Genomic DNA, 72,089 nt, shown 5'->3' with positions numbered 1-72,089 from the left:
AATCAAAATGCATGGATGAATTAGTCAAGATCTGTCAAATCCTTGAGCATATAACAAGAATGCATGTAATGCTCATAATCTCCTTACTATGTCTGAATCAGGTTTTGTTACTGATGAAGATGTTAAACAACGGGAGCTGAAGTTAAGAAATGCTTTGAAAAATGACATGCAGTTTAGAGTAAAAGAGGGTGCTTCACCAGAAGTTGCACAGGTGAGAATCTTTGGTAAAATATTGAAAATAGTTTCTGGATTACTTTTTTTCTTTTTAATTCTCTTTTTCACAAAACATCTGTTTGAAATATTTTAAACATCCTGTCATTTTGGTTGCAGTTCAATCCCCCTTTTACTCTTCCATTTACGCGTCGTAATGAGATTGCATTAGAAGTAAAAAGGAAGGAAGAATAGCTGCTTGATAGTGATTCTAGAATCTTGATGAATATTGTATACTGGTTTTTTACTTTCTCCAGTAAATTGAGTATATACAACTCAGTTGATTTCATGTAAATGAAACTGATAATATTGCTTGTATATGAAAAGTTTGTGAATTATTCCTTTTGCATTCCAATCGTGCATCAAACCTTTTGCACAGCTAGGGCTGTAAATGGACCAGCGAAAGCTGGGCTAGAGGCAAGTTTTAGGATTAGCCAATTTACCTTTTCACAGCAGCAGGAAACTTGGTTATTCTCTAATGATAAATTACCTTGGTATTGATATGTTATGTCATATTCATATATGAATGTTTATGATGCAGAATGAATACCAAGAAAATAGGATATATTGTTAGCCAGAGGTAGAGGAAAATGGAACTTGCTAAATGGGGTTTGAAGGTTTTCTCTGACATCTACAATGTCACTGCATCTCTCAGTAGAATGATTAAGCGCAAAATTGGTATAACTGATAACCAGATCATTCGATATTCCATTTTATGGTTATGAATAATTTGAGGCCACCTTGGGTGATTGATCCATTTAATAGCATAGCATGAACGTCTTGAACTTTGGGCTTCTCTGAACGGGTCCCACAACTTTTTTCGAGCTTATTGGCCCATGATTCCTCTAAGGAGCTAAAATAAATTACTTTAAAGCTTTAAAACACGTCCAAACTCTAGTCTTGTGAAATGATGAGAAATGGGGGACTGTTCAGTGTTTCTGTGAGGGGAAACAAAAAGGATGCACACCTCTGAATTGTCATAACAAGCAATCAAGATGTATTTTGATTGTCAAGTTAATGCGCTTCTACTGCTAAGAGGAGTTTGAACCTGATATCTCTTAGTAGAATTCCAATCCTACTGGTGAGTCCCTTGAGGTATGGATAGATAACATAAATATGGTGTCTTGCATGATATATAACATGAAACATTGAAGAGATTACCGAGAATAATTTAGGTGGATTGAGAGACAGCTCTCTATTTCTCTCTCTCTCTCTCTCTATTTTTTTTTCATAGGCATCTCCCTCTCTCTCTCTCTCTCTCTCTCTCTCTCTCAGTTTATTTTCCCTGTTTAAGATGGTATTCTTACTTGCATTTTAAGATGGTATTCTTACTTGCATTCTTACCCACGACATATCAAAAGTTAAGCATACTTGCAAACCATTTCTTTGCCGCTTTCTGAACACAAAATTACTAGAGATTTCTAGTACAGGTTATAGTCACATGTCCTTGCATGAAACATGTTGGCTATTTTATTGAAGTAAACTACAGCAGAACTGTATTTGCAGGCCTAGATTGGAAATGTTGTAAGCTTCCCAGTCAACCACTATGGCTCATAGTGGTGATGCTGCGGATGGTGGAGTTGAAAATTTTGACCCACCTATGAGATTTTTCCTCAATTCTTCTTCAGAAGATAAGATGGACAGATGCAAATTATTCAAATTTGTGTAGAGACAATATCATATTTATGCTTATTTCTTGCATAGAATGAAACATCTGAAATACTTGTCTTGCGGTTTTCTCTACTCCTGTTATAATTTATGCCCCAGGTTTGGAAAAACCAAACTTTGTGTAATGAAATCTTAGTAGACCATCATTAGCTGATTTTCACAATAAAATTTGAGCCTCCTATTTATATTTCTGTTGATGGCTCTGGAAAAGTACAAACCAGATAAGGAGTACAGTGACTAAGTTCTGATCCGATATCTCATGGATGATTATGTGATTCACATGTGATACGCATTACCATGAGGCTTCTTTCTACCGTATTAATTTATTTTTATTAGATTTAGTTGACTTGCCCTTTCAGTTAATGTATCAAGTGCCAAGTAATTATAAGCTAGCAATAGCACCAGTCCCACCATTTAAGGAGCAGTAGCAGCACTATGAGCAATATGGTAGCAATTATGGACGAGAGAAATTTTCTTTTCATTGCTTGTTTATGTTACTGTATGATTAAAGAAGGCATTCTCATATGCCAATTAAGGCCAGCCCTGATTGGTTTCCCTGTAGGAAAGTGAGTGTTCTAGGGTCAAGTCCTCTCGTCCATTATCAATTTCCATCATTTATCTTAGTTGTTTTAATTTGGCATGTACCTGGGTTATGCATCCTTTCAGTAAAGATATCTGAATGAAAACTGTTGGAATATGGCTTGCAAGAGTAAGTCACACATCAATGTTGCAAGGGTTTTGCGGTCGCCGAACGATTCTCGTCAAAGTGAAAAAGTGAGGAATCTTCATTTTAATTTTGAGAAAAATTAAAGAAAACCACTTATTATTTAAAAAGAATTTAACCATTTCAAAAACAGAGGTTCTGGATTCGGGATTCGTATACTCGTGGAGAAGGTATGAGGCACCTCATATCGTCCCTCAATGAGGGCAAGTAAATTTAAATGTGTGCTCTTTATAACTTAAGATTGATAATATTACTGGGGTTTTCAAACTATCATGTTGATTCTCGTATTTATTATAAGAACATTTAATCTTCCGCTAATTAGAGTAATCCCAAATACTGGGGTAAATGGGGAGGTTCTAAGGTGGGTTGTATGGCTTATTACGATTTTATATTTTATTTATTTTTTTGCTGAGTTCTCCTCCCTTCTCACAGAATTAGAACTCTAAATCTGAAAAGGTATCACTTTGCCCTTAGAGATTCATAATGAGTAAGGAGGACTCTAATCTTACTCATTATTTACCTTGTCATTGGCGTCCAAATGATAGAGGGCGTTACGCGTGTATAAGGAAATTTGATTAATACAGGTAAAGACTTTCATTCCTTTCAATTAGAACTCTAATTCAAAAGAGATGTGTTAATTATGACCTAGAGAATTTTCTTCATTAATGTGGACTCTCTGTTAATGAAGAAAGGTCCCATCGTCGACATAATAATTCATAAGGCACTACCGGCATTAATCCACTTCCAAATTATTTACATGTTTATAAAATAGTTGGTTAATTTTGGATGTTCTTTATGGGAGGACTCTCCCTCATATTTAGATAGATCACAAATGTAGGGTTTCCAAGAAGGACTCTCCATTGGACCCAAACAAAAATTATAAAGCATGAAGCTCACGTAAGGACTCTCCCATGAACTCATAATGTTGAATTGCAAGGTTCATAAAAACTATTAAGAATATTTTAGAGGAATGAATCTCCCTCTTTTTTTGAGAAATTTTTAGAGAACGTTAACGGATGCTAGCTCTTGTAAATATGAGTTGCAGGAGAGGACTCTTTTCCGAACTCTTGTTATTTTGAACACTGAAGGTGGATAACAGATAGGAATCTTTATAAAATGATATAAAGAATAGGACGGTTCTACTTCTATGTGAATGTACGAATGGCAAATTGTGCTTGTTATTTTCTGATCTCTTTTCCATTATCCAAACTCCTTTCCTACTCTCTTTATTTTCGATCTCTTACTAGTCACCTGAATTCTCCATGTTCATCCTGACTCGTCAAAACTCTTGTACTCACCATCTTGGATCTCTAATAAGATTCGAATTCTTTATGCTAAGACCCCCTTATTATTTTCGATCTCTCTACTCAAATCAAACTCCCCATATATCCCTTTTCACTCATTATTTTTGACCTTTTCAAAACCGATCCAAACTCTCACTATCAACATCTCTTTTCACTCATTATTTCTGACCTTTCATCCATCCTAACTGAGCTCTCCTCTTTCTCTCCAAACTCTAAACACCATTTATTATCATTCGAACTTTATTTCTACACTACTAAAAAGAAACACATGTTTTTCAAGATAATGAAATGACATAAATGCTATTATAACAGAAAACAGTAATATTTGTGAGGTATGCCAATATAACCCTAATCTACTCTAAAAGTTCGACATGATTAGACATTTTAAAAGTCTAGATTTTAGCTTATGCCACTAACGTAGCCTAATTATACCCAATAAGAAGAAGAACTATTTTAAAGCATTTACCTGCAAAGAACTGTAGAAGTGATTATTTTAAAGCATTTACCTGCAAAGAACTCTAGAAGTGATGGGAGAGTAGATGTTGATATCTTGTGTCACAATGGGACCACTGGGAGCTTGGCTGACCAAAGCACCTTTTGAAGTGACGAGAGCGACGGGGATGGGATCCTGATGACTAAAACCCCAAAAATGGACTACTGAGCTATTGAACAAATCTATTGAAGATGGGGACCAAGGCGTGTTGGAATTTGTACAGTCAAGATTCTTTAGAAAACACGTTTCTAAAGCCCCTCTTTAGTGACTCTATATTCAGGAGAAAAACATAAAAACTTAGGATTGGAGCTTAAAGACTAAAGGTCAAAGACCGAAAAAAATCTCCAATAAACAAAGACCAAGAACTCCAGACTTTAAGCCTCAAAGACCCCTTATACAGTGAAGATTTTAGGTATTTATTGGAAACGGGGGTCTTCAAATGGACGACTAAGATTTTTGATGGCAAGATTGAAGGATGTGGGTTTTGGAGAACAAAATCTGAGGGTCAAGAATTAAAGAGACCAAGAATTGAGGCCGAGATTTAGCTCACGACTCTTTTGTCCTTTTCTCTCTAATCCAATGGCTGGGGATTCTGCCTAACAGAATGGATCAAAGGGCTGGAAATGAAAGGTACTGAATATGTTTGTTACTTTTAATCGAACGGCCCAAAATCGATCCTTACAAATGAGATCAAAGGTGCAGATTGGGGCTTACCAAAATGCTTTAACTGCCTCAAATCTGATGGTTTTGATCCTTCCTTACAAATGGGTGGATGGTGGAGATTGGATCGTATCCCAAATGCTTTAATAAATTCAGATCCGACAATGGGCAAGTTGACCTCGTAAATCAAGGGTTATGATCCAAAGTAACTTCTGAAGTTGATTTTCCCAAACTTTCGATCATTATTGGTCATCTCCTCGATCTACAATCTCCTGATCTCTTTTACCGATCTCTCATATCTTAAAACTTAGCAGTTTGATCTCTGTTTTCCCCCTACACATTCAATCTCTTAATAGTCATTTATCTTAAAGCTTACCTGCTCGATCTCTGTACCTTCCCCTTTCACTTTTGTTCTCCTATTGCCTCTCTGACCTCTTTTCTACCCATTCTCTTTTCTATGCATCGAATATCGGGAAGGCAATAAATTCCTCGCTAACCGATGTGCCGCTTCAAGTTCTGCGAGCATTAAATGCTCAAGCCTATATATACCAGGGGAAAGGCTGTCATTTTCACATTTCTACTTTTTGTCTCCGGATAGTCTCCGGTTTGTTCTTCCCCTCATGCCTTACCTTTCTGCCGCTGATTTTCACTATGATGACCGTTTTGATTTTTTTTCATCAAATTCCCTTATCTTTCACCTAAAAATGGATGACACCGACGGTCAGAGAGAGTCACGAGAGCATCATTTGACAAAAGCGAGGAGATCGGACCAAATGGCCGATCTAGGACTAAAATAACCACTATTTTGATCTCTAGTCAGCCTCCTGGTCCGAGCCAAAATCTGATCACGAGCAAGGGGACTGCTAATTTCAATCTTGATATCGGTGACCGCCTCTTGAAGTTCATTTGGCTCCTAACCTTCTCAAGGGGCCCCGATTAGAGCTCGGTTCTGGTCGATGACATCGATGATGACAACGAGCTTTCCGTAGTCTTTACCATAGTTGACGAGAGCTACTTTTTCGATCTCCACGTATCTCTTAAATGGCATCTTGAAATCGAGAGGAGTCCGAACTGTGGGAGCAAGATGGGTAGAATGTAGAGTAGAATGTAGGTACATCTGTAATTAATGATCGAGTTGGGGAGGACTACCCAATGATGTAATCTGATCTTTTGAAATGAAATGGATTTTTATTTAAGCTCGATTTTATTTATTTATTTATTCTGTTTTTATTTATTTATTATGTTCTTTATTATTTGCATTGCTCTGATCGTCCTTCCAATCCCTCTGCTATCTAATACCCTATTCAGCCGATCTCTTTCGTCTAGACCCTTTCCTATCCGATCTCCAGTCATACCCTTTTCAACCAATCTCTTTTGTTCGGCCCCTCTCTTATCCGATCTTTGGCCACAACTCTTTCAATCGATCTCTTCTGTCCAGCCTCTCTCCATCGATTTTCTCTTGGTGCACATCAAAAATTGGGATAAAATTAAATTTATCGCTGATCGATGCGCCGCTTAGGGTCTCGCGAGCATTTAATGCCCGGACCTGAATAAATAGGGAAAGGGCTTTGTCATTTTTTCACTTCTGCTTTCTCCATTCCCCTCAAGCTTTTCGACGACTCTCTCTCAATTTCCTAGCTTTTTCAATGCCGATTTTCGATCAGATAATAGTTTTGATCTTTTTTCTATTACTATTACCTTCATTTCCTAAAAATGAGCGGCACCGACTGTCAGAGAGTTGCAAGTCAGCCTTTCGTTCACTTTTTGTGGTCCTCTGAAGAAGGTGATGATGCCAGACCAAGTGAGTGATCTGAAACTATTAAAACTACCATTCCGACCACTAGTTAGCCCGCCGGATCGAGCCAACAGCAGGCTCTGGCCGTGAGAAAGGATACTCTACTCATGGACGAGCTCCCCTCAGTCCTTGGGATATTCGATCTTGAACTGATAAGCCAGGAGTTCAATCTTTCAATCGACTCATTCGAGCTCATTCGGTGCCACGTGGATCTTCGAGCTTATCACTTCTTTGAGGCCAGGCTACGATTTCCTCTGGAGCAATTTCACAAGGATATCCTGAGGTACCACCGAGTTTGCGTTGTCCAAGTGCATCCGAACTCCTTGCGAACTCTGGTGGCCTTCAGAGGATTATGCCGAGCTAAAGGACTCAAGCCCACAGTGAAGGTCTTCGCCGAACTACACAGACTTGCTCGACGAAAAGATAATGAATTTTGGTCCTTCCAAGTAAATCCGAACTATGGGCTCTTCACCGATCTCCCTTCCTCGCTAAAAAATTAGAAAAATCGGTTCTTCGTCTTGCGGAGTAAAGATCCTCATGGCTTCTAGGGGATCCCACGAAGTTGAAATTATATGGCCTAAAAGCCCGAGAAAAAGATCGTCCTGAATGATGTCGAGAATGCCATGGTGAAGGAGCTTAAGAGCCAAGTGATCTCTTGTAGATATTCGTACTTGGACGTGATGATGGCCGAACTAAAGTGGTGGATAATGAACGTGATCGCCCATGAGAGCGTTCAGTTGCAACTCTCTGATCTCTGCCTCGGGACGGGTAAAACCCAGATCTTTGGTCTTTTAATCCTAGCGATCTCACTAACTTATTTTTCTGTGCAGATATGGCTGGAGGTGAGGCCACGAAAGAAACCCAGAAATGAAAGAAGGAGCTCGCCAAGAAGGTGCTGGAGATGAAAGAAGCTGCCGCCGCTGCTAAGGCCCAGAAAAGGGCTCGGGTGGAGGTGCTGAGCTGTCCAGCCCAAACTCAAGAGCAATCGACCTCGGAAGTGCAGATCCTCACTGCGGAGCCACCTACTCAACCTACCGAGCCTCCTTCCTAACCTCCTGTCTCTTCAGCTGCAGAGAGCGGATTCTCAGGGCAGTCAGTCTCGATCGGGTGACCACTCTTTCGAGGTGCCCAAGTCTTACTTCAATCACTAGAGAAGAACCGCTCGGTATAAGGGAACACCGACTTAGCAAAAGTCTTGGGCGCTATAATTTTCTTCTCTGAAGACTAAACTTGAATGAGCCCAAAGAGCATGGAGGATCTCCTCACTCAAACGGTGAGTTTGAGTTTGGAGGCGGTTGCGAACCAACACATGCTCAGATAAAAGGCCTACCTCTTAAGGAGGGAGATTTCAAAGGTGATCTAGGATGCGGCGACTGCGAAGAGCCAACTCTTTGCTGCAAATGAACGGATCATCAAACTGGAAGGACAAGTGAGGTCTCACAAAGAGAGAACAGTTTCACTGGAGAAGGAACTTGAAGATGCCCGGGCCTGTCAAGTTTCTGACCTGGCTAAGTTCTCCGAAGAGATCAAAGCAAAAGAGGATGAAGCAAGAACTCTCATAGTGATCTGAGCTATCCTCAAGAGGACTAGAGGAGGAGTGAACAATGAGAATGTAGATGAAGGTCGGGCTAGGGAAGACCCGCCCACTGAATGAATGTAATTACAAAGTTTTGAGATAAATAATGTAACTCTCTTTGCATGAGCAATTTCGTACTGTCTGAGAGCGGATAATTACTTAAGAGATTGGATAAAACATTAACCTTTATTAAAACAAGTGTTTGCACAATTACGATCGAATAACTGAACACAAGACTGATCGCAATTTAAAATTTTGAGGTATTTGAACACAATGTTATTGAGATCGGAAAGCAACAGAACGTAAGATTGAATAATCCAAATATCAGATATCGATCAGAACAGGACGAACAGAGATGAAGAGATCGGAAAACAACTGAACATACAAGTGCATGGGATCAGATAATCCTGAAACTTGAACATATGAACACACGATGAAGAGATCGGAAAACAACTGAACATAAATGTGCATGAGATCGAATATTCTTGAAATATTTATTTGGAAAGCAACTTGGACCATTGCCAAGTTCGGAAAAATGACCTGTGATCGGGCCACAATTAAAGTAACTTGTTGAGATCGGGTAATGTTTAGATTGGAAATCCATACAATTTTTATGAAATTAAAACTGCATTACAGCTTTTAAAGAGAAAATTTTATATTAATTACACAAGTTGTGAATTTAATGGTCGACCAAAATATGGTGTTCATAGTCAATAGTGTATAAAAAAATTAAAGGACATATAAGTGTTGGAAAACCAAATTAAAATGATTTAGACCATTTTGGTGATGGAGGGTTCAGTTTCAGGCCTAGTTCAACATGGAGACATGCTTGTTTATTAATCCAAACTCATTGATCCTCGATTTCAAAATGATATTAGAACGGTGAGACCTAATGGCCGTGGATTCAGGACCCAAGAAAACATGGTAGGCTGAGCTCCAATGAGCTAAGTTAATTGAGCTAGACTCAAGTGACAATTGGGCTGGTGAAGTTTGAGTCAAATCCAGTTGCACTTAAGAGGTTGTTGGAATATGGCTTATGTTAACGAGTTCCACATTAATAGTGTACAAGAAAATTAAAGGGTATATAAGTCTTGGCAAACCAAACTAAAATGCTTGGATTATTTTAGTAATGGAGAGCCCAATTTCAAGCTTAATTCAAGATGGGGATGTACCAAATGATGCTTTGATGCTATGAAAAAGACTTGGGTTATATGTTAGCTGCAGATTAATTTCTTGTGATAAGAAAGCAAGAAGGTATATGTTAAAACACTTTTAACGAGAAGATAAGCTAGATTGTATGTGTTTCCTTAGCTTTCTTGTATACACTACCTATCGTATGTTAAAACTAACTGAAGGAAAATTATTTAAGCTATGGTTTACTAGTATATTTCAGGTATGCTTTCTAGTACAGGTTTCCAATAACCTTTATGGTTATTATCAGTATCAGATGTATCATCAACTCTTTCTACTCTCTGTTGATCCTGAAGCTGAGAAAACACAGAATCAGCCGAAACTCCTTCCTTCTGCAGCATTTCTTGCAGTTCTTGCTTACTGATGATCAATTTAATTCTTACTGCTCTCTTTTCTTTTTTATCTCCATCTTCTGGAATGGAAAATCTTACTTTCTTCTTAGCTTGTGGAGATGGCAAAGGAAGAGGAACAAGATAGTACAAGTTACCACCAAGTAATTTTGTATCTGGCAGGTGATGCTGGAAAGCGTGAAGTGAATCAGAAATTGCATGACCAGAAAAATCTGAAAGTACTTGCTGAACTCTGATTGGTGCTTTATATTCAAGGATCTTCCCATCTGGTTTCATGACCTTGATAACCTTTTCTTGCAGGACTAAGCAATTCCCCATGGTTTCTATTAGTGATAGCTTAGAAAAAAAAATGCTAAGAATTTTGAGGTTGGATTTCTTGCATGAGTTGGGATCACAGATTGATGTATTTATGGGGAATGGTTATGAGGATACCCTTGGTTTATTCCAAATATTACAGAAACACCCTCATCTTTCTCTGGGCCCCATGAAGTTGATTTTTGCTGGTGTGTAAGCAGGATTTGCAACTCAACGACCTCCTCATTGAAGGAGTCATCCCCATTTGAAACTTACAACAGACTTATGCGGATTGTAAGAGACAAACCTGATTGTAAAATTGGTAAAAAGTATAAAGCATGATTAGCACTGGATTAAGCACAAGTAATTAGCATCATTAAAGTTTCATCTTTATTTGCTAGTGTCTATACTGTACAGCAGAAACTTTTTTTCTGTCATCTCTTAATCATGAGTAGTTCATTAATTAATTTTAATGAGGCAATGAACCATTTCAGGACTTATTCTTCCCATTTGCAATGCAAGTGGAATGCCACCAGACCCCAATTTTTACGGTGGAGGATTAGCTAGATCTTGTCGGACTTCTCTTCAGGCCTCAAGTTAGTGGTTGACCACTGGTGCAACACAGATTAGGCTCTCTGGTTGACTGCATCTTGTGTGCAAGTATTGGCTATCTGCTTTTCCTTCCAGCAGTAACATCAGAATCATGCATTAGATTTGGCAAATAATTCAGCTTTGTTAGCAGAAAGCACTTACTTACTAGGGAAAATTTCTAGTACAAAGTCTTGCTTTGCTTAAATAGAGCAAGCTTAGTTTTACTAGCTAATCCAAATTGCTCTAATGTCTTTATCACGTATCAGTGCCTGTCCTAATACTATGACTATCCACTGATCCATACGAGCTAGTTAGGTCCCAAGTCCTTAACGTCTGTGATCCATGGAATGCCAGCCAAGATAGACAATTAGTGCTGGTTTATAGAGCTCTTTGGCTTGCTCCAGCTGCATATTAAGGGATGATTATATAAATGCACTTATAAGTTACAACTTATAAAAAGTAAGTGGTCTCTGTCCAAAGTATGGATAGAAATTTTTTATTTTCTATGGAGGCTGTGAAATGATGGAGACCCACTAGCGATAAGGGTATGAAATGATGGAAAGTTAATGAGTTTTTTTAGAAAAAAAGGGGGTTGCTTAGTGGTGAGTGATGTTTTCCACACGCATGCTCTAACATAAGTTTCTGGGTAATTCTTTAACTGGAGTGGGTAGGAAGTGAACATCTCTTTTTTACAATATTATTCAAAGGGATCGAGTAGAAAGAAAAATTAAGGAAAAAGACAATGACTAGTGAACGGAAAATCAATTGTTAGTGCCTAGATGGTGATGTTTTTTACACACATAGTGAATATAATTAAGTTCTAGGGTTACTTTCATTCTTTAATAAGATAGTGATTAATTTAGAAATTTTAATCCATATGATAAGATGTGAATTTCTTTTTCTTATCGATAATTTAATTTTATTAAAACATACTTAAAAAGTAATAATTATGACTGAAATATATCAATATAAGTCTGTTTGACAGTAATTTTTAAAATAGTATTTAATGTATTGATTAATTTCAAAATACTATCTCGATATTGTTCAATGGTATAAGTGTTTACATTAGTATAGATGTTAAACTTTTAAGGTAATGTTTAATATTTTTACTATAGTAAAAAAGATAATACTATTATATTTACATTTAACAATTAATCTAATAGTTATTTTTATCGAATACTTATATTATATAAATAACACTAATTATTAATATCTAGCAACTAACAGTTAGTATAATAGCCGATAACTATTAGAACAACTGACAGTTACTACAACAGTTAATATAAAAAAATACAATATTAAATAATAACCCGAGTAAAGAATTTAGTATTGACAACGGTAAACTAATTTAAAGATATTTCTGACGATACAAATAGTTTTAATCACAAGTCTAAAACTTGAGTAAAAAAAAAAGCAAAGTTATATGAAAGATGGAAAAAAATAAAAAGTTATTTGATGCAATATTTGAGATTTGATAAATGCTCAAAGGAGTATTTATACATATTCATATATTCATAAGCATCACATGTCAACCCTGCAAATTTCAAATATGAAGCTCTCTGGAGAAATTTTAGACCTCTAAACTAATATATATTACACTCCTTAATTAGGAACTAACTGACATATTAATATTTGGGTAAATTTAAGTCTTTCCAATAAGTAATTACTGATTATTTGATAGTATAGAAGTCATCTTTTCTGAATATTGATCAAATTTCATGCATATTGCAGTGCTGATATTTATATTTAATTTTATATTATGATAAGATTGCTCCACAAGTTAATGGAAGAAGTGGCTAGTGACAGTGTTCTTATATATGCAAGAAAATCAATATATTTGTATAAGATGATGAAAAAGAGAAAGGAAATCTTGCTATTTATATAAGATAAAAAAAATCTTGATATTAGTGGAAGAAGATGAGAAAGTTCATCCCAATTAAGATTGCACTTGCATGTCAAGCAGTCAATGGCTGGCAGCTTTGATGCTCTAAGCACTTCAACAATGGAAGATTTTTTTAGCTAAAAGGACCAGAAAAGCAGCAGATATGAAATCCTCCCTTTTACAAAGTGCAAACTTGAAAGATTTTTCTTATTTTTATTATTATTTTTATATTTTCCTTAATTTTTTCTCTTTTCTCTTCTAATTGATTGCAATGCGATAATTATGTCAGCATGATGAATGCATCTTTTATTATATTTGATGTAATCATGATAAATATATCTAAATTTATAGTAATTAAAATATTTTTTTTATTTTCTTTTTAATATTATTATGTGTCATTTTCTTTGCATAAAAAGCATGGAAAATCCATGCCACTTTTTCCCCCATGCTTTTATGCACTTTTCTTCTAAGTTAGAACTTTTGCCTCCATTGATAGCTCTACAAGATATCTCTATCATAGATAGAAATTTTATTTTGATTTATGATCCTTAACTTTTATTTTTAATTAATAAATATAATATTTGTATCATAAATAATAAATTAAATATTTCATTTAAAATATTTTCATTAAATTAAATTTAAACTTTTTTATTTAATAATAGATTAAATAAATTTTATTTATTTATCATAAAAAATAAAAATTTACAATTGTACTAAATTAAAATAAATGTTAGAAATGCAATAGCTTCTAAAGATTGGAATATGGAATTTGTTTAGGAGATTTTGTATCAGAAGTTATAGGTTAATTTAGATTATTCATCAAATTGTCATATATAAATAGTCTTGAATCAATTTGTGAGTTATGGATTATTTTAAATTTAATTTAATTTTAAATAATTTTAAATTAAATTTGAATGTCATACTCAAATTTAAACATGTCAATTTTAGATAAAATAAAAAAAAAATTATCAATTTAACTCTTAATTTTATAAATTATTTAGATTTGAAAATGAATAAAGGCAACGTTAGAAGTGATTATTTTGTGTCTTTGAGTTGCTCAGGTATTTATCTTATTAGAGTTTTCGTGATATTAGAGTGATCTCTATTATTATAAAATCTCGAGTTCAAATTCTAATCTAACCATTTATAAAAGAAAATATCAATCCTTAAGCAAAGAAGAGAACTCAAAAAGGGTTAAGTAACTCCAATATTCAACCAAATCAACATTCCTTTCTCATTCATTGAAGATTTTCCTCCAACATTCCTCCTCCTTTTTTTTTTTTAATGTTGCTTTGTTGCCACTGCAGATTTGTCTCAGTGGGAGGAGGGGACCACAGCTCCATGACACTTGCTCCCCAATGGTTGGCCGGCACCGCCAACTGCCATTCCCTCTTACTTTGACTTGATCATTATTTTTGTTGACTTGATTAATCACTAATCAAATCTTTTATCTAATGCATTCATTGCACCATCTTATTAGTGTCACCTATAAAATTACTAACTAAATTTTAATTTAATTATTCAGTATTTGTGATGCATTTGTACTCTCTCTCAACAACATTAGTCTTAATGATATATAATTAAATATACATAATTGTCAATTAATCATATAATAATCACTATAATTTACTAATAATAAAGTTATAAAATTTATGGGCATTTTCTTATAATTAAAAAAATTATTATTCATAAATTTTAATTCAATAATATTAAAATTATTTTTAAAAATAGCAATTAATATTAATTTAGCAATGTTAAAATTATTTTCAAGGTTATTTAATTTTAAATTTGTGTTTCAATAATCAATTATATTAAATTTGTAATGCCCTGGTAATTTTTTTTAATTTAATAAATTGTATAAATAATTATTCTAATATTATTTTATTTCTTTTAAACATATTTTATAAAAATTAATTTAAAACTTCAAATTTAAACTAAATGATTATTTTCTAAAGTTAAATTTTATATTCATAATTATTATTATTGTAGTGCTTATGTAGTTATTTTATTAAAAAGAATAAATGCTAGTGTAGCAAGAGATGATTCTCATTGATTTCAATTAATCTATATATGGGTATATATATACAATTGATTCCTATAATTGTGTTCTACTAATTAGGAAGAAATACTAAATAAGAAATCCTAAATAGGAATACATAATACAGAATATACAGAGAAATAATATAGTGATTGACTTTCCATAGCATAGTGATTGACTTTCCATAACACTCCCCCTCAAGTTGGAGCATAGATGTTAATCATGCCCAACTTGTTACAAATGTAGTCAATCCTAGCTCCATTTAGAGCTTTTGTGAAAATATCTCCTAACTGCTCTCTAGTTTTGATGTGTCCTGTTGAGATGATCTGTTGTTGAATCTTTTCACGAATAAAGTGACAATCAATCTCAATAGGTTTGTTTCGCTCATGAAACACCGGATTAGAAGCAATATGAAGAGCAGCTTGATTATCACACCACAATTTCGCAGGCAGGGAGGTCTTAAAACCTGTCTCATCTAGTAATTGAAGTATCCACATTACCTCACATACTGATTGTGCCATGGCTCTGTATTCGGATTCAGCACTAGATAGAGAAACTACACTCTGCTTCTTGCTTCTCCAAGACACTAAATTTCCTCCAATAAAAATGCAATATCCAGTAGTTGATCTCCTGTCAACCTTAGATCCAGCCCAGTCGGCATCTGAAAAACATTTAACATTCAAATGCCCATGATTACCATATAGCAAACCTCTTCCTGGCGCGCCCTTTAGATAACACAAGATTTGTTCCAAGGCTTCCCAATAAGCAACAGTTGGGGAAGACATAAACTGACTTACCACACTAACGGCATAAGCAATGTCAGGACGAGTGACTGTAAGGTAGTTCAATTTTTCTACCAATCTCCTGTATCTCTCTGGATCTTCAAACAACTCATTATCCCCTGCTAACAGTTGTAAAGTTGGAGTCATTGGTGCGCTACAAGGCTTAGCACTTAATTTTCCTGTCTCTGTCAATAGATCGAGGACATATTTTCTTTGAGATAAGAAAATACCATTCTTACTTCCCATAACTTCGATACCCAAGAAATACTTTAACAATCCCAAGTCTTTGGTCTGAAACTGAGTTTGGAGGAAGGTTTTAAGAAATGAAATACCTGGAGAGTCACTCGCAGTGATGATAATGTCATCCACATAGACTACCAAGAGAATTAGACCAGCCTCAGATTGCCTATAAAATACTGAGTGATCACACTTACTCTTTTGCATACCAAATTCCTGTACTGCTTCACTGAATCTCCTAAACCATGCCCTAGGACTTTGTTTCAAGCCATAAAGAGACTTCCGAAGCCTACAAACTTTACCCAACTCCCCCTGAGCAACAAACCCAGGTGATTGCTCCATATACACCTCCTCCTGAAGATCACCATGAAGGAAAGCATTATTGATATCCAATTGATGCAAGGGCCAATCGTATGTAGCTGCTAAAGAGATAAACAAGCGAATAGAAGTAAGTTTAGCTACAGGAGAAAAAGTATCAGAGTAATCAACCCCATATGTCTGAGCATATCCTTTTGCTACAATGCGTGCATTTAACAAAGCCACATAACCATCAGGAATTACCTTAACTGTAAATACCCATTTGCAACCAATAGCTTTCTTACCGGTGGGCAAGGCAATAGTTCTCATGTACCATTAGCATCTAAAGCCTCCATTTCCTCTTTCATAGCATCACACTATCGAGGATGAGACGATTGCCTCATCAACGATATTAGGGATAGGAACAGAGTCTAAAGAAGTAACAAAACACCGAGAACAAGAAGACAATTGATTATAAGAAACAAAAGAAGAGATAGGGTAAGTACATGAACGTTTACCTTTACGAAGAGCAATGGGTAAGTCTAGATCAGAATCATGGTCAGTATGAGGTACAGGATCTCCCAACGAAGTAGCTGGTGGAGGATCTGAGTCAGGAATCTCCAATCTCCTAGAATAAACATGAACAACGAGAGGTCGAGTAGGTATAGAGACAGAAGGAATAGGCTGTGGGAGAGGACTAGACATTGGTTGGATAGTATATATTAAGAGATCATCCTCCTCCCCCTGACTCTCATATACAGATGATGGAGAAAAAAATGGAGTGGACTCAAAAAATGTGACATCTGCAGAAACAAGATAACGATTAAGAGTAGGAGAGAAACAACGGTACCTTTTTTCGAGCCGGGAGTATCCAAGGAAGACACATTTGAGAGATTTTGAATCCAATTTAGTAACTTGTGGACAAACATAACGCACAAAACAGGTACAACAAAAAATACGGGGTTCAATAGGGAATAGAGATTTTGTAGGAAACAAAGTAGTATAAGGAATATCCCCATTAAGGACAGAAGACGGCATACGATTGATCAAAAAATATGCCGTAGAAACTGCATCTACCCAAAACTGTTTAGGCACTTTCATCTGAAAAAGAAGAGCACGAGTTACCTCAAGAAGATGACGATTTTTTCTTTCGGCCACGCCATTTTGGGATGGGGTATCCACACAGGAAGACTGATGAATAATGCCATTTTGTGTCATATAAGGCTAAAATTGTGCTGAAAAGTATTCTTTGGCATTGTCACTTCTTAATATGCGCACAGAAATATTAAATTGAGTTTTGATTTCATTACAAAAGGCACAAAAGATAGAAAACAACTCAGAACGATTCTTCATTAAATATAACCAGGTAACACGAGAGTAATCATCAACAAAAGTAATAAAATAATGAAATCCAGTTTTAGATGTAACAGAACAAGGACCCCAAACATCAGAATGAACTAACTCAAAAGGGGATGAAGCCCGTTTATTGACTCTAGACACAGAAGGCAAACGATGATGTTTTGCAAACTGACACGACTCACATTCTAGTATTGATAAAGATTGAAATTGAGGACTGACTTCTTCATGATAGACAAAGAAGGATGACCCAATCTACAATGAGCTTCAAGAGGTGTTAAGGTACTGGAGCAAACAAGCGACCGCGGTACATGATTTTCCAGAATGTAGAGACCACCTGACTCGCGTCCTCTACCAATAATCTGCTTCGTCGTAAGATCCTAAAACAAACACTGGTCAGGAAAAAAGGAAACAGAATAATTTAAGGTACGAGTAAGTTTACTAACAGAAAGTAGATTAAAAGAGAATTTTAGTAGACACAAAACAGAAGACAAAGAAATTGACGAAGTCGGGTTCGCAGTTCCAGAACCCATGACACAAGAAGTAGAACCATCGGCTAAAGTAACAGTAGAGGAAGTGAGATTAGGTAAAAGCGGATAGAAGACTAGAATTACTGTCATGTGATGCATGCACGAGAATCAATAACCCATTTAGATGAAGAAGACACAAGGCATGTAGTGGATTTACATGACTCAGCGATCGCAGTGACAGGGGAACTGGTAGGCTTTAGAGATGCCTGATACTGGGAAAATTGTGCAAAATCCTCTACAGATACCAAAATAGTTTTCTCAGAGGAAGATACTGTAGAATTCTCTGCTGCCATATTTGCCATCTGTGATCGCTGATTTTTTCTCTGAAGTTGCGGACAATTATATTTTGTATGGCCAGGCTCATGGCAATAATAACAAATGACTCCTCTTGAGTCCTGATTAGAACTAGCCTCTCTATTACGCTAATTACTTCTGTTGCTTGTAATTCCTCCTCTATTTCCTCTTCTATTACCCTGTTGTTCATTTGGATTACAGCTAATAAGAGCACTACTAGCAGGCTGTGAAGATTGAGTACTCTCTGTACGAAGGACCCGTGTGAACATTTCATGCAAAGAGGAAATCTCAGAACTGGAGAGAATTTGAGATTTAGCAGTCTCATACTCTGAAGGAAGGCCTGCAAGAAAACTCATAACAGCCAGTTGCTCCCGTTGGGCCTGCTGAACTTTCACATCAGGACTAAAAGGCAACAATACATTAAGTTCCTCATATACCCGTTTAAAATCCATAAAATAAGTCGTGTGAGGCTTATCCTCTTTCTCAGCACGGTAAAATGCCTTACAAACATCATAAATACGGGAGATATTCCCTTTACCAGAATACAGAAAATCTAAGTAATCCATTAATTCCTTAACAAATTCACAGTGATTAATTAAACTAATTACCTCACTATGAATCGAGTTCCGAAGCTGCAAAAATAACCGAGCATCCTCCCTTAGCTAAGTTTGTCGTGTATCATCAGTGGGTGGATCTTTAGTAAGGTGATCATCCTTATCAATGCTACGCAAATAGACCCTAACAGTCTTACTCCACTCCAGGTAATTCGACCTATTAATTTTGTGTTTCGTGATCTTAGTCATCACCGGAATCACATCAGAAATAATATTCTTATTGTCTGCCATTTGTTGAGACAAAGAAAACTAACCGAAATGCTAATCCAAAGTGCTTATAGCAGCAAAATAACCCAAAATCACAAATTAAACAAATACCAAAATAGGTTCTGAGAGCCAAACCTCAGAAATCCTTTAATGGTATACTAGATCAGGCAACAACACACAGTGGTGGAATGAGAGGGTTGAGGCGACGCCGGCGATGTTGATCGGGGTTGAAACGATCGGTCGGTGGCCAAAGTCTCTCCTAAGCTGGGTAGTGAGAACAAATAGTCACCCTAGATTGATGACCTGCTCTGATACCATGTAGCAAGAGATGATTCTCATTGATTTCAATTAATCTGTACATGGGTATATATATACAATTGATTCCTATAATTGTGTTCTACTAATTAGGAAGAAGTCCTAAATAAGAAATCCTAAATAGGAATACAGAATACAGAATATACAGAGAAATAATATAGTGATTGACTTTCCATAACAGTTAGATATTGAGAATTAGATTATTATTAGTGTTATTTTATTTTATTTAAAATATTGTTTTAAGGGAATTTAAATAGGATGGACTTGATTGTAAAACTATGAAAAGTTTAGGGATTAAAAGATAATTAAAAGTTCAAAAAGAGCTTTGAATTTTGAAAAACACAGCAACAGCGCTCCCTCCCAAGAATCTCTCTCTCTCTCTCTCTCTCTCTCTCTTCCTCCTGCATCTCTCACTCTCTCTCTCCGTTCACTGTCCCTCCAACCAGGCCAGCGGCAAGTGATGGCCAGCAAAGTTTCGGCGACCATCAACAACACCGATGTAGGCTCATCGGGCGGTAAACAATGGCGGTCGATGCACTTTTCCAGTAAAACGAGCAAGGGGGAGGAGAACGATTTTTGCCATTTCCCTATGATTTCGATGTCAGATCAAAGGCAAACCATTGCCATTCAACTCCTTTTCCTCTGGGCTACTAGATCCAACCAACCTTGCTACCTATCGTCACTGAAATCCAGCAAATCAAGGAGAGAGAAACAAAAACTTCTAGGGCTAATTCTAGCCACTCTGATCGTCAGATTAGCGATCCAAGACCACTGATGGACTTAGAGTGATGAAACCTTTGAAGATGAGATTAACCCTGCTCTGATTGGACACCATTTGGAAAAGGTAATCATCAGATGGTCCATATCGCTCAGCGAGATTTTTGGGCCTTTTAGATTTCAAAAAATTAAAAATAATTATATGATAATTATTAATAATTTTTACGCTTCTTTTATGTGTGATTGGATTGGAAATGGTTCACTGACACTTAGGACCGAGTTTTGGTTCGGTTCATATGCTCGGCAAGTTGACCTAGATGGTGGTCGTGTTTAGAGTCGTTTCCAGCATTTTCATACGTCTCGGACGGGTTCTAAGTAGCAGAATCTATAAAGATAGTCCAAAACTCAAGTTGTGTAGTTTTTACCTTAGCTAAACTAGTTGATTAATCTCTAAAATATTTATGATTTAGTAAAATTGAATGAAATAAATTTAATCAATACAATGACATTGTAAAGGACCTCCAGGAATATTTTATAATTTTTAAAGTGTAGAAGATAATTATTTGGACTGTAGAAGAGTTAGAGACCCGAAATAGAGTTTGAACGTTTGGACTTAGATTAGGTTCTTGTGGGGCCAGGATAGGTATTTGATATTGATATTGTGGGCCTGAGGCCCTGCGTGTTACTTTTTGTTGAGTTTTCTCGCAGGAGATTAGGTCTAGTTATAGGGAAGACTCTGCTGAAATTTCGACAAAAGTTTAAGATTTAATTTTGCTTCTGTAAATTAAATTAATTGGTTAATTCTGTCAGTAATTTGATAGATGTCAGTGTGTCTAACAAGTGATTGGGCGATCATCTTCTCCTTCTAGCTGGATGAGCTGCAGTCGAGTCAACCAGTTTGTGAGTTAGATATTGATTATTTTTGTAATTTCAATATTAATTATATATCTGGCATGCTTATACATTTTATAAATATTTAATCATGCATATAAATAATTAATATATTAGAGTCATTTTGGTTGCTGCATATTTAATTGTTGTTATTTATTTATAATTGTCGCCCTGAGGATAACTCAGAGCTGGGTGTGTTATTTTTATATGGTATATATGGATAAAGATTAGACAGGTAGCCGCGGCTTGAGCTAGTTTCATTGGAACTCTATCCTTGTGGATATGGAAAGTCAATCCTTATGTATATAGAAAGTCAGGGTGAGTTGATCTCACTAGCCCCTGCACTTAGATTTAAGAGAAAATCTGACTTGAATTGAGCTTGCTAGTAGAACTTTGATTGAGAGAGCTGTATAGGGGATGAACTCCTATATTTATGCATTGGTGTGATACACTGGGTACATAAGTAGCTCCAAATTATCTTCTCGTGTAAATATTGGGTGAATTATTTGTTATATGTATTGGATGTACATTTCATAATAGGATTACACTAATTGTAGTAGTTATAGAAATTGTATTTGTAATTAATATCTAAACTTTTTGAGTCGAATACTTATTTTTGTTTAATTATTTATCCCAGGTTTTAGAAGAAGCAAATATATGTATGCTTCTTATTTTGTAGTTTTTATTATGTTTTTTTATTTATTTATCTATTTGTTTAATTAATAAAACTCTGATTTTGTTTATTCATCTATTTATTTAATTAATAAAACTTCGTTGTGACACCAGTATTTAAATATATTATATTAATTAATAAAAATTAATAATATCATATGGTTTGTGTATTTTGAGTATTAGGGTTGAGTTGAACTTCCTTAATTATAGATTTCTTACAGTTATTGAGTTAAGTTAGCCCAAATCAATTTTATAATACCTTATTTCATTTTGTTTTGCTTGTTGGGCTTTGAAATTGGGTTTGGTCATAGATTTGGGAGCAATAAGGTTTACTACGAGTTTCGAGAGCATTATACTAACTTAAATCCTAGTGCCAATTCGGTTCATGAAATCAGATCATGATAATTTTTTTCTAAATTGCAAAATTAAAAATAATAATAATAATAGTAATAATAATAATAATAATAATAATTTCACACATCACCCTAGACTTTTCAAAAGTTTTTCTATAATTAGTGATATAGTACAATCCAAAATTCAATTCATAAGAGTTCAAATCAACTCAAAATTTTTTTGATAATAAGTGATAAAGTTCAACTCAAAAATATTTAAAATTGGCAGTTTGGATCCAAAAAATATCATAACTGACTGGCTTGAGTGTTAGAGTAGCAGCTATACCCAATTCCTGTTTACAAGCGATTCAAGCTTCATTCTGAAGCATCTGACAATCTGGAGATTTGCGGCAGCATCACTTAGATCATACCAAAGGCAAAGGCAGGAATGATTTAATATATTGGAAGAAAAATTTTATTTATCTATTTCTATGGAATCGATAAATTTTTTTTCATTTTTTTTAATTGCATCATTAAATATTTCTGTTTTTTAGGGTGGGTTCAACCCCATGGCTCATTTGTCATGTGGGTTGGGTTTCTGCGCAGCTACATATAGGGTATGGGCTGTATGGCTCAATTAAACGGCCCAACAAAAACCCAACTTTGAAACTTTTCAACTTATTTGTAGATTGGGTTTTAGGCTAGCTTGGCTTTTTTTTTAACAAAGAATTTATTAGATAAGAATTTAAAACAGATAGAAATTAATTTTAAAAAAAAGGTAAATTTTGTAAAAAAAACTATTTTTAAAATTAAAAAATGATTTCTTTGGTAATTTAGTTGAAATAAAATTTATACTAATTAAATTTTTTTAGTAAGAGTAACTTAGCACTAATAAAATTATTCCTAAAAAATACAATAAAAAAATGATTCAATTTATTGAAAATTTTAAATAATAATGAATTTGAGACGAGGAAAAGAAATATCACGATTTTTTTAATTAATTTTAAAAATGTTTATAGAAAATGATTTTTCCATACATTTTTAAAATAAAAATTTTATTTTAATTCATGAAAAATAAATGAAAATAATAAAAATAAAAATGAAAACTCATGTATCATCACACTAGTACTTTCAGAGATATTTTTATGATTAATATATATAAATTTCTCATATTATTTATGTTTCTTTAAGGGAAGAGACAAAAGGTACCACCCAAACGAGAGGTCCAAACTGAATTACCTGTCACTTTTTTGAACAAGTACAAAACAACAGTAGCGACTACTATACCCATCACTTCACTTCCCAACAACACCTCTAGTTTTGTTCTTGATCCCACCGGAGAAATCATGGCCGGAGTTCTCAACATCCCTCAATCTTCTTTTTTCTGTTCGATTCCCAGCAAGCGGAAAATACCCAGAAGGCCAATTTCCATTATTAGAGCCACCTCAGAGACACCTCTTTCTTCTACTTCAAACACCACCACCACCACCACCAATGAAGACCAAAAGCTGGAGGCTTCTTTTACTGCCCCTCCCAATTTCAAGCCACCGGCTCCCAAGCCGTTCACAGTGAAGGAAGGCAAGACTTTGGATATTCTTGGTGCTTCTCTTGCCTTGCTTTTCCGGTTGGGCACTGGTGTTTTCGTTTCAGGGTATGTCCAAAACAACTCTTTTTCTTGCTTATCATCTGAATTACAAATTAATTTGTGCTTTTTTTTAACAAGATTTTTTGTTAGATTTAATTTGAGTGTGAATTTGTTAAGATCTTAGTGATTAGAGACAAATGCAATGTAATTGAATAACAACAGAAATAAAATTGGTACAAATTGAATTGAAATTTGAAACTAATTTCGTAATATTGAAAATATTTAGCTATAAAATATAGAAGAAATTACAGAAAAAAGTGGTTACGGGCTTTTGCAAGTAATGACCTGTGATTTGATTTGTCATTAGGTTATTTAAGGCTCTTAGGATAGCATATTATGGGTTTCAAGGCCATAAAATGAGACTGTTAGAGCTCCATAGATCAATATGGAAATCTGTTCATGGTGATTCCAATCGAAATAAGGATTCATTACAAAATATTGGAAGACAATCTTTGGGCCTCTTTATATAATAAAACAAGAAAGGGGTTTAATTATACCGGCCGTCCCTCAACTTATGGGGTCTTTTCATTTTCATCCCTAAAATTCAGTTTCTTAAAATAAAATCACTCAACTTAAGTTTTATTTCAAGAAAAGTTACTCTCTTGCAATAGCTGGTTTACCAGTTAAAAAAAATAAAATTACTATTTTGTCAATATCTCAAAAGAGACAGTTTCCTAATCATTATAATCATCCTTCACAGTAGGCTCTGGCTCAATTTGTGGACTAGCCACAGCAGAGAAAAAAATCCATGTCACTACAAAATCCTATCTGATCAAACATCATCATCTTTAACCTATAGGGATCTCAAATGGCCTTGAACCCTTAAACCTCAACTCCTCAATCAATCTCTTTGCATCCTTTGTATTTTCAAACCTGTTAATATCAGACGTAGAAGTATTAAAAATAGAGCATAAAGGAAGAACCAGAGAAGGCCTACATTATCATTCAACACAATTTAACTATCAGCTTTTCATTTACTACAGAATATATTTATGAACACAAAATTTTATAATCCGATAACTTACAGCAATTTTACTGGACACAATAATTCAATTAAAATTCTTTATTACAAACATAACTTCATAAAAATCTACATGATTTGAACTTAACCTTGAACGATTTTCAATTGAAATTGATACACAGTTCTAATACAAGCGGATTAGAGTAATCAAATTTGATACTAAAGAAAACAAGTAGACTAAAAATCAAATCGAATCTTATCATCTAACAGAATCATCAAGTGAACTGCCTAGATCTCACCATTGATTACAGGTGGGGAAAGACTTTACTAGAAAAATTTCAATGTTGAGTGGAAAAAATTGTTGAGAAAATAATGAAAAGAAATCAAATAGATTAGATCTAACAAAAAATTGAAAAATTCTAGGTCTAATCCCAAAACCACATCATAAAACCAAATAAACACCAAAACCCATACCAAAAAGTTTCAACTTTCAGAGATCCATAGAATAAAAGAGAAGGAAAAACAACACACAGACACAAACCCATTGTATATGAACAAGAATTGCAAAGAATGAGTTTAGAGAAGAAGAAGAACCACAGTAGATAGAGAATGAGAGTCACAGTAGAGAGAGAAATAGAGTTACAAAGAGAAGATGGGTCACGTTTGCATCTGTTCCAACCTACTTTCCAAGAATTTGTTATGTATCAATTCTTCCTTCTTCCTTAATAAGCACATTCCATCAAATTGGCCATTAACCTCTATTCTTGCTCCACACAATTTCATCAACTCTTCCTTTAGCTTCCCACATCCTCTTTAGAGAAAAAAAAAAAAAACAAAAAAATCTCCTCACATCCTCAAGTCCATATCATTTTAAGAGGTAGATATAGGAGGAAGAAGAGGAGGGGGACGAAGGTCGTGGAGGAGAGAGCTGGGAAGGAGAGGGCTGGATAGAAAATTAAAAAGAAACAAAATAATATTTTTATTCTTATTAAGAGAGAGGGGTAAAAGAGTAATTTTAATTATTTTTAACCTATAAACTTGCTTTTGCAACTCCGCCTAAGTAGCTTGCGCTTAGCCGGTCCCAAGCCCGGATAAAAGAGGAGGGTTGCGGTAGGTGACAACCAGCGTAAAAATTTCGTCACACCTTATGATATGGATTCAAATGATATAAACGTTGGGGCGCCTTCTACTCACGACATGCTATATCGGAGCCTCGGTGTAGTGAGAAATATGCAAGGGTGTAGGGCGTTCACCAAAAGCGACGCGCCATGCCGGCGCCCGGGTGTGGTATTAAGTGAGCAAGGGTTCCCACATCATGGACGGGTGTGGATAAAGAAGTTAGTCCATAGGACAGATAGTAGAACAGATAGTGGAACAGAACACAAGATAGACATAGAAAACAATAGAAGATATCATAAAAGGAGACCAATTAGGAAGGAGCAGGATAGGAGGAGTATCAGGGTTGGTACTTGGAATGTTGGATCACTTACAGGAAAATTAATGGAGCTTGTGGATACCTTGGAAAGGAGAAGGGTGAATATTGCTTGCATTTAGGAGACTAAATGGGTAGGAGAGAAAAGTAAGGAATTGGGTAATTCAGGGTACAAACTTTGGTTTACCGGAAAGGAGAGAAACAAGAACGGAGTGGGCATAATTATAGACAGGACATTGAAAGACATAGTAATAGCTGTGAAAAGAGTAGGAGATAGAATTATACTAGTAAAGCTAATACTAGAAGGAGAAACAATAAATATAGTTAGTGCTTATACCCCACAAATAAGATTAGACAGTGAGAGTAAACAAAGGTTTTGGGAAGATATGGATGATTTAATGCAAAGCATACCGAATGAAGAGAATGTTTTTATTGGTGGAGATTTGAATGGACATGTAGGAAGTGATAGACAAAGTTATGAGAGTGTTCATGGAGGTTTTGATTTTGGCAGTCGAAATGAGGAGGCAAAAAGCATCCTGGATTTTGCTATGGCATATGACCTAATACTAGCAAATACATACTTTATAAAAAGAGAGTCACATTTAGTGACTTTCAAAAGCGGGCAACATAGAAGCCAAATCGACTTCCTCTTAACCAGGAAGACAAATAGAGCTCTATGCAAGGATTGCAAGGTCATTCCAGGAGAGGCTTTAACAAGTCAACATCGGTTGGTGGTCTTGGATGTTAAGTTTAGGATCAATTCAAGTAAGGTCAGAAGAAATACTATAGCTCGAACAAAGTGGTGGGAGTTCAAAGGATTAAAGCAAGTGAAGTTCAAAAATGAGCTTCTCGAGTCCGAAGTATGGAAGCTGGATATGGAGGCCAATGATATGTGGATACAGATGGCATCAAATATTAGAGAAGTAGCTAGAAAAGTACTTGGAGAGTCTAAAGGACATGGACCACCCTCAAAAGAGAGATGGTGGTGGAATGAGGAAGTACAAAAGGCAGTGAAGAGAAAAAGGGAATGGTATAAGAAATTACCTAAATGTGATAATAATGAGGCATATGAACAGTACAAGATAGCAAAGAAAGAGGTAAAAAAGGCAGTTAGTCAAGCAAGAGCACAGACCTTTGAAAAGTTATATGAGAAACTTGGAACTAAAGAAGAGGAGAAAGATATTTATAGATTAGCAAGGAGGAGAGAAAGGAAATGTCAAGATCTGAATCAAGTTAGGTGCATTAAGGATAAAAAAGGAAAAGTGTTGGTGAAAGATGAAGAAATTATTTTAATGATCTCTTTAATAATAGTCAAAATGGTAATAGCGTGAATATAGACTATAGAACAATAGAAAAGAATGTGAATTATACTAGAAAGATTAGAGCTTTAGAAGTAAAGGAAGCACTTAAGAGAATGAAAGTGGGTAAAGCCTATGGATCTGATGAAATACCAATTGAAGTGTGGAAGTGTTTGGGAGATATGGGAGTGGCATGATTAACTAAATTATTTAATAAGATTCTAAACTCAAAGAAAATGCCTGATGAATGGAGGAGGAGTATTTTAGTACCTATTTTTAAAAATAAGAGAGACATACATAGTTGCTCAAATTATAGAAGAATTAAACTCATGAGCCATACTATGAAGTTGTGGGAGAGAGTTGTGGAGCATCGACTACGTCATGATACTTCTATCTCTCTCAATCAATTTGATTTCATGCCCGATCGTTCAACTATGGAAGCGATCTTTCTTATTAGAAGCTTGATGGAAAAATATAGAGATGTGAAGAAAGATCTACATATGGTTTTTATTGATTTGGAGAAGGCTTATGATAGTGTTCCAAGAGATGTCTTATGGAATGTGTTAGAACAAAAGATGGTATCTATTAGGTACATACAAGTATTGAAAGATATGTATGAAGGAGCAATTACTATTGTGCGCACAGTGGGAGGGGACACAAGAGATTTTCCGATCTCAATCGGATTACACCAAGGATCAGCCATAAGCCCTTACCTTTTTACATTAGTTTTAGATGAATTGACGAAACATATACAAGAGAGTATTCCTTGGTGCATGTTGTTTGCGGATGATATTGTTCTGATAGATGAGACACGAGAAGAAGTCAATAGAAAGCTAGAGCTTTGGAGAAGTACTTTAGAGTCAAATAGTTTTAAGTTAAGTAGAACGAAGACAGAATATATGCATTACAAATTCAGTGAAGGTCAAACTGGTGATAGAGAATGAGTTAGTTTGAGTGGAGTGATACTGTCGCAAAGTAATCACTTTAAATATTTAGGCTCTGTCCTTCAAGTAGATGGGGGATGTGAGGAGGATGTTAGTCATAGGATTAAAGCCGGATGGTTAAAGTGGAGACGTGCCACGGGAGTTTTATGTGATCGTAAAATTCCCAATAAGTTAAAAGGAAAATTTTACCGTACAGCCATACAACGGGCTATGTTATATGGTAGTGAGTGTTGGGCACTGAAAGAGTCGTATGCGTCTAAGATAAGAGTTGCAGAAATGAGAATGTTAAGGTGGATAAGTGACCATACTAGACTAGATAAAGTCCATAATAAGAGTATTAGAGAAAAGGTAGGAGTGGTGTCAATTGAAGATAAGTTGAGGGAAGGGAGATTGAGATGGTTTGGTAATGTGAAGCGTAGACATACGGAGGCTCCAATTAGACAAATAGAGCACATTAGGTTAGAGGATAGAAAGAAAAAAAGGGGTATACCTAAATTGACTTGGAGGAGAGTAGTATAATATGACCTATAAGTATTACACATTTCTGAGGATTTAACCCAAAATCATTTAGAGTGGAGAAAGCGAGTCCATATAGCCGACCCTAAATCTTTGGGATAAAGGCTTAGTTGAGTTGAGTTGAGTTGAGTATAAACTTGCTATTGCAATTCAAAGTGACTTTTCTGAAAATGGAACTTAAGTTGAGTGATTTTATTTTAAGAAATTAAAGTTTGGGGATGAAAATGAAAAGATCCCCTAAGTTCAGGGACGGTTGGTGCAAGTAAGCCCAAGAAAGGTAAATGGACATGCTGGCTTGAAATTGGACAATTTCTGTTGTGGTGAATTGACTCGAAATTGATAATAATGTGTTTCCTAATATAGAAGTTTTCAATATAGCTATTTTAGATCTAATAAAACATAGAGAAGAACTTGTTGTTCACGATCCAGTCTAATCAGTAGATGGTTTTAAGCAGGCAACTGACTTAGGAAGGGATAGGCATGGGATAGAAAAGTTAGGTATATAACCTTGATTTTGTGGAATTCAGTACAGGATTGAGCATAAGTGACCTATCATAATTAAGCCTTAAGCTTTACTAACTTTTGGCTCTTTCTCTCTTTTTTACTTGTTTTTTCTTTTGGTGTTTCTACCACAACCCCTTTTGGCATATTTTCGAGTTATTTTTATCTATAAAAAATGAAGAAAATTAAACATGTAATAAAAGAATATTAGAACTAAAAGGACTCAAGAATCAGGGTTCAGGGACTATCAAACCCAGCAATCTTAATATGATGTATTGTCATGAAGACAGGTTGTGACACATATAGCACTGTTGGAAATATCATGTTTTGTATCCTACTGTTTAATATTGCTGCAGCCACTTGCAGGTTTTCTGAATTTTTGTGCATTTGCATTGTACTGTGGCAGGTATTCTGTATCTTTTGTTTCCAAGAATGAGATTCCACCAGACCAATATGCTCTAGAAGTAGCTGGTAGCTGTCAAATTTCCTAAGTTATCATGCACTAAGATGTAATTGTGTTAACAGGCTAGTCAAAATTGTCTTTCAGTTGGAAAAGGCAAAAGTGAAAGATCAATTTGAAGCCTTATGTTCGAGAGATTTTAGAATACAACCGTTGTATGTACAACGGTTTTATTAGAGCCATTGATCATTGTGGATCCCATTATAATCACCAGTTAAAATATATCCATTATACATACAACGGTTGGATGGAATAATTTCTCATTATGTTCAGTTCAAAAAAAAAAAAAAAATGGAAGCCTTAAGTCGAGATGCTTCTTGCTTGTATATGGCGTATTCCTGTTCAAGTAAAAATATCTAAACAATTCATTTTGTTGATAATTGTAAAGTTGTATTTGCGTTTTTATAGGTTACAAAGTGAAAGAGACCTCAAAAATAGGCCCTCGCCCTGAGAAGCCTATTGAGATATACGAGTTCGAAAGGTACATTGTTTTCCCAACCATTTAATATGGTAGGCAGAGTAAATCTAGACTGAAATAAGAAAATAAATTATAGGCTCTTCTTTTTTTCCACATCTTTTATGTGACTTTTATAGACATAATTTTGATGAATTAGACTGGAAGCTTATACTTTGTTTCTTGATGTATGGATTTCATCGACCACCTGCAAACTTCAGCTGTCCATTTTGTCGTAAGGTATTATCGAATTATTCTACACTTAATGTTGGATTTGGATGTGTTTAATTTGGCATTTCCAATGTCCATATGTTTAAAAATCCTGATCTGTGTATTTTCACTTGTTGATTGCTCTTATCAGTGCCATGTCTCTGAAGTTTCGTTCTGCAGCTTCCTTGTGATGTTGGCTAACTAGTGTAAATATGTGCAGGTTAGAGAAATTGTTGCAATTTTGGATATTGATGTTCTGTTCTATCCTTGCCCAAAAAATGGTCCCACTTTCCGTCCCAAGGTTGTTCAGATGGGTGGAAAACAGCAATTCCCTTACATGGTTTGACATTGCTCCTTCTATTATTTTTCTGTTTGTGTATTCAGTTCTTTATAGTTTGACATATTAAGTAAAATAGCATTCCTAGGCCTTCAGCCCAATAATTGCCCAAATTTTAAACAAATAAATTGTGGAATGCATATATTCCCACTGTCTCATAATATGGTCACTGGAGGCATCGTGCATTTCAGTTGTTATGGGATGTTTGCGCATTTTGGTTTAGCATCTCCTTGCCACCAAATACAGGGGAGAAAAACTCTCTGATTGTAGATATACCTTTGGACTTAATTTTTGTATTTTGCTCTTTAGAATTGTATTTCTCAACATGTCTTTTAAGCATGAGCAATTGCATTATTGTGTCTTTAGGGAGTGGTGTTGAATGGGAACTAAGATTCAAACATTTTTGTCTTGTGTGCAGGTGGATCCAAATACTGGAACTGCAATGTATGAATCAGATGATATAATTAAGTATCTAGTTGGAAAATATGGTGTGTTTCTTTACCTTGACTAGCTTTTCCTTGGTTGTTTTCACTATTTTTTTTTTTTGGTGCAGATGTCCTGAACCAGATGAAAAAAGAAATAGTCAAAATGTATATTTTGAAATTTTATATTCACAAGAGTACCTTCCGATATAATTTTTTTCCCCCTCGTGATTGTCACTGACATCTTAGATCTTAAAACAAATAGATATTGTCAATCTCATTTAAAAGTTTTGAAAATTGTGCTTCCATGTATTCTACTAGTTAACTACCTTGTTTGGACCTGGTTATGGATTTTGGAGACATACCCATGCCCTACATTAGTATTTTTCATACTATTTTGGGATCATTCTCAAGGACTAATCTCCATTTTAGGTGTCCATTATATATTTGACACAGGCATGCTATAGTAAAATGAAGTGTCAAAGTAACAAAGCTAACTGAATTAGTTATTTTTTATGCCTTGTCATGTACTATCTTATTTCATTTTTGTTTTCTCTCAACCTTTAAGATGATCTCTAACCTTAAATGAGAGATTTAGTAATTTATGATCTTATGCATTATGTATCTCTGCCGTAATCCATAAAAATCTTTTCATTTACTGTGTTCGATTTATTTCATTTAGGTGATGGAAATGTTCCTTTTATGTTGTCACTTGGCCTTTTAACGGTTAGTATTTGAATTTTCTTTAGATTTTTTGCATGTCAATTTGTAAAATGTAAGTGTCAAGATATATAGTTTCTTATTTTATGACTTCTATTCTCTGTAGACCTTGACGGCAGGGTTTGCCATGATTGGCCGTATGGGAAAGGTAATACTGGTTTGAATTTCTTTATTAACTGCATATTTTCTATCATTAAAATGAAGCTGTTTGAATATGCATTATCTGTTCATAAAAGTTTGAAATGACTAATTCCAAAGTTAATAATATTCAATTATCCTTTCATGCTGCCTTTACATAGACGTTAGATTATCATGATTTTTGACATTTTTTGTAACTTGTATCATGGCGTGGCCTTGACTTCAACCTTCCCTTCGGTTTATGCAGGGATCATCATATTCTCCATCAAAATTGCCACCTAAACCACTTGAAATATGGTCATATGAGGTGAATATATTTCCAAAAGAAATTTTTACGTTCAAATTTTCCCGAACAAATTTGGTTTTCTGTCCCAACCATTTCTCTTTCCTGGTGTACAATCTTAAAGTCGAGAGTTCCACTCTCTGATATTTCCCTGGATGTACATGGAGGTGTGTATGCTTAAATATATTTTTTTCCCCTTTCAGGGTTCCCCATTCTGCAAAATTGTTCGTGAAGCACTTGTTGAGTTAGAGTTACCGCATATTCAGCACAGGTAAAGTCCATAGCTTGTCTCCTTTCGTTAGGTTCCTTATTTTCATTTTGGTTTTAGAAATAGACCTGCTTTATTAGTTTCTTTGTTTTTAATATTGTGGTCACAGATGTGGTTTGTTTGTTTATACCATTGTTCTTGAATTTTGTTTTGAAATGATCGTAGCTGCAAAATGAATAACTTATATGCTATTGCAATGGTCCTGAATCCTGATAATTGCATTCAGAGAAGAATTGTCCATAGTTATAGCCTGCACATGGATGACTCTTTGAAGAAAATCAAATTGGATGAAAAATACCATCTAGGCATATACCATGATTTGCATTAATTATGAGGATTGATGCCTTGTTTTTTTTAAGCAATGAAAATGTTCCCATGGATCCATCCATTATGGACATTGATTAGCATATAGTAACATGTTTGTCTTAAGTTGTTGCGGGCACATGTCTTTTCATGGATACATTTTTCACTTTTTCTGTTTCTGCTATTAGTTGTGCTCGTGGCAGTTCAAAACGGCAGGCGTTATATCAGAAAGCTGGACACTTTCAGGTACTTTATATTTACGTATTACTGTGTGCTGTCATTCCTACATACAAATTGCTGCAATTGCATTCAAATAGTACGAGGTCATATCAATTTTATGACAATGATGTCCAGGTACCATATTTGGAAGATCCAAATACTGGGGTGCAGATGTTTGAAAGTGCTGACATTGTGGACTATCTAAAAGCAACTTATGCTCAATAAGCGAAGCTAGCAACAAGCTTTCTCCTATCTCTCTCTCTCTCTCTCTCTCTCTCTCTCTCTCCCTGCGCCGCTTTCTCTCGTTGGAACTGTAACCAAAATATTTCCACAGACATTCCAAGTATCAATCCTTTTTCTTCTAATCAAATGGAGCGGCATTTTATTGCTTCCTAGACAAAGCCTGTTAGATTTCATGATGTAATGATTTTAGTATTTGTTTTTTAGATGTACATATAGGACTTCCAATTCATGCTTAGACATGATGTTGCCTTGATGGATCTGAAGTTCAAAGTTTGGTGCAGTTTCTTTTATGTGCTTGTGTTATTAAAACAGGAGGATGATCACAGATAGTGACTTGTTGGCAAGAAGTTGAGCTATACAGAAGTATTAAAATACCTTCATCAGAAATAGTGGAAGAATAGCACAAACTTCCCTGTATAAAGTGAAAATGGAGAAACTCAGAAGGAGCAGAACTCACCTGAGGGCATGCTGGTGAGTTGTTGGTATGACCTCAGGTTTTGCTGAATGGCTCAAGGTATAAGTGTAGACAAAAAACTTGAAAGTAGCTTGAGACATATCCATTGTTGACTAAGTTCACCAGTGATGAGTAAAAATGGAGGTAGAAAACTCGAAGAAACTATTCAAAGATTTTCAAAGACAAAAACACAAACCAAATACGAGCAGCTCTCTGCCTCTCTTTCTCCTATCTAAATATAGCAATGACCACTGGCTGACTAGAGCATGAGAGAGCCAAATAAATGTAACAACTCAAACAAAATCAAGGGTTACCATTCTGTTTTCCCTATCCAGAGAGTTTTAATTTCTGGTGAAAAATGGCTCCTGGAATCTGGATCTCCGTCTCTGCTCTCGCTTTTGAGTTGTTTCTTGCTGTTGCTTCAGCACAGTTTGCTGCTCCTTCAAATGGTGAATGTCTAATCTCCCTCTCTCTACAGTACTCCTTTAACTGTATACTTATGCTTGAGAATGATGTAGTTCTTGATTATTATGAACGCCATCTTCCTGATTTTTCTTTTTCTTGGAAATTTTCTTAGTAGGATCACCAGCTCCTCTGTTCACTTACACTGGCCCCAATGGCGCTTCCAAATGAGGAAGCTTGATCCTAAATACTTTGCTTGCTCAAATGGGAAAGTTCAGTCTCCTATCAACATTAATAGAAATGAAACTGTTTAAAACAAAAATTTGAAACCCTTGACCAGGGAATACAAGCCTGCAAATGCTTCTCTCGTCACCAATGTCTACAGTATTGGGGCTTGCGTTCGTCAACTTAGATCACTACAGCATGTAAAGTGTGTTAGAGATATAAAACCATTTTTATAACATTTATCTACAAGTTTTGAAGTTTTAAATTGAGTGATTACTTGACACATTATATATTTTGCATTCTAAATTCTTACTCTAACTCTTCATTTGGATTCTTAATTGTGCAGGAAAAATAAAGAGAATTGAGAAATGAAAGAATACAAAAAAAATTTAATTTCCTTTACGATGTTTGAATAGATTGTTAGAATAGGAGAGAAATTTGAGTGGGAGAAATGATGTTTGTATTTGCATACAAGTAATTTTTATAAAAAAATTAAAAAAAAAAAAAAAACACAAATTTTCCTTCAATTCAGAGAGAAATTTTTTGGGTCAAATGTAAGGATTTGATAAATGCATTTTCTCCTCTTTTCTCTACTCAATTTAATATCTAAATAAGGGAATTTAAGGAAATCAAATTTAAGGAAACAAAAGGTAAGAGTTTCCAATATTGCCTATAAGCAAAGATATAAAATTAGATTTTATTCTCAAACTTATTAACTGAACAAAATTTCTAGTTTCTTCTTAAAAGGTCATATTGTCAATGCAATTATTGAGGCCTAATAAATATCTTTGCATATGATGACCTGTTGATAGCTACAGCATGCATTGATTTTAAAAGTCAGTTCACCTGAGCCTCTGGCAACTGTGAGCTAAGCCAAGATTCCCAATTAGTGAAACAATCTGATAATCACAATCTTGCATTCTAATGTAGCAGAGAAGAGCTTAATTCATGATAGATTTCAAAAGGTGGATTGATGTACAAGCATTATTAAGAATTAAAAGGGAGAATTTTCCCTACAAAATTTTCAAGGGCTAAATGATAACATTTTGCTATATTGTGAATTTTCTATATGCAGGTGCAATACGACGGTGACCGTGGAGTGTTAGATTATAGATGATAAATAGTATGCCTTCAAGAAAATGCACTGGCATTCTCCTTCTGAGCATCGGATTGATGGATTCCAGTATGTTCTCTCTCCCACATGTACATATTATGCATACAAATTGGTAAACTTATCAGTATTAAAGTTTGAAGAGTTTTAAACAATTGTAAGACAAAAGTTATGAGCTTATTATCCTAGATCGGAACAAGTTAATAGGATCCTTTTTTTTACTCCCTTTGTCCCTCTCGTGTGGAAAAATGAAGGCAAAAAAGGAAAAAGAGGGCGGAGCAGATCTATTAATTCTTTGATTGCAATTAATAAGATAGATCTTGAAAAAATATTTTTTACCATAGCACAAATAAAGTATTTTATTGTGAATAAATAAAATATTAAAAAATTATTCATACATAAGATCATAATTTTTGATAGGACCCTTTTCCACATAAAAGAGAAATTGTTTTTTCTTTGGAAACACATAAATCTTGTACTTATTTATTTATTTTTTTAATGCTGTGTTCATCTTAACGTGCTTTTTATTGGGAAAAGAGCTTGTATTGTATGCTGATGATGAGCAATTTAGGTCCCTGTAATTTGATTTCGACAGGATAGGATAGCCATCTAAGTAAGCAATGTGTTTTTTTTTTTTGAATTGTTCAAATATTTTTATTTAATTCGAACTATTATTTTTATGTTTTTTCTATTGAAATAATTTTTATATATTATTGCCAAGACTATATAGAGATTAAAGAAATTGTTATTTTATGTGATTTAAAATTTTGGATATGTTTTATTCGAATTATGATTTGACTCAAAAGTTTTATACCTCAACACTAATCTCGTTAGGGGGAGGAGGGTGTAAGGGGCAATGCCCCTGTAATATGGACCAATATAAGTATTGTAATACTCTACCATTTACGATTTATAAAATATTCGGAAAATACACTATGGTTAAGGTTTTTAAAGTTTTGAATGATTGTATCTTATTCCTTTTTTCATCATAATGAAACTTTTTTACTCGTTTTACTCTAGTGGACGTAGTCGAAACACGTAAATCCTGTTTTATTCTTTTTCTCTTTTTTATATTGTATGATTGTGTAATTGTGTGTGCACCTTAAATTTGCATGTCTACTATAACATGAATTATACCATTTTCTATCAAAAGATGAAAAACAGATAAATATAAGAGAGAAATAAGGAGAAGATAATCAAGACAGTTTAAATATAAAAAAAAAAATAATTAAAGGAACTAAAGAGTTAAGGGAATCAAATAATATAGATTAACTAATGTGTTTTTAAAATATATAAATCAAATAATTAGTTTCATTAAAATAGATGATTAATAGTAGTTTGATTAGTACTAAAATTCATTAACTAACAAAAAAAATTGATAGAAGGACTAAACAGTTTAACAAACTAAAAATAAGAATAGTGTATATTTTAAAATAGAGGGACTAAATAATTAGTTTTATTAGAATGTAAGGATTAAATAGTAATTTTTCCTTAAATATTTCCAAGTTGAAATCTTCATCACAATTAATTTATGCTTGCAGCTTCAAACCAGTTTGCAGAAGCTCAGTAACAAGGTGAAAGTAGGTGATGAAGATGCTCATATCCCCTTGGGAATCATAGATCCTAAGCTCCTGGTCAAACAAACCCGCAAATATTACAGATACATGGGTTCTCTTACCACTCCTCCATGCACAGAGAATGTGATCTGGCATATCCTTGTGAGGGTACTTTTTTACATGTAAACTGGTAATACCTATTCAGATGCAAATATATATATATATATATATATATATATATATATATATATATACAAGAAGGGATTTGTTTTTGATGGCTTGTAAATATGAGGTGAGAACAGTAACAAAGGAGCAGATAGAAACTCTGAAAGCTCCATTGACATAGCTTACAAGAGAAATGCAAGGCCTCAGCAACCCCTGAATGGAAGAAAGGTTGAACTATACAGAGAAGTTGAGCTACCTTAAGTATTGGTAAATAGTATACTTATTGCATCTTGTTCACAATATGTGAATTATGTCTCAACTCTGAGGCTTTAAATTTCACCCTGTCCTGCTTCAACAGTTCCAATCTAGCATGAATAAAGGCCTTTTCGCTTCATCTTCGATTTCTGATCAATCAGAATTAGATCAATTTGGACCTAAAATGACTAATATGTTTGCAGAGAAAAGGTAAAAGAGCAATAATTGCAGTGGCCTTGTTTCCATAATGATGTGATTAAGGAATTATTAATGAGTCAAATTCGGCAACTCTGCTCAAATTCCAAAGAGGAATTTAGAATCAATTTTGTTGAGAGAAGTTCCCTCAGTCAAGAAACTCAATAATCAATTACTTAAATTTGAAGCCAAGGAAAACGTCAAGAACATAGAATTGAGAGTTTTTTCAAACCTTGAACTGAATGTTTCTCTGCCCGTTTTCTATTTCTTCAAACTATGATAATTTTCCTTTGAATGAATGAGAAAATCAAGGACCTAATAATAGGTAAATTTGATAAGTTTTAGAAACAGTTCAAGATTTCTCGCATCTAAAATTAATAAAATAGATGCTGATTGGTACAGGAGTCACTTTCAAAGAAAATTGGGGGTCGTAAATGCCATTTAGTCAAGGTGGGCCAATTTACACAACTGCCTTCACCTCAGGGGTCAATGATGCCGATTTTCAGGGACTGCTCCCATTGTGAGTCTGTCCCACCCAAAAAAAAAAGCCCTCAAATTGAACAAGACGATATACGATACAGGAGGTGAAAATATAGAAGATTTACTGCAAATAAAGAGCATTAAATTCTTAGATGCAAAAATAAACTATCCCCTTTCCTCAAATAAAATTACCTCCAATCAAGCATTAAATTTTTACATTGCAGGCTTGCAGCGGGCACTTCTTCTACATGGTCAAGAGATCCCGATGTAATTTAAAAATATTAGCTAAAACTTAACATAATTAGTTTAATAGGTAAGAATAGATTATATATATATATATATATATATATATATATATATATATATATATATATATATAAGTTTAATTTTTTTGTGTATAAAGTTAAGAAAATATTTGGCTTAATTTATAAAAAATTTATAAATATTTAAAATTTTAAGTAATTATGTATTTAATTAAATTACTTATAAATAATTAAAAAGCTGTTAATGTATTCAATAAAAAATAGCTTATATGTATATTTATTATTAAATTAATTAAAAAAAATATTAAATAAAATATATATTAAAATTTTAAAAATTAACTAAATATAATATGATAAAATACTTGACTAAATTAATTTATAAGTATCAAAATAAAAATAAAAAGTTAATCTTTTCTCACTCTTTTTTTTATTTTATAAATTTAAAAAAATATTATAAATAAATAAATAAACTATTTTTAGAGTTTATAAATTGATTTTATTAACTTATAACCTAAAATAAACACACTCTAAATATGAAGAGTGCACACTTAGAATCACACACAGAGAACTTAATCTCCATGTGTTTTTATTTAAATTAATATTTATTTAAATAGATTCTTAATTTCAATTCCTTTTCTTTTTTGTCAAACGTAAGGAATAAGGAATGGGAGTATAGACATAAAATCTCATTATGTTTGTTAGCATACCTCCTAATTTTTATCCTTTTCCACCATTTTTCTAATTTTTAACTATATGCACCTAATCGAATTATATAAATAGCAGAAATAACGCAAAAGACAGAGAAATAAGACAAAAATGCTTACTTTGGGGGAGAGGTGAGCAGAACACTTCATTTACCTTTTACTAGGTATATTATTATAAGAAAAATTTACAAGCGTATATTTACAAGCCCCAATTGCTCGACTTTCGAAAACAATATTAAAAAAAAGGCTGAAAAATCTTAAATCATACACCCAAAAAATTGAAAACAAAATTAAAACGAGGGATAACTGTAGTTACCGCGCTTAAGAGGATACCGTTATTTCAACGTGCCACGTCATCCCAACAACCATTTAAACGTGAGCGGGCCCCATGTATTCCCAATCACGAAGGCAAACAGATTTTCTCTCCTCTTAGCTTTCCCCCGCCACACGAAATAGTTCGTCGACGACTCAGTCTATCCACGACTCCGATTTCCTGCCTGACGCAAACCGCTTCATTCCACCCAAACCAATCGGTTCAGCCCCCACCGCCGGTTCATAGCCGTCACTTCCTACGCTCGTTCTTGGCGGCGCATCTCTCTCGACCGGTGGTAGCCGGTCCCTGATGTCAATCTTCTTCTTCGTCGAGCTCTTTCTTGACAGAGATCCTCTTTGTGATGCATCTTTTCCACTCTTCACCTTTTGCTTCCTAGTTGCACTGAATATGGCCCGAAAACTGGCAAAGAATCCCCCCTTTTGCTTCCTTTCCGGTTTTTCCCTTTTAGTCTCGGTTTCGTTAGATCGTTGCCGATTCCTTAGTCTCCGATTTCGGTCTTTCTTTGATCTCACTCTTCCCATACAAGAGACCTTAGGCGAAGACGGCTCAATCAAAGACGAATCTGATTTACTGGTGGAAGCAGACCGTTTGGGAAACAACCGCGTGTTTCCTGGTTTACAGTGGCGCCTAGCATCCACGAAGCAAGACTTCTGTGGCTTTGGCAAACCAATAATGGAGGCTTTGGATTTCAAGTTAGAAAATCTCTGAGAATTTGACTGGTGGTTAACATTGGGATTCAAGTTCGTGGAATGAGAGTTTACTTTGGTGGAGTCCTTGCGCTCAATGAATGCGTTGCGATCGAACCAGTCGAATTCGGCGTCCTTGGAAAGCCAAAAAGATTCAGGCGGGAAATCCGGCGGGATTTCTGGTGGATCAGTCTCAGATTCTTGAGGCTGGTGGTGTTGATCGTCGTTGTTGTTGGTGGAGGTGTTGGTATCGGCCAAGGTCTCACAGGCGATTTTGCGGTCGCAAGAGACGCCGGCGCAGGCTGAAACTAGAGTTTCGAGATCCACTTGTGGCATCGTCCGTAGAGAGAGGAAGATAGAAACTGAGAGAGAGAGTTAAGAGAAAACTGAGGCGGATGAGATAAAGATAGGAAGATTTATAGGAGACAAGAAGTGTGGTTTTGGAGTTTGGACAAGAAGTTCCAACTTGCTGACTCTTGCTGGATGGTGGTTTTGGTTTCGAATTTCGTGTGAGAATACTGCTTTTTACTTCCTCCTTCCCACTTATCATATGATGATGCAATAGAGAGGAAGCCGTAGAAATTGAAATTTTATTTATTTATTTATTTAAATAAAAATAAATTTATTAATATTAAATTAAATATTTATATTTAAACTTATATTTATTATATATACTTTAATTAATTTTTAAAAAAATTAATATAATTAAATATTTACTTTAACAATTATTAAAATTTATTTTCATATAAAGTAACATTTATATAATATACATTAATAAATAATTATAATTTTTAGTATTAATTATATATAATTTTTATTAATCGAGGTCCCAATGGTTGCAGCGAGAAGCAAATTGACCATACTTAACCCAATATTGTGATTTTTTTTTAATTTTTATTTAAATTGATGGACGGTTGTAATTTCAATTTATCCTTGTGCATGATCGTTTTCGTGCCGAAAGTTGGATGCGCAAGAGAAATCTCCCTCCTCATGTTCCTCATCCATCGTCGTTTTGTAATGATTTCTCTGCATGAAGTCGTGAACGAAACGCATCGCTCCTTGATGTCACCATCTAACTTCTTTTATCATTTTCTCCGGGGATTCTATGCTTTTTCCTCGGTAGGAAATTGGAAAAGCGAGGATGTTGCGATTATATCTATAACATCCTAATATTACTGAATTAATAAGTTAAATAAAAATAAAATAAATATAAGGCGGATTTTCTTTTATCTGAATTGTCCATTAATTTTTTTTCTTTTTAATTAAATTTAAATTCAAATTCAATATTTTGCAATTATAATATTATAAATATCACATTAATTATAAAAAAAAATATAAATATTACTTTAATATTATTAAATAAACAATTTTTAATATACTATTAGATAAATACTTGGTCACTAATTATTGTCAAAATTTAATACTTAATTACTAAGGTTTAATTTCAAATTATGAGTAATCTCTAATGGTGTTAAGTTTCTTTAAATTTGAGATATATTATGGTGGAGTGCAATAATTCTAAAAATAATTACAAGTACGTAATCTTCTCTAATTTGTTGCTTGTGTGAGTATATATATTATTTTTTTTTTAAATAATCCTTGATTTTTTATATTTTGATATTAAAAAAATAGCATAATGTTAGGAATTTGAGTAACTAATGACTAAAAGATTGAGTTGACCCTGTGCTATGACTTGGTCCGTGTAAATGAAGACAACTTAAGATTAGTGGCGTATTGAATGTGTTTTCTAAAGCTGAGCATTAAGTTGAAATCGAATTGAATTAAATTAAATTTTTGAAATTAAATTAATTAAATTATTATATTTTAAAAAATTAAATTAAATTAAAATGTATGAAAAATTAAATTAAATCGCTCTAATTTAATTTGATTCAATTTAAACTAATTGATTTTTAGACTTTGAACATTTTTTTATTTACACTTGATCTTTAAATTATTTAATCTGATTTTGATCTAAATTTAAATCTAATAATCATTAATTTATAAAATTAAATAATTTATATATGTAAAAAAATACATATAATATATACATTTTTTATAAAAATAAAGCATTTAAAAAATCAATAAAGCAATTTGGTTCGATTCAATTCAATCAATATATTTTCTCTATAAAATTAAATTGAATCGAAATAATCAAAATTTTTAAAATTTAAAATTAAATTAAATTATTAAATTATGACAATTTAATTTAATTAGTTCACATCAAATCAAATAGTGCTTATCCCTAATAACTTCAATACTCAAGCTAGAAATTGTTTATAATGAGAAGTTAAATGTATTGCATGAAAATCGATAAATGAACAGTAAAAAAACTTTTGTCTGGCTGTAATTATCTTTTTTATATTGTCTCGTTATAGTCGTTAGCGCTAATGGGTTATCAATTTCGAGCATTCCAAATATTTTGAGAATTTAGCTTCATAATTTTAACCGTGAATCTCACCGTCGATGAGTCAATGTGTCCCTCCGAATCCGAGCTATGAGGGCGAGTGTCGAGATCTGAGTAAGAGGACTATCAAATGAGCGAACCAAACCAAGAATTGGACCGGTATATTGGGATTCGATTCGTTTGACTCGAATCGGGTATCTTAATTAGGGTATATCTTCCAAGAAAGAGACAATTAACAATTGAGGGATATACGGTCAATTATGACTAGACGTCAGCTAAATATGGGCATTTCTTGAGTATAGCTGTGCCAATAACAAGCAATGTAGGTGATATTCTGTCAACCCTATTTTAAGGAGAAAGAAGCCTTGAAATTAGGCAGTAAAATTAAAATAATTAATCTTAATTTTATGGAAATTGAATAATAATTAATTAACAAAACCATGCATGTGATATATCCATTCCATTATTATAGTAATGAGTAATGTCGTGCTACAACTTCATCATATATAATCCCATCTCTCGTGATCCCCCACTTAATTAATTAATTAATTAATTAATATAATTATCTACATTAATTATTATCTTCATTAACCTAATTAATTTTTCACCGGCTTAAAAATTTAAAATAAATAGTATATATATATATATAATTGCATACATATCAACACATAATCCTCTCACTTTTCATTATTTTTTCTCTAAATTAAATAAAAAACAAATAGGATAAAATAACTTTTTTTTTCTTCTCCTATTTTTCCTTCCTTTCTCAAATAAAGGAAAAAAATATAATAATTTATATTTTTTATTAAATTTTAATAAAAATGTATCAATCAATTTTAATTTATTAATATTAAAGTTATTTTCTGAATTATAAATTTTTAAATTAAAATTTGAATTAAAATCAAATAAATTTCATAAAAAATAATTAATGTCAAATAAATAAAAAATATGGTTAAAAATTTGAAAAGGCAAAAAGGCCTAAATCTCCAAATAATCATCATCATTACTCACTATGGCTTCATACAATATTCTCATTTCTTTAGGTAGGGATGCTACTTTGCACTAATCATAGCACATTTAGTCAACTTGTCTCATTCATTACTCATTTTAGTCCAATAACTTGGTGTTGTATATGTATATATATTAGATAATAAAAAAAATAGAGCTTTCATATTAGAGGGATATAAATTTGAAATATAAAATTTTATATTATTATAATTTTATATTAAAAATTTAAGATAATTATTTATATAAAATATAAAAATAATTATTTTAAATTTTAAAGGAATTATGCTTTTTATCAAAATATTTGAGTTAATTATTCAGTGAGAAACACACTTTATTAGAACTTTACTCATAGTGATACATATCACTGTTGAATAATAATTATAAGTGAAATTAAGCTCTAGTACTTGGAAAGCAAAATTTTAAGCCCGTGAAGAATAATGAATAAGCCGAGCCATAAAAAAGTAAAAAATGAAAATCATGAAATAAAATATTAAAATTGGCGAGGTGGAAGAGAGTGTGGGCCGGCGGTGGTGATTGGAGAAGTCAAAACACGTTGTTAGACGGTGCGGCTTTTTCCATCGGTTCCCACAGAAAGGAATTAAGCCGCCACCGGAAAAGTTTAATAAAACGCTTTCATCCAAAGCATCTTTAAACTTCTGGAACATCACATGAACAGGAAGCTCGCTTTCTTCTTCTTCTTCTAATCTTCTGGAAGATGCACAAGTTTAAGCCCATCACTGCTTAGATCAGTTTAATTAATATAATAATTATATTTGTCTGTTTCAAGATATTGTAATAGAGATATGCAATTGATCAAGTTTAATTTTAAATTGAATTAGAATTACAAAAAATAAATTATATTTTTATATAATATATATATATATATTTATATATATATATATATATATTTATTTATTTAGAAAGTGTTTAGTTTAATTTATAAAAATCAATTCATAAGCTAATTTAAACTTATATGTATTTAAAATTTTAAATAATTATATATTTGATTAAAATATTTATAAGTAATTGATAAGTAATTTATATATTTGATAAAAAATAATTTATAAGTATATTTATTATTAAAATGATAAAAAAAGAATATTAAATGAGATTTATGATAAAATTTTAAAAGTTAAATAAGGATAATATTGTAAAATATTTGGTCAAATTAGTTTATAAATACAAAGATTATAAATATTAAAATAAAAAGTTGGATCCCAACTACTTTTTTTAGTATACAAGTCCAGCTTATAGCTTTGGAAGAATTCTAACAAGTTGATAAGGAAACAATTGCATCAACGTCCAAATCAGATAAATTCTCAAGTAGTGCGTTATCTCAATGAGTGATCTGCAGCTCAAATGAAATCTAAAGTATCAATTTCTGACTCAGTAGCATTATCTGTCCGATGGAGAAGCCCGTTGCAAGGAATGCTGAAACTAGCATCATCTATGTTGCCAGTGCATGCTATGGCGAATATGAGTATAAATTTCTCTATTGAAAGTTCTCTTTTGATTGATTGCCGATTGTTAATGCAGGATATTGTAAATTGTAACCTGCAATATAATCGTAAATCAGCAAATCAATGTGCTCATATCCTAGTTAGAGCAGCTGTTTCTTTGTCTGATTCCAATGAATGAGTTCACTCTTAACCATCATTCATTGATTATGTAATTCTTTTTGATATTATTAATGAATAAATCCTCATCATTTATTTTTCAAAGAAAAAAAATTCAACTTATAACCTCAAAAATTATTATAAATAAATAAATCATCTTATTTTTAGAGTTTATCAGCTTATAAATTAAGACATACCTTTTTAATTCGATTACGGCAATGTTTTTCAAGTGAAAATAAAGAGAAAATTTATTTTAAAGAAAATAATAATCAAAATATTTTGTTAAAGTGCATTTATCATATTCAAGTGTGAATTAACATGGCAAACACATCGTTTTCGAGCTTTAAGTAACGCGTGACACAGACAATTTACCTATAGCAACATGTGAATGTTTTATCTTCTCATGTGAGTTGGAATGTTTTTGTCTTCTCCTCTTGATTTGATCACTTAGGTGTTTCATTATTTGAGTGGACTCCCTAAGGTCTCATCTCATGCATGTGTTTCTCAAGTAGCTGGGAAACTACGTCCTAGTGGCCAAGATTTTTATCTTGGTTTCTTATGGAAGATTCAAAGGAGAAAGCCATCCTCTCTCTCTCTCTCTCTCTCATGTGCATATGATAAACATGAGATTAAGGAGTGTGTTGATGTAGATATTTTTTTTAATTTCCAAAATTAAAAAATGAGAATTTAATTAAATTTAAAATCTTATTATTTGTTTTCAAATGAATTTAAACTAATTATGTCAAAAAAAATTAATTTTAAAAATTAATTAATTTGATAAAAAAATTGTTTGATATGATAAAATTTTGATGCGTTTGTATTCATCGATTAAAAGATGGATTAGCCTGCACTACCCTAATTAAGTAATAATATTAATATGTGTCTTTCAAAAGCTTCTAGAAGATTATCACTTTTCCTAATAATGTTGTCCCAAATGAGGACAAGGTAAGTAAACCAATTGCTAGTATAACTCTTTCGCATTCGTTTTGTTTTGTTTTATTTTATTTTATTTTTTAAGAGAGTAATATAATGAAATTTAAATTTAATATTTATTAAATGAGTAATATTTTTTTAATATTTATATAATAATTTAAAATAAAAAAAATTAATAAAAATAATTATTGAATTAATTATTAAACATAAAAATAATGGTATTATCTTATTAACTCTAGATAAAATCTTTAAAAAATAAGAAGGTTAAATTTTCATAAATTACTCTTTTAACTTTTAAAGATTAATATAAATATTATATCATTAAATAATATAAAAAAAATACTATTTTAATTAAGATTAAAACATTAAAAATTATTAATAATAAAAAATAAAATAAAGGGTCCATGTGAGCAAAGTAAAGTAGTCATACCCAGAATCCTCATATGATATAAAGTAGGATTGGAAATTTCAAAAGAAAGAGGCATCCTTATCATAGTTGATCTTGGGATCAAAATATAATTGAAAAAGGTTTCTAGAACTTCACATTCAAATTGAGTTTCCAATTTCCATTTGTGTTCTCCAAGCACGCGACATAAACTTTTCATATTTTTATCATATGAAGCAGCGCAGTGAGTGGAGATCCTTATCACGTTATCCTTTCACTTATTCTATTTTCTTATTTATTCTGTTTATAACATGGAATTCAATTTTATTAAATTAATTTAATTTCAATAAATTTATAAAAAAAACTATGTATTTAAAATATTATTAATATTTTACATTTATTTAAAATAAGAGTAATGTGTTATTATAACGTTACTCGTACATTCTTAAATTAAAATTTTAAAAGTGAATTAGGTTCGGTCTACTTTTGTAAGTTGACGTTAGAATCTCCCAATTAATATATGGACCTCTCATAAGTATTTCACGCTCTAAATATTTGATCTGAACATGAAAGGGTATGTTAATATTACACATTAATTTGGAATAAATCACCTTATAAGGCATTGGATACTCTTACCCTATTGAGCTACTTTTCTAGTTGAGTTAGACTCAGTCAATTTATTTAAGATAATATCATAGTTTTTCTAACCAATGTTTGGGCATCTCATAAGTATTTGACGCTTCAAGTATTTGATTTTAAATATGAGGGGGTTTGCTAATATTTTACATTGGTTTGAGATAGGACAATGTGCCTTTATAAGGCCTTGTGCACTTCTTCTAGCTAGCTTGTAAGAGTGAGTTATATCTGGTATATTTTCTTTAAAAATATTTTTTAAAATGATAAAATTTATTTAAATTTTATTATTTGAAACAATTGATAAATAAAATGAAACTTAGATTTACTTAATGAGTGATATGCCTTACAAATGAATATATTTATTCACATAAAGCTAGACTAGACAAATGAAAAGAAAATATTAAAAAAATTAATTTATTCACATATTTTACCCTTACAAATAAATATAAATTTTATAAATACTAGTATTTTGAATATTTAATAGAAAATTTCATTAAATGAAATAAATTTTTATAAAATTATTTATTTTTATATGAATTTATTTCTTTTAAAATATTTTATTTTTTAATTAAAAAAATTAATTATAATAATTTTAAAATTTTAAAATATAAAAATTGATATGAAAATTTTAATTGAATTAAATTCTTTTATTTTTAGACTTTTCAAACGCACTCGTTTGTATTCTTTGGGAGTTGAGCTACGGAATGGAAAATGCAATTCCCTTCTTCCTACGTAGTCCAAGCTGAAGAAATATTAATCAACTCAATTTGTGTAATTTTTGTTTTCTATATGAAAATGCCAATGGATAGAGAATCTCCATTTTCTTTGTCATCCAAACATGAATTGATAGGAGAAGTTTCGTCTCTATTATTGGAGATGGGACAAGACAACAGCAAAGATCATTGGATTGAAATTGAGAAATTAAAAATGATTTTTTTTAAATATTATTAAAAATGTAATTTAAATTTTTTTAAAATTTTAATAATTAAAAATTCTATTTTTTAATAATTTTTAATTAATGTATCAAAAGATATTTCTAACAATAATGTTAATAATATTATCAAACACACTTTATAATTACATTTTTAAGTTATTAACTCTTATTTTTTTAAAAATTCATTGTAATTATCTTTATTAAATACTGTATATCAGTAATTAAAATTTATTTATAGACTATTGAATTAATATTTTCTTCGGGAAAAAGTAGTGTATTGTAGTTGGTGTGGTCTGGTTTCAGGTCGGAATCAGAATCAAATTAGCAATTTCGGTTTTAAAGGTTGGAGATTTGGGATCAGACAATTCCACTTGATTTTGATTCTAATTTTAATTTGATTTCGATTCATTTTAATTTTGTTAAATTTAATTTAATCAAATTCGATGGTAATTTTTATTTTTAAATAATGAAAATTCAGTTTTTAACTCGAAAATTGAATCAAAGCGATTAAAATGTCTTTTGATTTACGTGTGATTCAAAATGATTTTAGTCAAATTCAGGTTTAATTGCCAAACCCGATCAAAACTAAGTCGAGTAAAGTAAATTTATTAACTTAATGTTTTTAAATTAAGATTTTTCAAGACTTTGAATCTTTATAATTTTTTATTATTTGAGAGTAAGATAATTTGTAGATTTTGGAGAGAAAATATTTTCAACTTAGTAATTTAGTTGAAAGTTTATGATACCTAAAACATGAATTTTTATTGCGTAGACTTGATTTATCATAGATTCAAAATATAAGATGTATAATGGAATCCACTTATTAAATACATAAATTTTATATATTTGTATTTTAAATTTATAATAGACCAGAACTGAGTTTATACAATAACTAACAGAATACCTGTGTTATGCATGATAATATATATATATATATATATATATATATATATATATATATATAAAAAGAGACAGAGAAAAGTCATATAAAATTTAATTAAGTTATTAAATCATTATTAATTAAAAAATTATTTTTTAATTAAAAGAATTTAACATTATTATTTAAAATATTAATAATAAACTTTGGCTAAATAAGTTAACAGTTGGTCTCAAATAAATGATCTTAATAGTCATAAGTTTTTTTTTTTAATGGCCATAAGTTATTCCTTGTATATAATAATAATAATAATAATAATAATAATAATAATAATAATAATAATAATAATAATAATAATAATAATATTAAAATAAATCAAAATTTATTAATTGTATAAAAGGAAGAGAGAAAACTTTTAAATATTGATTTTCCTTCAAAGTAAATATAAGTCTTGATTTTACTATAAGTAACGTTTTTAATTAAAAATTAGAGAACATGATAATGTGTGATAATTATATTTAATAATTATATATGTCGTAAGGTATTTTGCGGTCGCCTGGACAAACACTCACCGAAATGGGAAAGAGTGAGGAGTCGCCACTTTAATTTTGAGGGAAATTAAAGAAAACCATTCATGAAAACTAGTTTAAATGAAACCACTTCGAAAACAGAGATTCTAGGTTCGGGGTCCATATACGGACAGGGAAGGTGTTAGGCACCCCGCCTCATCCCTCAATGAGGGTAAACAGATTTAATTTTATGCTCTTTCATGAATTAAAAGGATAATTAGGGGATTGGGATAATAATGATGTTAATCCTTTATGCAAAATAAAGGAATGTTTAATATTTCACTCATTTTGGGTTGCCCAGGAACACAAGTTCGTGAGATGGCCATTTGGTGAGTAAGTGTTTGAGTGAATTTGTCTTGTGTATTAGGGTCATGTCATTTAGTTTGAATTTTGTTAAGAGAGCTCGGGCAGAGAATTTCTCCAGATCTCTAGATATATTTATTAAGGATTGGGAGATTTCGGATAAGAACTCTCTTCCGATCTCCCTGTTTTAATTTAAGCGAGAATCAGGTAAGAACTCTCCCCCGATCTCTTTTGGTTTAAAATTAGGTGAAGGATCTCGGATAAGAACTCTCCTCCAATCTTCGCGTTTTATTTGAATGAGGATTAGGTAAGAACTCTCCCCCGACCTCTTAAAGTATTCGGTTTAAGATTTTAAAGAATGATCTCGGATAAGAACTCTCCTCCTATTTCCACATATTTAATAAAGTCTTTGGTTGAGAATCGGATAAGAACTCTCCTCTGATCTCTTTAAGTATATAATTTAGAGTTTAGCGTGAGGAATTTCGAATAAGAACTCTCCTTCGATCTCCATATATTTATTAAAATTTTTGGTTGAGAATCGGATAAGAACTCTCCTCCTATCTCTTATTTATTAAAATTTCGTATTGTACAATCTTATGAATTAAGGAATCTAGTGATCGAGGGCGCTAAAGACCCATGTATAGATTTTTGAACCCACTGAGCCTTATCTAGAGGGTGGACACGATAATGGACTTCTTGCCGATCTCTTATGTGCTCGCCCTATCAGAACACTTTAATCCGATCTCTTTGGTTGCTCGCTCGAAATCCGAACTTATCGGATTCCCGATTTATTACATCATTCTCTGGGCTCGCTTCACGGCCTGACCTCTAGAATTATTTGGTTTAACCCACTATTTGACCTTTTGTTACAACTTTTCTTTTTTGTCATTTTTATTTGTTTTGAAAACTCTCATATCGAAATACCCATGCCTACGCTCTTTTGAATAGTTATAAGTTGCCTACGGGATGAACATCTACTGTTGAAGAAAATAAGAACCAGATAATGATAAAAGGGATTTGCAAATAAAAATAAGAGAAGATACAGGAAATGACTATTGAATAGACAACTTATTCTGAAATTTAATGTGACTGGATATGGAAGAAACCTCAAAAAACTAGGGAAAACCAACCGAAGGTATTTAACAAAATAACAGTTTACTGCAACTGTTTTGGGACTTTAATGTAACTGAACATAGAAGAAATTTTAAAAAGGAAAGGTGGAGAAGATAGACAAGGGCATTCAACAAAATGGCAGTTAAAACGCTTACCTGTGAAAGATTGAGGCTATTGAACTAACTCTGGAGGCACAAATATTGCTACGTTGAAGGCTAGTGTACAAGGACCAATGCTTACTTTGAGATTGGGAGAACCAAGTTGAAATGCGGTAGAACCAAAGCGACGGAAACCGGGTCAGAATAAGATCAAGCTGAAAGAAATAATGGGTTGAGATTGGGGGGGGGGGGGGTGATGCGGACAAGACCGAACAAAAATGGTAATAGTAGAGTGATGAAAAAATTGAAAATGAAGAATTTCAGGTTTCGTAAACTCTGTCAATGGAGATACTCAAGAAAACTAGTTTCTGAAGTTCCTCGATTTTATGTAAGCTTAAAGTAGCAAGACCGAATTGAATTTCAAAGCCTTTCCACTATAATCACCATCACCTTTTTTTTGTCCGTCCCCTCTACAGTATTGCATGCAGGTATTTATAGGGAACCGGTACTCCTAATGAGGGGTCAGGATCCCTTCTGGGAAGATGGAAGATTTGGATTTAGAAGGACATAATCCGATGTCTGAGAATTAAAGAGAATCAAAATGGACTGCTGAGATCCTATTCAGAATATTTGTCCTTTCTCTTTTCCAATCCAACTGCTCAGGATCTTCCTGTCAAGATGGATCCGAAGGCCGGGAACAAAAGGCGCCAATACTATCGTCTACCTTTTGATCCAAGGGCTCCAGTTTTGTCCTTATGAGTAAGATCAACGGTGGAGATTGAGAAGCACAGGACTGTCATAACTGTCCTGGCATCTGTCAGCATTGTGGGCAATTCTACAAATGAAGCGTGCGGTGAAGATTTGATCTTGCCTGCAACGCTTTAACTACCTCGGCTCTGATTATGAAGGAGGTTATTGGAAGTCTTTTGTCTTCTTTTCTGATCTCCATTCCTTCCGTTCTCTTAGTCACGACTCTTTTACGATCTCTCATCTCGGGCCTGTAACACCCCTAATTTTTAAATTTATTATTTTGGGGTAATTATTGATATTTTATTTTATTTGAATTTTAGGAAATTATTTGAAATTTTTCTAATTTTAGAAATCGGGTCCGATTTTCTGAAAATAAAAACTTTGATGATTTTTAAAAATTAATTTAAAGACCACGTGGCAAAACTAAAAATATATTTGGAGTCTATGAATTTTTCTGAGTTTTCTAGAAATTTTTTGAAATTTTTGGACCTCGTTTTTGGCCCCAAGACAGAGTAAAAATTCAAAATTTTGTATCCTGAATCGAACTGACTGAATCGAACCGACCCGGATCGGACCGGTCGAATCCGGCCGACTCCTTTTTCTTCTTCTTCTCCTCTCCCGCGCGCGTCCCGACCTTCCTCTCTCTCTCCCATTTTCTCTCTCCTCCCACCCCAGCTCGCCGGCCAGCTACCTCCCCCGCCACCCCAGCCCGCCGGTGCACCTCCCCAGCCGCCGCCTGGAGCGCCGGCAATCGTCGCACGAAGCGACGCAACACGCGCGTGCGACCCATCGACTTCCCGGCCGAAATCCGGCCGATCCGGCCACCGATCGGACCTGATCTTGTGTCTAAATCCATCTACTCATCGAGAGTTCCATATACACCAAGAACACCAAAATCCATAGAGCGGTTTGTCCAATTTTTGCCCAGGAAGTTTTAGCCCATTTTGACTTTTGGGCTAGATTTCTCGCAAACCGTGAACCTCATGAGAAAACCGAGAGTACCAGAGAGCTCCACTCGTCGAGAGCTTCGCGGCGATATAAATTTCAAAATTTTTCGACACCGTTTTTCGGTGGGTCCCACGGAACTTCGCAGTGTTTTTTTCAAGTATTAAATGAGCTTAAAAAATTTCATAAAAATTTTATACTAACCCCCGTGTTGTGGGCTTCATGTAGGTATCTTCAATTCGCGGAAATTCAACAGTTGTTCGGGTCTTTGAATTTCCGGCCAGACAGATCGGTCACCGAAAAAGTCTCCGAATTGGATCGAGATTTTGGCTACCCCATCATTGTCAGACGTCCTGAGCGCGTCCCCGAAGTCGAAATCGGCATAGGTAAGCCTGAACCTTACCTTTTCATAATTTTTTAGTGCTTAAATGAGATTAAAAATCTATAAAATATTCGTAATAGCTCAAAAAATTATGATTCTTTTTGCAATAGCCTAGTAACATTGCTAAGGACCGCAGGGCAAGGTTTTAGAATTTTTAGAGCTTATTTGGACAGTTTTTGCAAAAATGATCAATTATAAGGACTAAACTGTAAATTTACGTATTGTGATTGATGACTATTTGGATGGGCCCAGGAAGGGCTGTGTGATATGATTGAGTTGTGGGTGTATGGTTGGTGACTATAGAAGTGCGTTTTGAGCCCTTTTGCAGGTTGGGTAGGTCCTAGGTATAGGGGGGACTCTGCCGGATTTTCGGCACGACTTAGGACGTATTTGGTCTTTTCTTGGTTTGTATTGAGTCAATTATATTAAATAATTGTAATGTAATTGTCAGGTGAGCCGGGACAGCCTTCTTCCTCCGCCCAGCTGCCACAGTGATCGCTGTCAAGTCAATGAGTAAAATATTAATTTTAATTGTAATTTCACTATTATTATATGTTCAAGCATGTCCATGCATCACTTATATGTATATATCTACGTAGTTAAACTCTAGGCACATTTTATGTTGCATTCACAACTGTTAAAGTGTCATGTATGTTGTTGTGGTAATTTGGAGCAGTGTGCGTGCGTTGGCGTGCGTGTGATGTGGTGTTGGCTATGGACAGGACGGGTAGACACGGCTTGAGATCTTCGCTGGGACCCGGTCCTTTGGGGGTAGTCATGGCTTGAGTTCTTCGCTGGGACCCTGATTTGGTCTATTAAGCGAAAGTCCGGCTTGAGTTCTTCGCTGGCACAGGTTGGATTTAAGAGAGCTGTATAGGGGATTAGCTCCCATATATTATGATTGATATTACTGGGTGTGTGAGTGCTCCAAATTACCTCTTTGCTGTTATGATGTGAAATTATTGCTGATATTGCATCTCACTCTACAGGGTGCATTAGTTTTAGATAGTTATAGAGATTATGGTTAAAATTGATATTTTACTCTCTGAGTCGAACGCTCACTCCTGTTCATTAGTTTTCAGGCTACAGGAGGATTTTATTGTGGTTAACCTGCTTTTCTCCTTCGCAGGTTGTCTATTATTTGTGTAATTTTGTTAACTCTTAGAATTTCCGCATGTGTTAGAAATATTTATTTGATTGGGTCTGTAATATTATTATCATGTTGGACCTGTAGATGCATAATTTTATGCATGTTTGATGGGTTGGATCAGGGAGCTAAGCTCCCATTTATTTTATGATGATATGAGTATGTGGAGGGTGAGCTGAGCTCCCCAATTGATTATTTATTGTGTTTACAGGTCGGGTGAGTCAAAAGCTCCCCGTTGAAAGGTTCATTTTATGGCTGGACTCTGTCCGGTTGTTTTCTTGAAATTGGGCCTAAATGGGCCTTAGAGTTGGATTAATGAATAGTTAGGCTTACTACAGGCCTCGGGGGCTTTAGGCTGGCCCAGGTCCTACTGCCAGTCCGGCCCATGGGTTGGGTCATGACAAATGTGCTATCAGAGCTTAGGCTCCAGATTCTTAGGGAATGTTAGTCTAAAATGTTGGGAAGAGTCTACTAGGAGTCACATGGGGAAAATAGGGTCCATATTCGTCTTGCATTGTCATCTTTACTTCTAGTTTCTGCTTCATATAATTATGTATAAATATGAGTCTATAGAGCTGTGTAACATGCTGTTTTGAATATTGTGGGCTAATGCTGCTGAATTTTAGGAAAATGCGTAGAAGCAGGAGAGCTGCCACTGCACCAGAACCAAATGTGCCTGACGTGGTGTCAGCACAGGATGAGGTGCCTGCCCCGAGGAGGCAGGGTAGGAGGCCAAGAGCCGCTCAAGTAGAAGAGTAGCTGCCACCAGTTCAGGATCAGTCTTTTACGGCATAGGGTCCCATGGACCCCATGGCAGCTACTCTAGCTGGGTTGCAGAGAACCATCAATATGATGGAGCAGTATATGGTCCACCCTCCACAGCAGCAGCAGTCCACCGCACCAAGAGGGGAACCTTACAAACAGATCATCAATTTCAAGAAGTTGGTGCCTGGTACTTATGATGTGTCAGATGATGCCTATCGGTTTTTGGATTCCTACAGACAGGCAGGAACAGAATTACAATTGACTGACGGAAGACTTATAAAGTGTATGCAACATGTCATGGGGCCTATGCCTAGACAATGGTTGAATGACTACATATTACCTCAGATGGAGGGTTTGTCATGGACTCAGTTTGTGGAACTGTCCATCAACCAGTTTGTACCAGAAAGTTTCAGAGATCAAAAGCAGTGGGCCTTTGAGGCCTTAAGACAGAATGGCAGGTTTGTAGATGAATATGCTACAAAATTTCTAGAATTGAGCAGGTATGCCCCTACAGCAGTAGCTACAGAAACTATGAAGGTGAAGAGATTCCTAAAGGGGCTTGACAGGAGGTATGCAAACCTGGCCATGATGTCGGATCAGTCTTTTGATGTGGTAGTTGATTGAGCCAGACAGATTGAGATTAGCTATGCTGTGGATGACAGCGAAAGAGTAAAGAAAAATAGAGCAGAGGGTTCTTCAGGTGTTCCCCATATGGGTGCTCCGGATAGTGGTGGCCAGAGTAATTTATAGAGGAAGAAGTAGGAACAAGAAGAGTGGTTTTAGACACAAATCTCGAGGGTTTAGACTAGGGTACGGATCCAGCAGTGGTCACAGTTTGGGGTACAGCAGTTCTGGGTCTGGGTCAGGATCTTCCTTGGCACATTATGCACAGTGTGGAAGAGGACATTCAGGACCTTGTATGATGGGTTCAGGAGTATGCTTCAGGTGTGGCCAACCAGGTCACTTTGCTAGGGAATGCCCCGTGTTCAGTGAGTCATAGATGGGGTCACAGGGTTCTGTTGCAAATGTTTCTCGTCAGTTGTATCCTGGTGCTTAGAGCATGGCAGGCAGTCAGTTCAGTGGCCAACAGGGCCGAGGACAAGGGGGACGTGGATTTGGAGGTAGATCAGGAGGTAGAAGTCAGTATCAGGGTTCTGCCACTCAGGGTAGGGGTCAAGCTCGGGTTTTTACCCTGACCCAACTAGATGCTCAGGCTTCCAATGCAGTTGTGGTAGGTATTCTTCTGGTCTGTTCCTATGAGGCTCGTGTTTTAATAGATCCGGGTGCTACGCACTCATTTGTCTCCCCTGTGTTTGCCATGAGATTGGGTAGAAACCCTACCACGTTAGAATACCTTTTGTCTGTAGCTACCTCACTTAGTGACAACATAGATGTAGACATGGTTTTTCTGGGTAGCCTAGTAGTAGTGGATGGAAAGATCCTCCCAGCAACTTGGTTCCTCTACCAGTAATGGATTTTGATGTAATCTTGGGAATGGATTGGTTGGTAACTCATTATGCCACTTTAGACTGCAGGAACAAAAAGGTGTATTTCCACATACCTGGTGTGGAAGAATTTAGTTTTGATGGTAATAGGAGCGTGGCTCCATATAATTTGGTGTCAGCAATTAATGCTAGAAAAATGTTGAGGCGTGGATGTCAAGGGTATTTGGCATTGGTAAGAGATATATCTATAGAAGGTGTCAACATGGAAAATGTTCCTGTTGTTAGAGAATTTATGGATGTCTTCCCCGAGGAGCTTCTAGGGTTGCCACCAGGAAGGAAAATAGAGTTTTGCATTGATGTTGTGCCGGGTACGAACCCCATATCAATGCCGCCTTACAGGATGGCACCAACAGAATTGAAAGAGTTAAAGGAGCAACTACAGGAGCTTCTGGACAAGGGTTTCATACCCTGGGGTGCTCCTATTCTATTTGTGAGAAAGAAGGATGGTTCATTGAGGTTGTGTATTGACTATATATAGCTGAACAAGGTGACTGTGAAGAACAAGTATCCACTTCCTCGGATCGATGACCTGTTTGATCAGCTCCAAGGGGCTAGATTCTTTTCCAAGATAAACTTGTGATCAGGCTACCATTAGTTGACAATCAGGAATGAGGATGTGTCCAAAACAGCATTCAGGACGAGATATGGTCATTATGAGTTCTTGGTGATGTCTTTTGGACTCACTAATGCACTAGCAGCCTTCATGGACTTGATGAACCGGGTGTTCAAGCCATTTTTGGACCGTTTTGTCATCGTATTCATAGATGACATTTTGGTATACTCTCGGACCGAGGAGGAACATGTGTGGCACTTGAGAATGGTGTTGCAGACTTTGAGGGAGCACCAGCTATATTCCAAATTTTCAAAATGTGAATTTTGGCTAGAAAGCATCTCATTCTTGGGACACGTGGTTTCTAGTGAAGGTATTCAAGTGAATCCCAAGAAAATTGAAGCTGTAACTGATTGGCTTAGGCCTACAACAGTCACTGAGGTGCGAAGTTTTTGGGCCTAGCTGGCTACTATAGGCGTTTTGTGTAGGATTTTTCCAGGATAGCGGCTCCCCTAACTAAGTTAACTCGGAAGAATGTTCCATTCATTTGGACAGATGACTGTGAGGAGAGTTTCCAAAAGCTTAAGGAGTGTCTAACCACCACTCCGGTGTTGACACTACCGATGAGTGGCGAAGGATATACCTTGTACTGTGACACCTCCAGAGTTGGCTTAGGGTGTGTTTTGATGCAGAATGGAAAAGTAGTGGCTTATGCTTCAAGGCAACTGAAGAGGCATGAGCAGAACTACCCCACCCATGATTTGGAAATGGCGGTTGTAGTTTTTGCACTAAAAATCTGGAGACATTACCTGTATGGTGAAGTGTGTGAGATATACACCGACCACAAGAGCTTGAAATACATCTTCCAACAGAGGGATTTAAACTTGAGACAGAGGAGATGGATGGAGCTTCTAAAAGACTATGATTGCACCATCCAGTACCACCCTGGGAAGGCCAATGTAGTAGCAGATGCTTTGAGCAGAAAATCTTCTGGTAGTTTGGCGCACATTTCAGCAGAGAAGAGATCGTTGATTCGGGAAGTACATGAGTTGATGGATCAAGGTTTAATCCTAGATCTTTCAGACGAGGGGGTATTGTTGGCTTATTTTTCAGTGAAGCCAGACTTACGAGACAGAGTTAGAGTTTCCCAGCACAGAGACTAACAATTGATGAAGATCATAGAAAGAGTACAGCAAGGTGAAGGTGGAGAGTTTGGATTTGCCAATGATGGCGCCCTTATGCAAGGTTCTAGGATATGTGTGCCCGATGTGGACAATCTCAGAAATGAAATCATGCGAGAGGCACACTATACACTGTACAATGTCCACCCAGGTTCCACTAAGATGTACCATGATGTGAAAGATAGCTATTGGTGGAATGGCATGAAGAGAGACATAGCAAACTTTGTATCCAAGTGCTTGACTTGTCAGAAGGTGAAGTTTGAACACCAGAGACTGTCAGGGAAGCTGCAAGAGCACCCTATCCCAGAATGGAAGTGGGAAATGATTACCATGGATTTTGTGACTGGGTTGCCTCGTACCACGCGAGGGTATGATTCGATATGGGTAATTGTAGACCGCCTAACTAAATCAGCTCATTTCTTGCCTGTAAAGACTAAATATTCTATTGCACAGTACGCCCGGCTCTACATTCGAGAAATAGTCAGATTGCATGGAGTTTCTGCTTCCATAATATCTGACAGAGGGCCCCAGTTCACTTCTCGATTTTGGAGGAAGTTGCAAGAGGCACTTAGCACACAGTTGAACTTTAGTATTGCTTTTCACCCTCAGAAAGACGGACAGTCTGAAAGGACAATCCAAACACTGGAAGACATGCTTCGCATGAGTGTTTTGGATTTTGGAGGTCAATGGGATGATCAGCTAGCTTTGGTAGAGTTTGCCTACAACAACAGTTACCATTCCAGCATAGGGATGGCACCCTATGAGGCACTATATGGAAGAAAGTGTAGGTCTCCTCTGTGTTGGACGGAAATGGGAGAAGCGAAGGTGCATGATGTAGACTTAGTGCAGTACACTTCAGAGATAGTTCCTCTAATCAGGGAACGATTGAAAACTTTTCAATGAGGCGTAAGAGTTATGCACGGACCCGGAAGGATGTGGAGTTTGCAGTAGGCGACTATGTATTCCTGAAGGTTTCTCTAATGAAGGGAGTCATGAGATTTGGGAAGAAGGGTAAGTTGGCACCTCGGTATATTGGACCTTTTGAGGTTACGGGTAGAGTTGGAGCAGTTGCCTACTGGTTGGAGCTACCACCCAACCTTTCTCATGTTCATCCTGTATTTCACATCTCCATGCTCAGGAAATATATTCCTGATCCTTCTCTTGTACTACAGCCGGATGTAATAGAATTAAAAGAAAACTTGACATTTGAGGAGCAACCTATAGCCATAGTGGACTACCAAGTGAGACAGCTAAGATCAAAACAGATCCCTATGGTTAAGGTTTTGTGGAGGAGCCAGTCAGTGGAAGAGTGCACCTGGGAGTCAGAACGGGACATGCGTAGCAAGTATCCTTATTTGTTCAATGTGTAATCCTGTACTTTATTCTGCCTTGTGTAAAAAATTCGAGGACGAATTTTCTATAAGGGGGGAAGAATGTAACACCCCTAATTTTTAAATTTATTATTTTTGGGTAATTATTGATATTTTATTTTATTCGAATTTTAGGAAATTATTTGAAATTTTTCGAATTTTAGAAATCGGGTCCAATTTTCCAAAAATAAAAACTTTGATAATTTTTAAAAATTAATTTAAAGACCACGTGGCAAAACTAAAAATATATTTGGAGTCTATGAATTTTTCTGAGTTTTCTAAAATTTTTTCGAAATTTTTGGATCTCATTTTCGGTCCCAAGGCAGAGTAAAAATTTAAAATTTTGCATCCTGAATCGAACCGGCTGAATCAAATCGGCCCGGATCGGATCAATTGAATCGGGCCGACTCCTTTTTCTTCTTCTTCTCCTCTCCCGCGCGCGTCCCGACCTTCCTCTCTCTCTCCCATTTTCTCTCTCCTCCCACCCGGCCACGGCTACCTCCCCGCCACCCCACTGGGCACCTCTGACATTGCACGAGCCCGGCAATCGTTGCACGAAGCGACGCGATGCGTGCGCGACCCTTCGACTTCCCGGCCGAAATCCGGCCGATCCGGCCACCAATCGGACCGGATCTTGTGTCTAAATCCATCTACTCATCGAGAGCTTTCCATATACACCAAGAACACCGAAATCCATCGAGCGGTTTGTCCAATTTTTGCCCGGGAAGTTTTAGCCCATTTTAACTTTTGGGCTAGATTTCTCGCAAACCGTGAACCCCATGAGAAAACCAAGAGTACCTGAGCGCTCCACTTGTCGAGAGCTTCGCGGCGATATAAATTTCAAAATTTTTCGACACCATTTTTCGGTGGGTCCCACGAAACTTCGCAGTATTTTTTCAAGCATTAAATGAGCTTAGAAAATTTTGTAAAAATTTTATACTAACCCCCGTGTTGTGGGCTTCGTGTTGGTATCTTCAATTAGCGGAAATTCGATAGTTATCTGGGTCTGTAAATTTCTGGCTAGACAAACCGGTCGTCAAAAAAGTCTCCGAATTGGATCGAGATTTTGGCTACCCCACCATTGTCAGACGTCCCGAGTGCGTCTCCTAAGTCGGAATAGGCATAGGTAAACCCGAACCTTACCTTTTCATAATTTTCTAGTGCTTAAATGAGATTAAAAATCCATAAAATATTCATGATAGCTCAGAAAATTATGATTCTTTTGCAATAGCCTAGTAATATTGCTAAGGACCGCGGGGCAAGGTTTTAGAATTTTTAGAGCTTATTTGGACAGTTTTTGCAAAAATGATCAATTATAAGAACTAAACTGTAAATTTACGTATTGTGATTGATGACTGTTTGGATGGGCCCAGGAGGGGCTGTGTGATATGATTGAGTTGTGGGTGTATGGTTGGTGACTATAGAAGTGCATTTTGAGCCCTTTTGCAGGTTGGGTAGGTCCTAGGTATAGGGGAGACTCTGCCGGATTTTCGGCACGACTTAGGACGTATTTGGTCTTTTCTTAGTTTGTATTGACTCAATTATATTAAATAATTGTAATGTAATTGTCAGGTGAGCCGGGACAGCCTTCTTCCTCCTCCCAGCCGCTACAGTGATCACTGTCAAGTCAGTGAGTAAATTATTAATTTTAATTGTAATTTCACTATTATTATATGTTCAAGCATGTCCATGCATCACTTATATGTATATATCTACGTAGTTAAACTCTAGGCAAGTTTTATGTTGCATTCATAACTGTTAAAGTGCCATGTATGTTGTTGTGGTAATTTGGAGCAGTGTGCGTGCGTTGGCGTGCGTGTGATGTGGTGTTGGCTATGGACAGGACGGGTGGACACGGCTTGAGATCTTCGCTGGGACCCGGTCCTTCGAGGGTAGTCATGGCTTGAGTTCTTCGCTGGGACCCCGATTTGGTTTATTAAGCGAAAGTCCGATTTGAGTTCTTCACTGGCACAGGTTGGATTTAAGAGAGCTGTATAGGGGATCAGCTCCCATATATTATGATTGATATTACTGGGTGTGTGAGTGCTCCAAATTACCTCTTTGCTGTCATGATGTGAAATTATTGCTGATATTGCATCTCACTCTACAGGGTGCATTAGTTTTAGATAGTTATAGAGATTATGGTTAAAATTGATATTTTACTCTCTGAGTCGAACGCTCACTCCTGTTCATTATTTTTCAGGCTAGAGGAGGATGTTATTGTGGTTAACCTGCTTTTCTCCTTCGTTGGTTGTCTATTAATATTTGTGTAATTTTATTAACTTTTAGAATTTTCGCATGTGTTAGAAGTATTTATTTGATTGGGTCTGTAATATTATTATCATGTTGGACCTATAGACGCATAATTTTATGCATGTTTGATGGGTTGGATGAGGGAGCTGAGCTCCCATTTATTTTATGATGATATGAGCATGTGGAGGGTGAGCTGAGCTCCCTAATTGATTATTTATTGTGTTTACAGGTCGGGTGAGTCAAAAACTCCCCGTTGAAAGGTCCATTTTATGGCCGGACTTTGTCCGGTTGTTTTCTTCAAATTAGGCCCAAATGGGCCTTAGAGTTTGATTAATGAATAGTTAGGCTTACTACGGGCCTCGGGGGCTTTAGGCTGGCCTAAGTCCTAGTGCCGGTCCGGCCCATGGGTTGGTCGTGACAGGGCCCCTCTCCCGATCTCTCCCATTCTAGAACCTTCCCTTCTATCCGATCTGCCTCAGTCAAAGCATTTAATTCTTTGGTTACCGATGCATCCGCTTTGGTTTTCGCCAGTAATAAATGCTCAGGCCCCCTATATATATGCCTCAGCGGGGAATCTCTCCCACATTCCATTTCTTTTCTTTCCATTTTCACTTCTCCTGTCCAAGTTTCTCCGATAACAATTCCAGCCATGGTAACCGCTTTTGATCTTTTTTCAATTGTTCTCTTCGTTCCTCGACTGAAAGTTTATGATCCCGGTGATCGAGAATCATAAGAACCACATCTGGTGACAGTGAGAGAAGCGGACTAATTTACCAATCAAGATCGAAAATGTCGATCGTACCGATCTCAAATCAGTCTATCGATATAATCGGTGAACTGATTTCGGGCGAGAGGACTACTAATTTCCCTCTAAATATCGGTGACCGCCTTTTGAAGTTCATTTGGCTCCTTACCACATCGGGTGTCCTGACTGCGGCTCGATTCTGGTCAATGACATCGACGATGACTCCTCATCATCATGAGAGTCATAGTCACTCCATCTGAGCTGTACATCTATCCGGTGCCTATGGTTGGCTTTCTGATCAAACACATCTTTTAATTCAGCCACAAGACTAGGCTTTGACATAAGTCCTTACTAGGTAGGATGTAGTGCCGATCTTTAGAGATCGCCCAAATGATGTAATTTGACATTTAATGATGTAATCCGATCTCTTGAGATCACCTAAATGATGTAATCTAACCTTTAATGAAGTAATCCGATCTCTTGAGATCGCCCAAATGGTGTAATCTGATCTTTTGGAAATGAAATGAAATTTTATTTAATTATTGCCTTGATTAATTTTCGATCTCTGATGTGCATGTCCGATCTGGTTCCTAACTAAATCACCCTTAGCCGATCTGTGACTCTGAACATTTACCTTATTTCGATGACCTTAGCTAGCTGATCTTATTTTATTTTATTTTTTGTGTTTCTGGAATCTTCCTGCGACGTGTCAGGAAAGCGGGTGGATTCCGCTAACCGATGCACAGCTTGGGGCTTTGTGAGCATTGAATGCTCACACTGGTATAAATAGGGGGAGGGTCTCTGAGTTGCTCCCCTATGCCATTTTCTGCACTCTGCTCGCAATTTCAACTTTCTCTCATTTCTTCAAGTTTTTCCGGCGCTGATCACACTCCGGTAAGGACTTTAATGCTTCTCTTACTTAAGCTTTTTATTTCTTTGAAAATGAGCGGCGTTGAGGGTCAAAGAGCGGCGAGCCCCCCTTCCGTCTATGTCTCGTGGTCATCAGATGAAGTCGAGGTGATTAGGTCGAGTGGGCGACCTGAGCCTCCTACAACCTCTGCTTCAGCCCATGGTCAAGCGGCACAATCAAGACGAATACTTCCTCTGGGAGAGAAAATCTTCCTGTGGATGAGCTGCCGTCAATCCTCCAAGAAACTGATCTACAGTCGATTAGTCAAGAGTACAACCTTTGAACCGACTCCTTCGAACTTATCAAATGCCATGGCGATCTCAGAGCTGATCACTTTTTCGATGAAAATGATGCGATCATGTTGTATGAAGAGCAATTAAAAGCTGAGCTTCGGTTTCCCCTTGATGACTTCTTCAAGGATGTTCTGAAGTTTCACCATGTAAGTGTAGCCCAAGTGCATCCAAACTCATGGCAAATTCTGGTGGCTTTCAGAGGCTTATGCCGGGCCAAAAAGCTCGATCCTATAGCGAAGGTGTTTGCTAAGCTGCATAGGCTTACTCGCTGAAAGGATGACGAGTACTGGTTCTTCCTGGAAAAACCGCATTGTGGGCTTTTTACCAATCTTCCCTCTTCACTGAAGAATTGGAAAAGTCGCTTCTTCATGCTGAGGAGCAAGATTTCGAATGGTTTCGAGGGTTTCCCCCGCAGCTGGCAATATCTGATCCCGCCAATTCCGAAGCATGTCACCCTGAGTAGGGACGAGGGTGTCATGGTGATGGAACTTAAGGATCTGGCGGCCACCCAGAAGTTCTCTTGCTTATATACGGTGATGGCCGAGCTGAAACATTGGATGATGCGGCTGATCACCGATGAAGGATAAGAGCTCCAGCTCTCTGACCTCGGCCCTGGTACCTTCCCCATCTCTGATCTCTGAATCTTAGCGAATTCACTGACTTTTCTTTACGCAGGTATGGCGAGCGGCGAGGCTTCCAAGGAGAGCCATAAGCAGAAGAGGGAGATCTCTAGAAAGGTACGGGAAATGAAGATCGCCGCAGCATCACAAACGCCAAGGCGGGATTCAGGAGAAGTGCCAGAGACTCATCCCGACCTTCGGTACAACTAGTCCCCGAAGTAGAGGTAGCTCTTTTTCCCCCTTGACAAAAAGAGCCACCACCTCCGCCTATTCCTTTGAGTGCTGAAGGGGGTCTTCCCAACCTACCGTGAGGACCCTTTCTACCGGCGCCCAGGTACTCATTCACTCTCTGGGGAAGAACCGATCTGTTCGGGAGAATCCAAGCTTGGCCAAAATTCTGGGCGCTACCATATGCCTTCAGGAGGATCGGAATAAGCTAACCTCAGGTAGCATTGACGATCTCCTGGCCCAGACGATGAGTTTGAGCGTAGAGAGCTTAGTGAACCACCATATAATCAGGAAAAAAGCTCATCTTCTGAGGCAGGAAATTCTAAAAGCTGTCAAGGATGCATCCTCTGCCCAAGCTCAGCTTTCATCCGCCCAAGATTATATTGCTGAACTCGAAGGTCGGATGAAGTCCTACGAGGATAAATTGGTCGAACAGGCTCATGAACTTGGAGAGGCTCGAGCGCTCTGAACTGCTGACATTGCTCGCCTCACTGAAGAACTCAGAGTGAAAGAAGAAGAGCTTGTGACGAGGGAAGCTGGTGCTTATGTGAACGCCCACGGCTACCTTTTGGCTGAGCTCAGGAGGCGTTATCCTGAGGAAGACTTCTTTTGGATGGTGGACCTGGCTCCTCAAGATGAAGAGGAGAGCTAGGAGGAATCAGAGAGAGAGAGAGGGAGAATGAGCGAAATGTATCGAAAGATCAGGTTGGGGGAGATCCTCCAGCCGAATGACTTGTAAATGTTTACCTTGGAATGAAATGAAGTCTTTTTGCTCAATTTCTTGTTGAGATCGGAAAATTTCCAAATTGTATGAGTACTTAAGTGTTTTGCACGCACTGGATGGTAAACTTTAAAAACAACCATTAACCAAAGTATGGGAGATCAGAAAAACATTATAGATAAGCTTGAGATCGGGCTAAGCCCCGACCAAACACCCGGTAAATCTTTAGAACATTGAAAGACTTGATTTGAATTTTAGGATCGGGATCATCAATAGACCGGACATAAACCTTTAGCTTTTTTTTTAAGAAATAGACCGGACATAAACCTTTTAACTTTATTTTAAGAAATAGATCGGACATAAACCTTTTAACTTTATTTTAAGAAACATCTGGAACACACAAGTGCGGGACCCGATTCTAGCATTAGCTTGATAATTTTCCACTACCTTTGTAAAGAGAGACCGGAGATGAGACTGAATGGCGTGGGGACCGAGTGTTGGTTTGATTCCCTTCGACGAGAGATTGGAAATGAGATTGGATGGCATGGAGACTTGACATTTGTTTGACCTCCTTTGATGAGAGATCGGAAAGCCATCGACTAGATGGGAGATCGGTCGAGTTAACAGAAAAATGTCGGGTGGGGATCGATTTCAAAGTTGATTGACTTCGGGGGTCAGCCAAAATATGGTGTCGACAGCTACCCCTCTTTACATAATTTCTATTAAAGGGAATGACATTTTCCATATAGGAATTATGTAAAGATTCAGACTCATATTTTGGACTATTGGTTTGAGAATCAAGAATTTGGCTTGAAAGTCAAAGTCAGAAACTAAAACCAACTTAGGTCAAGGACCCAAGATTGATAACAAAAATTTAAATGCTGAAAAATTAAAATCAACTTAGATCAAGGAACCAGAGGTTAATAGCAGAAGTTTTAATGCTGAAAAATTAAAATCAACTTGGATCAAGGAACCAGAGGTTGATAACAGGAAATTTAAATGCTGGAAAATTAAAATCAACTTGGATCAAGGAACCAGAGGTTGATGACAGAAATCTAAATGCTGAACAATTAAAGTCAATTTGGAACAATGAACCAGAGGTTGATAGCAAGAATTAAATGCAAGAAATTAAAATCAACTTAGATCGAGGATCCAGAGGTTGATGGCAGGAAATTAAAATCAACTTGGATCAAGGAACCAGAGGTTGATAGCAAGAAATCTAAATGCGAAAATAAAATCAATTTGAATCAAGGAACCAGAGGTTGATAGCAAGAAATCTAAATGCGAAAATAAAATCAATTTGGATCAAGGAACTAGAGGTTGATGACAGGAATTTAAAATCAACTTGGATTAAGGAACCAGAGGTTGATGACTGGAATTTAAAATCAACTTGGATCAAGGAACCATAGGTTCATAGCTAGAAATTTAAATGTGAAAATTAGAATAAACTTGGATCAAGGAACCAGAGGTTGATAGCAAGAAATTTAAATGCGAAAATTAAAATCAACTTGGATCAAGGAACTAGAGTTTGATAGCAAGAAATTTAAATGCGAAAATTAAAATCAACTTGGATCAAGGAACAAGAGGTTGATAGCAAGAAATTTAAATGCGAAAATTAAAATCAACTTGGATCAAGGAACAAGAGGTTGATAGCAAGAAATTTAAATGCGAAAATTAAAATCAACTTGGATCAAGGAACTAGAGTTTGATAGCAAGAAATTTAAATGCGAAAATTAAAATCAACTTGGATCAAGGAACCAGAGGTTGATTGTAAGGAATCTAAATGCGAAAATAAAATCAACTTGGATCAAGGAACTAGAGGTTGATGATAGGAATTTAAAATCAACTTGGATCAAGGAACCAGAGGTTGATGACAGGAATTTAAAATCAACTTGGATCAAGGAACCAGAGGTTGATAGCAAGAAATTTAAATGCGAAAATTAGAATCAACTTGGATCAAGGAACCAGAGGTTGATAGCAAGAAATTTAAATGCAAAAATTAAAATTAACTTGGATCAAGGAACCAGAGGTTGATAGCAAGAAATTTAAATGCGAAAATTAAAATCAACTTGGATCAAGGAACCAGAGGTTGATAGTAAGGAATTTAAAATAAACTTGGATCAAGGAACCAGAGGTTGATAGCAAGAACTTTAAATGCGAAAATTAAAATCAACTTGGATCAAGGAACCAGAGGTTGATAGCAAGGAATTTAAAATCAACTTGGATTAAGGAACCAGAGGTTGATAGCAAGAAATTTAAATGCAAAAATTAAAATCAACTTGGATCAAGGAACTAGAGGTTGATAACAGGAATTTAAAATCAACTTGGATCAAGGAACAGGAATTTAAAATCAACTTGGATCAAGGAACCAGAGGTTGATAGCAAGAAATTTAAATGCGAAAATTAAAATCAACTTAGATTAAGGAACCAGAGGTTGATAGCGAGAAATTTAAATGCAAAAATTAAAATCAACTTGGATCAAGGAACCAGAGGTTGATAGTAAGAAATTTAAATGTGAAAATTAAAATGCTTACAAAGCAAGCCTAACCTGACACGAGAAGTTTTTCTGTGACGAAGTGTACTTAACAGGATCCCGAAGATAAACGATTAATGGAGGACGAGTCTCAAGATTTAAACCCATAACCTTCCCTTTCTTACTCACTTCTCAGGAAGCCCTTTATGTTCTTGACTTGCTTATTTTGCGAAAAGCGCCCTTACAGGTTTTCACTTTTCCCTCTGCCCATCTGACTAGAAGCGCCCTTCCGAGTTTTCACCCCTAGTTTTTTTTTTTTTTTAGGTGTTTCCTACAAATCTCTTAGCAAAGTACATGAGGTTATCAATATCCAAATTATAATATTATGACAAAATTTTAATAGATTAATAGCGCACAAAATAAAGAGGTAGAAAAAGATAACTTTAAAGTGCGAGTATACGAGAAAGATATACCTGATTTTAAGCAAAAGATAAATTAAAATGCAAATGTGTGAAGAAGATAGATTAAAGTGAAAGGATGACTTTATTATGGCTTGAGAGATAAAGGTACAGTTTCAAAGAAAAAGGGTACAAGGATAGATCTCACAGATTCCTTGTAGTTGACTTCGAAGTCCCTTAACTACCATTATTTCAAGTACTCTATTGATGAATATTCATGCTGAGGTGGTTTATTTCCGTTCTTGGTCCCGTGTCCCCTTCTTTATTTCTCTATTTTCTGGTTCTAAGGGCGCCCTTTCGGGTTTTCGCCCCCAGATTTTGTTTTCTTTTTCTTTTTTTTTTCTTTTTTTTCTTTTTTTAGGGTGCTTTTTCGGGTTTTCACCCTTCACTCATTTTACAGAAAGCGCCCATCCGGGTTTTCGCCTTCTTTCGCACATATTGCTTTTTTTTTTTTTTAGGCATAATATCTTTTGACAGTGTCGGCATTCACGGGTCTTGGAAATTCTTCGCCATCCATATGAGTCAAGATCAGAGCCCCACCAAAAAATGCCTTTTTAACCACGTAGGGTCCCTCATTGGTTGGCGACCATTTGCCCCGGGTGTCGTTTTGATTCGGAAGCACCTTTTTTAGGACCAGGTCTCCTGGTTGGAACTTGTGTGGGAGAACGCCTTTGTTAAATGCCCTAGCCATTCTCGTCTGGTATAATTGCCCATGACACGCTGCCGTTAGCCTTTTCTCGTCCAGCAAATTCAATTGGTCTAACCTTGACTGGATCCATTCTGACTCATCGATTCTTGATTCTTTGAGAATTCTCGGGGAAGGAATTTCTACTTCAATAGGGAGAATAGCTTCCATCCCGTAAACCAGTGAGTATGGAGTTGCCCCAGTTGATGTTCTTACAGAGGTCCGGTATGCATGAAGAGTGTAAGGAAGCATATCATGCCAATCTCTATAGGTGACTGTCATTTTTTGGATGATTCTCTTGAGATTTTTGTTAGCGGCTTCCACCACTCCATTCATTTGGGGACGGTACGGTGAAGAATTGAGATGTCGGATTTTGTATTGATCACATAAACTCCAGACTTTCGGACCATTCAAATTCTTGGCGTTGTCAGTGATGATCTCGCTGGGGAGGCCGTATCGACAGTTGATATTATTTTGGAGGAATTTGAGGAATGTGTTCTGCGTGATGTGGGCATATGACGTCGCTTTGACCCATTTAGAAAAATAGTCAATAGCTACCAAGATAAACCTATGCCCATTAGATGCCTTGGGGTTAATGGGACCAATCATGTCGATTCCCCACATTGCAAAAGGCCATGGTGAGATGAGGTTGAACAATTGGTGAGGCGAAACATTTATCGGATCCACATAGATTTGACATTTATGACATTTTCGGAAGTACTCGATGCAATCTTTCTCCATAGTAGTCCAGAAGTATTCTCGTCTCATGATTTGCTTGGCCATCATGTGCCCATTAGCATGGGTCGCACAATTCCCCTCATGGGTCTCAAAAAGGATCCTCTTTTCTTTTTTTGCATCTACGCATCTCAACAGTTCGCCATTGGAGCTCCTTTTGTACAGAATTTCACCACTGGGGAAGTATCCCAAAGCTAATCTCCTGATCATTCTCTTCTCATTTCTGCTTGCCCCTGGAGGGTATTCCCTGGTTTTGACGTAGACCTGGATATCATGGTAGTAGGGTTTGCCATCAATTTCTTCCTTGATCATGAAACAGTAAGTTGGCTCACCCTTTACTTTGATCCGCAATACCTGAGTTGTCTACCCTTCTTCCATTTAAGCCATGACAGCCAGGGTAGCTAAGGCATCCGCGAATTGATTCTTGTCCCGACTGAGGTGAGTGAAAGAAATTTCTTCAAATTTCTTAATCAATTCCAGTAGATACTTCTGATATGGGATTAACTTCGGATCCTTGGTTTGCCATTCTTCCTTGACTTAATAAATGATCAAGGCTGAGTCTCCGTATACCTCTAACTTCCTAACTTTCATTTCGATGGTAGCCTGTAAACCCATCACACAGGCTTCGTATTCTGCGACGTTGTTGGTGCAGTCAAACCTTAACTTGATAGCTATCGGGAAGTATTTTCCGTCAGGGGATACCAGCACCGCTCCAATCCCATTACCAGACAAATTGACAGCTCCGTCAAAATACATTTCCCATACATTAGCTGGTTCTTTTTCCTCTCCGTCGACCTCGTTGACATGCTCATCAGGGAATTCAAAATCCAAGGCTTCATAATCTTGGATAGGGTTTTCTGCTAGGAGATCAGCGATTACACTCCCTTTTACTGCTTTCCGGGTCATATAGACAATGTCATATTGAGAGAGTATGACTTGCCATTTGGCTATCCTCCCTGGCACAAATAGGATTTCAAATACATACTTGATGGGATCCATCCGGGAGATGAGCCATGTCTTATGATTCAACATGTAATGTTTAAGTCAATTTGCTGTCCTGGCCAATGCGCAACAAGTTTTCTCTAGGAAAGAGTACCTTGACTCGCAATCATTGAATTTCTTGTTCAGGTAATAAATGGCCCTCTCCTTTCATCCTGTATCATCATGCTGCCCCAAAACACATCCCATTGAATTCTGTTGGACTGCCATGTATAGAATCAACGGCCTTCCTGCCACCGAGGGAACCAATATCGGTGGGTTTGACAGGTACTGCTTAATTTTCTCGAAAGCCTCTTGACAAACTGAATCCCATCGAGTGGTGTTGTTCTTTCTGAGTAGTCTAAAGATGGGCTCAGCTTTAGCAGTGAGGTTGAAAATAAATCTTGAAATGTAGTTCAACTTCCCCAGGAAACTGTGCACCTCCCTTTCTGTTTTTGGGGATGGCATTTCTTGAATGGCTCGAACTTTGTTCGGATCCACTTCTATTCCCTTCTCACTCACTATAAATCCCAACAACTTCCCAGATCTAACTCCGAACACGCATTTGGCAGGGTTCAATTTCAGCTGATACTTCCTGAGTCTTTCGAATACTTTCCTCAGCACCTGTACATGGCTTTCTCCCTCCCTGGATTTGATGATCATATCGTCCACATACACATTTACTTCTTTGTGCATCATATCGTGGAATAATGTGACCATAGCGCGTTGGTAGGTAGCGCCAGCATTCTTTAAGCCAAATGGCATGACCCGATAACAGAATACCCCCCACTGAGTGATAAAAGCAGTTTTCTCCTTGTCTTCTTCATCCATGGGGATTTGGTTGTAACCCGACGCCCCATCGATACATGAACATCTGCCCAATCCTACAGCATTGTCCACTAGCATGTCTATGTGTGGGAGAGGGAAATCATCCTTCAAGCTTGCTTTTATAAAGATCCTGTAATCAACACACACCCTGACTCTCCCGTCCTTCTTCATTACCGGGACAACATTAGCTATCCATTGGGGATATTTGACTACTTCCAAAAACCCAGCATCATACTGCTTTTTGACTTCATCCCTAACTTTGAGTAGCATGTCAAGGTTCATTCTTCTTAGCTTCTACTTTACTGGAATCGTCCCAGGAATTAGGGAAATCCTGTGTGTCACAATCTGAGGATCTAAATCGATCATATCATCATAGCTCTATGAAAATACATCCAAGAATTCTTTGAGTAAACTGACCATATCTTCTAATTCCCCACTCCCCGCAATCTTAAGTTCCCTTTTTATTTCTTCTGTGCCTAGATTGATG

At 35.6% G+C, this 72,089-nt stretch overlaps 4 protein-coding genes and 1 pseudogene across 6 annotated transcripts in view; 3 read left to right on the top strand and 2 right to left on the bottom strand.

The window, feature by feature from the left end:
• Positions 1 to 559, top strand: part of LOC110634318 (heme-binding-like protein At3g10130, chloroplastic) — a 2,626-nt gene extending 2,067 nt beyond the window's left edge. For 2 of the 3 annotated variants that reach the window (XM_021783260.2, XM_021783261.2), the window contains exons 7-8: positions 102 to 211; positions 331 to 559. In XM_021783260.2, coding sequence (XP_021638952.2) covers positions 102 to 211; positions 331 to 405 — 185 coding nt within the window. In that variant the 3' untranslated portion in view covers positions 406 to 559. The remainder of the gene's footprint in view (positions 1 to 101; positions 212 to 330) is intronic. The other variant, XR_009148984.1, reaches the window with a different exon arrangement.
• Positions 560 to 9,669: 9,110 nt separating this feature from the next.
• LOC110634363 (uncharacterized) lies at positions 9,670 to 10,368 on the bottom strand. Its single transcript, XM_021783332.2, has one exon. It carries the CDS (start codon positions 10,287 to 10,289, stop codon positions 9,810 to 9,812), a length of 480 nt encoding a protein of 159 aa, XP_021639024.1. The 5' UTR covers positions 10,290 to 10,368; the 3' UTR covers positions 9,670 to 9,809.
• Positions 10,369 to 23,214: 12,846 nt separating this feature from the next.
• LOC110634333 (uncharacterized) lies at positions 23,215 to 33,664 on the top strand. The gene is made up of 12 exons (XM_021783280.2): positions 23,215 to 23,671; positions 29,724 to 29,788; positions 30,186 to 30,258; positions 30,453 to 30,471; positions 30,662 to 30,781; positions 31,197 to 31,266; positions 31,883 to 31,926; positions 32,027 to 32,068; positions 32,306 to 32,365; positions 32,545 to 32,612; positions 33,101 to 33,158; positions 33,267 to 33,664. The coding sequence occupies exons 1-12, from the start codon at positions 23,367 to 23,369 to the stop codon at positions 33,354 to 33,356; spliced, it is 1,014 nt and encodes a 337-aa protein (XP_021638972.2). The 5' UTR covers positions 23,215 to 23,366; the 3' UTR covers positions 33,357 to 33,664.
• Positions 33,665 to 34,186: 522 nt separating this feature from the next.
• LOC131180161 (alpha carbonic anhydrase 1, chloroplastic-like) lies at positions 34,187 to 37,548 on the top strand (annotated as a pseudogene).
• Positions 37,549 to 39,317: 1,769 nt separating this feature from the next.
• Positions 39,318 to 40,746, bottom strand: LOC110634334 (uncharacterized). The gene has a single exon (XM_021783281.2). It carries the CDS (start codon positions 40,538 to 40,540, stop codon positions 39,653 to 39,655), a length of 888 nt encoding a protein of 295 aa, XP_021638973.1. The 5' UTR covers positions 40,541 to 40,746; the 3' UTR covers positions 39,318 to 39,652.
• Between the last annotated feature and the right edge of the window lie 31,343 nt (positions 40,747 to 72,089).

Source organism: Hevea brasiliensis, chromosome 5 (genome assembly GCF_030052815.1).
Source record: "Hevea brasiliensis isolate MT/VB/25A 57/8 chromosome 5, ASM3005281v1, whole genome shotgun sequence".
Lineage (NCBI taxonomy): Eukaryota > Viridiplantae > Streptophyta > Magnoliopsida > Malpighiales > Euphorbiaceae > Hevea > Hevea brasiliensis.
Note: the sequence above shows the minus strand (reverse complement) of the source record. Positions and strands in the feature narration are given on the sequence as shown.

Coding starts and splice junctions, on each gene's coding strand:
- LOC110634363 (XM_021783332.2), bottom strand. CDS start 10,289: ATGGGGAATTGCTTAGTCCTGCAAGAAAAGGTTATCAAGGTCATGAAA.
- LOC110634333 (XM_021783280.2), top strand. CDS start 23,367: ATGGCCGGAGTTCTCAACATCCCTCAATCTTCTTTTTTCTGTTCGATT. Junction 29,789..30,185: donor ATATGCTCTAGAAGTAGCTG/GTAGCTGTCAAA, acceptor GCGTTTTTATAG/GTTACAAAGTGAAAGAGACC. Junction 30,782..31,196: donor AACAGCAATTCCCTTACATG/GTTTGACATTGC, acceptor TCTTGTGTGCAG/GTGGATCCAAATACTGGAAC.
- LOC110634334 (XM_021783281.2), bottom strand. CDS start 40,540: ATGCCACAAGTGGATCTCGAAACTCTAGTTTCAGCCTGCGCCGGCGTC.